This window comes from Haemorhous mexicanus, chromosome Z (genome assembly GCF_027477595.1).
Source record: "Haemorhous mexicanus isolate bHaeMex1 chromosome Z, bHaeMex1.pri, whole genome shotgun sequence".
Classification (NCBI taxonomy): Eukaryota; Metazoa; Chordata; class Aves; order Passeriformes; family Fringillidae; genus Haemorhous; species Haemorhous mexicanus.
Window position 1 is genome coordinate 62008975 of NC_082381.1, and position 70955 is coordinate 62079929.

Here is a 70955-nt window from a genome sequence, read left to right on the forward strand (position 1 = left end):
TGGGTTTATGTTTCACCACCTCCCTTTCACATTCTGAGTCAAGAGCATAAAGTGTCTCTGAGGCTTTTGCAGAAGTCCCTTACCCCATTTTAGGGTAACTACATCACTCCTGTTCTCTTTGTTCTGCCATGAAACATTCCTCATTATTTTTTTACTGCTGCTACTGAAGATCTGCACTCACTGACCCACACTGCCCATTATGGGTTCCTGAGATAGAGGTAATGCTCTGATGCACATGGCAGAGGTGACCTTTGGGTCTGAGGAGTGGTTGATGGTCTGTGCTGCTGCTGATCCAGGCAGTGCCCAAGCGCCTCCCCAGAGTGAGCACAGCCAGTCTGTCATGCCCATGGCCAGGCAGGGATGATCTCTCACCAGCACCAGGGTTGTTTTCCATGTCCCCTGCACCCCTTCCCACTTGGCCTCCCATCCACCCTGTGTTACCCCCTCAGCTGGGTCACTCACAGGAACAATGGGAGCTGCTGGTGGCAGCAGCACTGTCCTCCTCAGGGACATCAGGTCTGAAGGAACTGGGAAGACATTGAAGGGACAGGAGGCCAGGGGGGCTGGGGGCAGCTGAGGGGAGGTGATGGGGATGAGGGGTCTGGGATGGCTGAGGGGGATGGCAGAGGCTGGAGGGCTGAGGGATGGCAGGGGCAGAGGACTGAGGACATTAGAGTGTGGGCTGGGGACACTGAGGGGACATTAGGAAACTGATGATGTAAATATTCAAAAGGCATATTGTTTGTAGTATCTCAGTTGTGATGAGAAACGGAGACCCACTGTTTCAAGTTTCATAAACCGTAAAAAAAGTTTTCTTACCAAGGAAAGAAGTTGCTCAACCAAGACAGCAGATTGTGAGTCAATTCATAAGTCATGTCCTCCGGTAAACTTGTGGCCTGGAATGGATAAAGTAAGGTGGGGGCCATTCCCCAAATAACCACCAGAGACCCTCTTGAGATTGTTCCCCAAATTGTGTATGCATACCCAAACTATAAGGTATACAGCTTTGTATATGTTAATAAGGGGGATGAGAATTCTCGAACTGTGCTGGCGTGTGTTAGGAGGAGTAATTCCCCCCGTGCACCCAGCGCTGAAATAAAACAAGGCCTGCTTTCTATACTGAAATTACAGTGCTAGAGAGTTGTATTCTTCCCGACCTTTCTGTGACGATGAGGGCAGTGGGGTCTGGGCTGAGGGCACTGAGGGGACCGGAGGGCTCGGAGGCCCCCGGGGCTGCTGGGGGCAGCGAGGCGGGGCCGACCGTCGCGAGGCTCGGGGTCCCCGCGGGGCCGGGCTGACGCCGGCCCGAGCACGCGTCGGGCATCGGGCGCGTGCCGGCGCCCGACGGGGGCGGCGCCGCCCTCTCGCGACGGCCGTTGTCGGCGTTGGGCGCGCGCTGTCGCATGTCGCGACAGTTGCCGCCCGGCGCGATGGCGAAGCCGCCGCTGTCGGCTGGTTTCCGCCCCTCCTCCGTCGCCTTCTCGCCCCGCTCCCGCCCTGTCATCCCCCGGCCCTGCACCTTCCCCATGAAGCTGTGGCTGCTGGTCAACAGCCCGTGCGTCCAGTCGGTGCGCTGGGACGCCCGCGGCGAAGGCCTGTTCATCGACCAGGGGCTCTTCGAGCAGGAGCTACTGGGCGTGGGGCCCAGCGCCGCCGGGGAGGAGGAGCTCTTCAAAACCAAGAACTTCGGCAGCATCGTCCGCCAGCTCAACCTCTACGGCTTCCACAAGCTGACGGTGAGTCCGGCCACCAGCACGGTCGGGCCCAGGCCGAGGCCGGCCACGGCGGGGGGCGATACCAGCTACGCTGATGGGCCCCTGCACCACTTCTGGAGCCCTCATTTTCGCTACGGCCGCCCCGACCTCCTCGTAAAGATCAAGAGACTGACCAAGGCCAACAAGGAGAAGCTGGACGCTGGGCTGGAGGTGACCAGCCGCCTGCCCGACGACTTGCAGTACATTACTGGAAGGGGACTTGCTGCTGTCGCCCACGTCCCTCGGCGAGGTCGGAAGGACCGGTGAGACGGGCGGGTCAGGGGTGGCCGCGATCGGCCTGGGGTGGCATGGGCTTAGAAAATTGGCACTGCCCTGGAGGGAGCGAGTCACCTGCCTTTGCTGGTGGCTGCTCTGGACGCGCGGTGTAAGAAAAGCGTTGTTCTTCAGGGAGATAGATCTGCTTCCAGTAAACACAGGGAATGTAATTACAATTTGCTACAACTGTGCCGCCTATATATAATTACACAAATATCAATATATGTATCTGAAGATCTGTATACCTCTCATTGTGTAACTCACAGGTCCTGCTTGTATTATCTACAATGAATGACTTGGTTTGCAGTGTTTCAGTGTGCCTACAGACTGCCAGCAAGCACCTAAAACTAATATACACACCAAACTGTCCTTAGATAAAAGGTGCAACATGCATACTTTTGTATGTTTAAAATCTTTGTAATTAAAAAAAAAAAAACAAGTTGCCTAAAACACAAGTTCAGTGTGCTTTGGAAATGAAGAGGCCAATCAAAAGAAAATACTGCAGCAGTTCTGCTTTTTGCATCTTGTATTTTCAGCTGTGGGAAACCATATACAACATAGAGAAGAATGGAAAGGAGGAAGGAAGATTTTGAGATCTACTTTAGGAACACACACAAATTGAGTAATTTTCCATGTTCTCAAATTCAGGAAAAAAGTTCATAGAAAAGTCGGTTATTATCTCAATAAAATGTTGCTTGATGCAATATGCTAAAAGCTATTATTCGACACCTACGAGTTTTCTAAAATATGAATTGTTAAGTAACATTCATTCACATTAACTGAAAATATATCCATGGATACCTCATAAATTTCAAAACCTTGCCTTTTCCTACAAATAATATTTCATCTGTCTCTGTCTCTCTTGAAATTGGCTTCTGATCTTATTTCACGTAATTCACATGACATAGGTCTTGGCCATATTGCTTTTCTGATAACACTAAGATGTGCTAACATGAGGCCTACCTTAGATACCTGAAAGACCTTTTTCACCTTTCATCCAAAGAAAAGTTCCCCAGCCCAGGGCATGGCAAACAGTAGCACAATTACCTGGGTCATTACTGGGATGGCTGAGGATAGGATAGTGATCATGCAGCCCAGCAGAGACCTCTGTGACATTGGTGCCCTCCATTAGCACAACAAGAGGAAACAGATGAGATAATCCAGAAGATCTTCCTAATTTTGGGGTGGGAATGGGCTCAGAAAGCCTGGAGTTTTGTAAAGCTTGTGCAAAAGGGCTGTGTCTGATTCACATGGTCAGCATTGCCTCATTGCTTTTTGCACCATGTGGGTGGATAGCTCCTACTCAGATCTTCAGTCTGTGTTGTCTTCTCTCTCAAGACCGTTTCATAATAGTGAGGGGCAAATGAAACTTAAGTGAAATAAGACACAGCGCTTCAGACTTGCAAGGCTTTTTCAGAGGTTTAAGTACAGTACCCAAACAGGCACCTAATTCACAGCCTTAGGTGTCCTTCCACAAGTTTACTACTGCAAGTCACTAAGTCGTGGTAGTACCTAAGGATACCATGGGTCCTCCAGATCTCACAGTTGCTGTGCAACTGTTCTTTCCATGTATGCATGGAAAGAAAAGCTGGAGCAATTTGTGTAAAACTTACTGTGTTCAGGGCAGATACTATGAGAGAAAGGTTCTATCGCCTTTGCGATTCCGGGGTTCAGATTAGATGGTCATAATGCTGCTTTCTGGGCTCAGCTCCCCTGAATCAGAGCCAAAAACCACACATACGAGCTCCTTTAAATAAAGATTTAGAAGTCTAATTGTTGCAAAATGCAGTTCATCAATTATAAGTTACTGACTTGTTTTGTGGTTTTTTCCTCTGATGTCCTCATAGTGGATGTAAAGTAAAAAATTTTCCAGAGAAGGGCAACAAGGCTGGTGAGGGGCTTGGAACACAAACCCTATGAGGAACGACTGAGGGAGCTGGAGGTGTTTAGCCTGGAGAAAAGGAGACTCAGAGTTGACCTTATCACTCTCTACAACTCCCTGAAAGGTGGTTGTAGTCAGGTGGGGTTGGTCACTTTCTCCAGGCAGCAATTGACAGAACCAGAGGACACAGTCTCAAGCTGCATCAAGGGAAATATAGGCTGGATATTAGGAAGACCTTTTTTTACAGAAAGAGTGATAAAGTACTGGAATGGTCTGCCCAGGGAGGTGGTGGAGTCACCATCCCTGGATGTGTTTAAGAAAAGATTGGATGTGGCACTCGGTGCCATGATTTAGTTGAGGTGTTAGGGCATGGGTTGGACTTGATGATCTTAAAGGTGTCTTCCAACCTAGTCATTCTGTGAATTCTGTAAATTCTCACCAGCACTTTCTTTCTACATTTTGCCTGAAGTGGCCACGGTAAACCCCTGTATGAAGAAGACAAATTAATGAAATTATCATAATTCACAGTTAACGTGCCTCTGACATGTGAAGCATTTAAACTACATTACTAAAGGCACCTTCCTCTTTTGGGGGAGTCAGTCAGACCTTAATTGTACTTAATGCAAATATATTTTCTAAGGCAGAGAGAAAGGGAAGGAATGGGAAGGTTTCTCAATCTTTTTAAAAGCACACAGAAGAGAGATGTCTAAAGGAAAATGCAAAAAGACAAATGCTGCATACAGTCATCTCACCAAATACATATCATCTTACTTTGTGCTGCAAGTGGGAACAGCAACTGCCAAGTACAGTTGAAGCATGTTTAAAAATAAAAACCACCAGTCTACTAGAAGATTTTAAGTGTAGTATCATTAAAGAATCTTGGAAACTCACTGTGCAGGGGACCACTTACAGCCACAGGGAACATCCAACAGCTAGGAAGTTCTCTCTGCTCAGGGGGCAGAAGCATCGTGACAGGACAAAAGCCACACGAGGGGAGTGCAGCCAGTGCTAGAAAAGGAAAAAAAACTATGGCCAGACTCCAGAAACCCCAGAAGCCTGGGAAGGAAAGCATCTTATAAAAATTGAGGCAAATCAGACACACACAAGAAGAAATGCTTATCTGAATTGGAAATAAATTTAAAGAGACACTGATCTAGCCCCACACTGTGTCTAGGACTGCAGCCATCCAGCAAAAGTTCTGCTCTGTCTCACTGCCTGCCAAGCATGGTGTGCCTCTTCTGAAGCTGATGTCACTGTCAATGCTGTGACACTGCTGTCTTCCATTCACCCAAATCCCTGTAACACAGCAGAGTGAGCTGAGTTCACTTTGACCTGTGACCCCTTGGGGGACCAGCTTAGGGATGATGCAATGTCCCTGTCTCTTTTCTGCCTAGTGAGATCCCACATAGTACTGCTTCTCACTGCATATTGTGGTGATGCCTTTATACTGCTGCTAAGCCACCAGCGTAGCATCTCTGTGGCAAACAAGTTTCATTTGCCACTGATCTATGAAGATACTGAGAAGCAGAAGCACAATGGTTCATTCAGTGCTAAATTCAAGTTTTGTTGGCTGATTTAAATTACTTTTCTTTCAGCTTCTTAAAGGTCAGCCACTTCTGAGTAATAGTGTGCTCAGACTTGTAACTGGAGATCTAAAAGTAGGCTGATAGGTGAATGACCTAAGGGATGGATGGATGGATGGATGGATGGATGGATGGATGGATGGATGGATGGATGGATGGGCATGGATGGATAGGAGAACGAACAGAATGTTTTCTCCATCCCTAACAGCCTCATTCCAGCACACTGAAGTCCTGTAAAAGCACACTGTACCATCTGAAAAGACCTGCCAAAATGCAGAGGGAAGGAAGAAAAACTGTGAGACATTAGTCTATATTTTAAAAGAAAGGGAGTGTTTTTTTGTGCCATTAACTGTTGCAGTTCCATTGATTTCTTTACAAAAAGCTGAAAATCTAGTTTAAAAAAATAAACTAGTGAAATATTTAAAAAAACAATTGGTGTGGCTAGAAAACTGTTGCCAAACTTGCCAAGTTTAGAAAATCCAAATACCTAAAAACATAAAACATTCAGGTAATTTTTTTTTTTTTTGATGGAGCAGTCACAGTGTTGCCCTGGAAACGTCATTTAATGTGTATTCTGTATTTGAATTAAGACATATACAACCTCCAAACTAGCTAGCATACAATATATCCTGTTCCAGGTTTTCTACCTCCTAGGAGCAAGAATCAAAAGGTAGGCAGTAAATGCTTGTAGATAAAGGACTTGACTCTTTGGTAATCTTTGTGCAGGACATTTCCAGTGGCCGAGCTGATGTGTGGTCATGTGTTCCCCCTGGAAAACGGAGACATAAGTTGGATAAGCAACAAGACAGAAAGACAAGGGAGGTCAGGAGGAGTTTATCAGGCTTGCAAAGGAAGAAGCAGGGACATACTGCACACCACACTATGAAGGAGCAGAAGCAAAACTCATGCCTGGACGTCTGTAACAGGCAAGGCTTCTTAGTTTAGACAAATTGCCAGCACGGATAAGAGCAACATGAAGAAACATCTTTAAGTGCCAGAGAAGAAGCTGGTACGTACCCTAACTGAACAGTCTGTTGCTGACCTGTCTGCTGCAGGTCCATTCATCATGGACAGACTTACAGCAGAGAACAGTGTTTTTGAATGGTCTCAGTGACATTTTGGCTCTACTTAAGATCAGTGGCCAAAATGCTACAAGGCTCAAAAAGGTTAATTCTCACCTTCAATCTGTAAACCATTTATAAATCATTTATTAAATACAACTCTTTAAATTGTTGGACTGCTTAGTGTTTTCACTGCCATGTGTGCATGACATTTATAAAACTGCCATGGAATCCAGCTGGTGGAAGGAATATATCTATGTTATAGTGTTCCTGATAACAAAAGGAGTATAGACTTTCCCCAAGATTTGACTGTCCCACTTGAAGATAAACGAAGCATAACTGCACTTCTTTTTTTCTGAAATGTAAAAACCATACCAGCAGGTTTTTTTTTCTGAAGAATACATTTGGAATGCCAAATTGGAATTCCAGACTGGAATTCCAAATGTTCATTAGCTTTAAATCAATGCTGTTTAGAATCTTGGTCAATATTTCAAATAATTCTGTTGAAATAGTTGGCTTTTTTTTTTCTTTATTCATTAGTATTAGCCATTGGACTGCTTAGATCTTATTTGTGTTTATGCTTTTGCTTCAGTTATGTGAATTTACTGTAATTGCACCTCTGATGTCTTACTGTAATTTAGTTAACTATTGTCTTTATTTATAAATCTGTTATTACATTTATTCGTCAGCATTATGATTAGAAAAATAATGGATAAATATTCATTTACATCTGACAGAGTCGGAACAGAAAATCATGTTTAACCACATTTCTTAATGGCCCTGTAAGGGGATAAAACAGTGCAGCAAGTAAAGTTTAAGGGTGGCATATGAAGCAGGCCATAATGTAAGCTCTCTTGGACATTCTGTCTGTTTTACTGTAAACATTTATGTCCAGCCCCTACATTAAACAGTATAATTACAAATTGCAAAGTCAGCTTCTGAGAATATGAAGGCATGTTGAAATTTTTGCACTGAAAGTTTGCATCCAAGAAAAACACTGGAAGAAAAATCCATCTGACTGCTTAGCCTAAAGAAATCACAGTAAGGAAAATAGCTCATGGTCACCTTTGCCAGAACTGAATACTATTTGGAGGGCAGTAGGCCATTGCCATACCATGGGGGAGCAGAATTTGAATGGGAAGGGACATCCTACCTGTAGGGTTTAAAGACATTTCTGACAAGAATAGAGAGGATTTGGAATCCCCAGTCTGTGTACACATCCCGAGAACACATAACAAAGAACTTTCCATAACAAAAAGTTCAATATTTTTAAAGCAACTAAAAATTAAGTCCTACAGTGCAAACTACAGTGTAAATTTACTCTATTGACTGCTGAAGCTGTTAGTTGCGCAGTAACACTAGTGGAGTTCTAAGCCAGAACAAAGGTCACAAAAGCTCTAAATGAACAGACGGAAATACACATATTGAGAGCTGTTGCCTTTTAATCAAAAGACAGAAGACAGAATAAGACATCATGGGTACTGTGAGGAGCTAGTTTAGCTTCAACAATGGATGTCAGAGGCAGATGGGGGAGGAGTTGCACGTGTGCACGTGCAGGATGCGAGTAGGAAGAGCCTTGTCTCTGGGAGGACTCAGCCTGGCAACACCTCACAAGACACTGGCAGAGGAGGCACTGAACTCCCCCGACGGGCTGCTTCTATCGGGTGGCGAAAGGTTGGACTGGGCCAACAGTCTCCGGCCAGCAGGCAGGCTTGAGGGGGGCCAGGGGCATTAAAAGGAACTGCGTAATAAGCGCCCGGGGCTTTTTGAAACTTGCCCTTTGTAGTTTTAGCTTAGAGCTTTTTTGAGTCTGTGCTTTTGTTTTTGAGGCTTGGTTTTTTGAGACTTTCTTTTCGAAACTTGCTTTTGGGTCGGGGCTTTTGGAGTCTTACGCTTTTTGCTCTGGCACCAAGCCTAGCTTTTAGATCCTGCTCTGGCCGGCTCTTGCTCGTCTGCCCTGCCTCCCTGTGTCTCTGACCAACGCCCCGCCCGCTCCGTCTCTGCGTCCCTGCCTGAGCCCTGTGCGTGCAATGCTGCCGCCCCGATGCAGCCGCTGCCGCCGGAGCTGCGCCTCTGCGAGAGCCGCGCGGGCCCGTTCAGACGCGGCCCGTGCACAGGCAGGCCCGTGCACAGACAGCACTTCCCTGACTCGCTGGGAGTAGCGCTCTCTTTTCTTCTCTGTCTTCTCCGTCTCCCGGCTCCGCCGTTCCGTCTCCGTTTTCCTTCCTCCTTTTCTGTCTCTTCTCTTTCGTCTTTCACTTGGGCAGCGTTTTCGTTTTCGTTCCACTAAACAGTTTACAGATACAATGTTTGCCTCGTTTGGCTTAATTTCATTCCCGAAAATCCATATTAAAAGAACTCCTCGCAGTTCTCCACAGTAGAACTCAACAGGTGCCCCGGATGGTTTGGTGCTGAAGGCTGTGCTGCAGATGCTGACAGGGCCATGCCTGTCTAGACACTGCAGACCCCAAGACTATGGGCCCACGGACTACATGGACTTCAAGGAGGGGCTGTGCAAGTTCTACTTCAAGAGCTTCACCTGTGAGGGCAAGCTCAGAAGGTAGGATTTTTACAGCCGCCTCAAGGACTTCTAAGGTTTTGGGGAGAAGTGTTCTGCCTTCCCACTGTGGCTGAACCTCAGAGGTTGGGCGGGACTTCATCCTAGCCCTGAAGCGTGGAGGGTGGGAAGTGTTTCCTCAGTGTGGGAATGCATTTTGGTTTCATCTTGTTTATTGTGATTGGTTTTTTACACAGTCAGTATAACTCCTGGAGAGATAACAAGCCTGGACCCTGACCTGTACTACAACACAGTGCTGCACTACACCGCAATGCTGGCTGCATAGGGTGGGTGCTCCCTGATCTAGGGCTGTAAGTAGATGCCAGGCTGGGCTGGAAATATGTGCAGGCTTGAGAAAATGGAGACCATTTGGCCTGGGAGAGGGCTGGGGTGATTACTTCCCTGCAGACCTGGAGACACCTGCAGGAGATGGTGGCTGGGGCAGGGACAAGTGTTGGCCCACTGACTGCTGTGGTGGAATGGCAGCAGCATGGCCCTGGACATCCTGCTCCATGAGAACCGTCTTCCTGTGGATGCCAGGTTTGGTGGGACTTCGGGGACAATGACAACACCCCCATTACCTCAGACCATGGTGCAGTGACACCCTCTCTCCATGGGACAACCAGGGTAATGACACATCTTTTGAGGGGAATGGCTGGGCTCATTAGGACTTTCAGGTCTGTGATACATCATCCCTCTCTCAGGGATACCCCTCTTTGGGACCAGAGAGGAGGTTCCTGACCTTTTCAGGAGCCCGAGAGCTGTCACAACCCCCACTTTTGGGGGAATAGGGTTTGGTGGGACCCTCAGGTCCATGGGAGCCCAGCACTTCTGCCAATCCTGTCCCTTCGACAGATGCGGTCACCCTATTCCTGAAAGGGGTGCAGGAGAGTTCCCCCCTTCTGTCCCAGGCAAGTGGCCTCCCAGTGCCAATTGCTTCAGTCATCCTTGGTGTTCCTGTCCTCTCTGCAACTCCCTCAGCTCCCTGCTGAGTCAATGCCATTCCAGGACTCTTTGGAGGCAGCTTGTCCAGCTTCCCCACAGAGACCCATTCCCTCTTTGTATGGGTACCATTCCCTCTTGGAATGGTAGACTGTTTTTCAGTGCTGGAACTTTGATTTGTGTCCCCAAAGAGCTGTCATTGGCTGAAATCACTGCAGCACCTGACTCCCTACCTGCTCCTTTCCCTGCACCTCCTAAACCCCAATGCCCACATCCTTCTCTGTCTTTTTGCCAAGATTTCCATCCTGGAAACACAATTAGTAAAAATAGGAAAGATTAAATTGCTTAAATTGTGAGATTACAACAAATACCTATTCTGCTTCCCTAATGTCATTCCCTTTTGCTAGAAGTGTACAAAGTTTTTTTTTAAACATTTTAATATTTATTACTATTTGGATAGGAGGAAGTGCAAAATGTTGAAAGTTTTAATCACGTTCATAGAATCATAAAATGGCTTGGGTTGGAAGGGACCTATTAGTCCACCCCCCACTTCCACTAGGTCAGATTGCTCAAAGGCTCATCCGTCCTGGCCTTGAATATTTCCAGGGATGGGACATTCTCAGCTTCTCTGGGCAACCTGCTCCAGTGTCTCACCAACCTCACAGTAAAGAATTTCTTCCTAATGTCTCATCCAGACCTACCCCGTTTTAGTTTAAAGATGTTCCCCCCTTGATAACATTACAAGGTATCACATCTCCTCTAATAAGGAAGGCTGCAATATCATAGCTGTTGAGTTGTTAGGGTCCACCAGAGGCAAATTTTCAGATGACACCAAGTTGGAGGGGAGTGTTGATCTCCTGGAGTATAGTGGGGCTGGGCTCTGATAGAGGACCTGGACAGGCTGGATTGATGGGCTCAATCCAGCACTATCCTGGCACCAAGTGCCAGGTCTTGCACTTTGGCCACAACAACCTCAGGCAGAGCTCCAGGCTGGGGACAGAGTGGTTGGACAGTGGTGAGGCAGAAAGGAACCTGGGGATACTGACTGACAGCAGCTGAACATGAGCCAGCAGTGCCCAGGTGGCCAAGAAGGCCAATGGCATCCTGGCCTGTACCAGCAATAGTGTGGCCAGCAGGAGCAGGGCAGGGATTGTCCCCTGGGTACTCAGTATTGGGGAGGCCACACCTCAAATCCTGTGTTCAGTTTTGGGCCCCTCAATTTAGGAAGGACATTGAGGTGCTGGAGCATGTCCAGAGAAGGGCAATGAAGCTGGTGAAGGGTCTGGAGCACAGGTCCTGTGAGGAGCAGCTGAGAGAGCTGAGGTTGGTTGTTTAGGAAGCTCAGAGGGGACCTCATCCCTCTACAACTCCCTGAAGGGGTGGTGTAGCCAGATGTGGTTTGGGCTCTTTTCCCTGGTAACCAGAGACAGGGTAAGAGGACAGAGACTTATGCTGTGCCAGGGGAGGTTTAGGTTAGGGAGGGAGGACATTAGGAGGCATTTATTCACAGAAGGGGTGATTGGGAATTGGAATGGCTTCCCAGGGATGTGGGGGAGTCACATCCATGGAGGTGTTAAGGAAAGACTGGTTATGGCACTCATGATCTAGTGGACAAAGAAGGGGTGTTCGGTCATAGTTTGGACACGATGATCTCAAAGGTCTTTTCCAACCTAGTTGATTCTGTGATTCTATGAAGATGGGAGTAGAAAAGATAGTCACAAGGACCGTACCTGGAACTGCTTTGCAAAGCCATTCAAATTAATTACTGTACAGTAGAATACCCCATAGGATCCTTCTGTTGGTAAAGATCCATCAGGAAGGAAACAAGGTCACTGTAGTTTTAGAAAAAGATGGTAAAACAAACAGCAGAACATTTCAGCAAGGAAAATGCATGTCAGTGCACAAGTACTAAATACACTTTCTCAGTACAAGGAGCATTTGAACCAGGGATGTTTTTTCACTTTATTGTCTTGTTCTGTGCTAAATGAGAGTTTGTCATTTCAGAAATAAAGCACTTTTCTTCAAAAAGTATCTCATTCTTGATTTTACTATGAATTTCGTATCTCCTTACTCTATGTCTTTATTCTTAACTATTTATTTTTCTGACTCTCTATCACCATTCACATGTCAACAGAGCACATTACTCCTCAGCCCTCCCATTTGCTACATGCCTGTACCAAAACCACTGTAAACTTAGAGGCCTCTTTTAATAGTAGTTATGCAGTGAAAGTATATAGGCATCTCAGATTGCAAATATGTCATGACACAAAATAGTCTGGTTCAAACTTCTTGGTTTTTGAACTTGTTTATTATCAGTATGGGTTGCTGAAGGATGTAGCATGTTTTGTTTCTTTGCAGGTTTTTTCTGTAAAACATGGTAGTTATGCACCTAAGAGTAATCCTATTTTAAGTTCCAGTTCTGAATTCTCACTGTTCACAGTTGCAAGAACAGGTAATTCATGTATTGCATTTGTCCCAGTTTTGGCTGGGATTTTATTCTCAGCAGCTAGTGCTGTGTTTTGTCCTGCTGCTAAGTATATATACAACAATACCTTAGAAAGGCAGTTCAGAGACTTGTCCAAGAGCGTAGGCAAATGAACTGTGAGAATAATAAATCTTACTGCACTCATGCTTCCTCTTTAACCTTATGATTCAGGTCTGGTTGTTTAAATTAACAGTATTGAGTAGAGACCGTGCTTGTAAGAAAGATTCCCTAAAGAAATTGGGGAAAGAATTAATTTTGAAAAAAGCTGTAAAAGAAAAGTGGATAAAGAAAATATCATTACTAACACAGTGCCCAAGGGTTCAAATTACAACAGTAAAGCATGTAATTACATATTGTTCCTCATGTCCAACAAAATGCCATTATATAAGTGTATAAGAAAAGATACTGTAGAAAACACATGAAAATCATCAAGTTGCAAGGAACAATCATCTCTGGCAAGTGAATTATTTCTTAGTCTGCAACTTACTGTTTAGTCATTTCAAAAAGGAAGAAGGTATGAAGGGTTGGCCATTATTTCCTGTGGTGATAAGAAATCCTCAAAAAGATGTGCAGGAGTGTTTATAGCGCAAATGCAGTTCCTTAACCAAATGCAGTCTGGCATCACTCTTATTGCTATGGATCTTGCATTATAGAGGCATGTCAGTGATACTGCTGGATAATGGTGGCTTATGGTTCCTCTGAATAGATTATTCGAGTTTTTTTTTTTTTTTTTTCTGCTTGAAATATTCCATCCTTATACCGCAATAAAAATGTTGGAGCAATCGTATCAATCTGCTTTAGGAAAACTGATTGTCATTGTGTTTTTTCACAACTCACAGTGCATGTATTTATGAGATTGAAAGGAAGGTGAGAGCTGCAAGCTCTTGAAAAGGTCTTAGTCATAATTTTCCTAAAGGAATTTTCTTTCTCAGTGCATAGATAACAAATAGCAATGAAAATTCAGCGCTGTTCAGCCCTATAGTTCTTCTGTTACTCAGAGTTAATTTTACTTAAGAACCACTAGTTATGGTGCCATTGCCATAATAATGGCAATTTGTTACTCATTCTGCATTTCATAACAATTACAAGGAATTTGCAATGTGGCTTATATACAATGAGACTTCTTGAGATGGATCAACTTTGCCTGGCCAGTATGATAATTCATTTTTGGAAGTAACATCAGAGATGAGTAGTGTCTGTGGTAGCTGATAGCTCTGAATTATTTGTTAGGTATAGCTCTGCTTCCTAAAGGACAAAATTGTGTGTCTGTGCTTGTGTGCATTTCAAAGAGCCAGGTACAGTGACACAGAAACAGACACAGAGACTTACACAGTTACTGTGACAACAAACCAGGTTGACATAGAGCAATGCCTTTACTAGCACCCAAGTGTCTATAACCACCCCTTCCATGAATATGAGCACAGTCCAGTCCTTTTCTGTCCTTCCAGGTGATCTGGATTGATGTTTTCTAGTGAAACATGAACAAACCTTCACTCTCTACATTCATAAGCACAGCATGTTCCTCAAATAATAGTATAGAAATTTATTGAAATTTATCCATGTACTATCAGTGACTGGATATCAAGTTCCTTACCCAGTCCTTGGTGCAAAGCTTGGGTCTTTCTACGAACCACATCTCCATGAAAGAGTCCACTTTTTCCCTAGTGCACTGTGCACAAACACAGACTTATCCCGCCAGTAGGCAGCCAAAGACTCTTTGAGCTTCCAAGTGCTGTTTCTAGGATCTGTAAGCCCCTCATTGCTCTGTGAGCTGTGTTCCTCTCTTCTACTGTACCCTTGCTCTCTTCTCTGACCAAGCAGAGTTTCAGTCCTTTGGACTGATTATTTTCTGTTGAGCCTGATGTCTATCCTCAGCCTGATTTTGCATGTACCAGGTGTGGAAATCCTTGCCTGGCATGGGAGACTGAATGGGACTGAATACACCATTAACAGTGAAACCGGACAACTTTATTTCCACAACTAAGTCAGTTTCAGGATTTGTATGCACACAGAGGAGAAGCATGAGCAGGATAGGGTGGGCTTAGGCACTGAGGCTGCCTTTGGATCGGTAGACATTGTCCCAGAAGAAAATGGTCATGGTCCACTGCAGCCTGCACTGGTTCCTGTTCATCCTGCTTCTTTAGCCAGTTTTCTCCTTAGGACCCGAAGGAGCTCCGGTGCCTGAGTAAAAAATTCCGCCAGCTTCTGGAGTGAAAATGGCCAGGAGCTAAACTTGTCCAATGGTGTTGGTATTGGCCTTGGCTTCTGAGAGGGAGTTAGGGCAGTCATAGAATGTCTTGACGCCCTTCTGTCTGGCTGCGGGTCTATCTGGAACAGGATCCAGTCATAGAAGTGCTGAACAGAGGTGTAGACTCCAGGCTGGTTTGCTCTCACACAGCCTTTCACCCAGCTGGCCACACCAACGAGCCAGAAGAAGGCAGCATTGTTATCTTTGCACACCAGAGGACCACCGCTGTCACCCTGCAGTGGAGCAAGAGAGTGTATAAGGTAAAATTGGGTAGCTGCTGTCAGCACTAGAGCTGTCTCCTTCTCTTTCACAGCCCTTGACAGAGCTGTATTCCTGGTAGAGAAAGTCTCGGCTCAGGTGCTGGAGCCTCCAGAGCCTTGGCTGGGAGGAGGTGAGGGGCTTGTACGGTTGGGCTGTCTCTTGTCTCTGAACAGTAATCCTGGATGTGCAGAGGATGGATGTTCCAGGGTTGGCATCTGGACCCCTGGACTGCCAAGAGCACTAGATGTGCTTTCTGGATGTAATGCCCTTGGGACAATGGGGGCACTGGGCAAGGACCTGCAAATGAGGAAGGGGAGGGAAGCCCTAACAGTGGTGGGCAGCTGGGGCTGGGAGTGACTGGCCAGGCAAAGCAGGCTCTGGGCTGTGTTGGGGTGGTGCTGCTCAGGCGGCCCACGCTGCTGGTGGCTTGAATGGCTTGTCTCACACTCCTACCTGGCAGGGGTCGATGCCGCCCACTGAGTAACCAGCACACAGATTTTGAGTGTGGATGGCCCCTGTGTACCAGAGGCTGCTGTTACAGAGCTGGACATCAATGAGGTGGACCTTGGCCTCCTGCAGGACATCACTTGGTCTTTGAGCTGTGAGTACAGAAAGAAATGAGCATACAGCAGTTCCTTGGCCATTCCCCTCTCTTGTTAGGGGATGAAGCCCTTCTCTAGGGCTTCCCTGAGGTTCCCTAGGCAAATACCATGTTGCTCTGCTTTCCCCCTTCTGTCTGGCTTTGGGGAGTGGTCCAGACTACCGCTCCAGAGGCAGACATCCTACAGCCTGACTCTGGCTTTGGCCTCTGCTGTTGGGGCCAATCCATCTACCTTACGTGCCAAGTTTGCCCTCAGGGCACGTGTCCCTTTTGGGAACCCACCTCTTGTAGTAGTAGCACCCCAGCCAGCAATGTAACAGGCTTCCAGCTCCGACACTTTCAGTGTGGTGTCAGGCACACAGCCCAGCTGTACATAGTGGCTGCACACGACAGGCTGGTCCAATTTCAGCAAGGCAATGTTGTTCCTCTCCTCACCAGGAATATAGTGTTCATGAACCCGTAGCTGCTTAATCTGGCGCACTTGCACCTCAGGGCCCAGCTGAGTCAACTGGGTAGCCCCAGCTACCACATGCCAAGTGCTGATGTTCCTAAGAAGGACATGGAGAAAGAGGTGAGAGGGAACAGAGCCATGTGCCGCAGCAGCACGGGAGTTCCCTGTCCTCTGCTTTGCAAGTCAGAGGAGAAAGCAGAGATTGCCCTAGAATGACTTAGGCTCCGAGAATGTTGACTTAGAGGCTTCTAGGAAGCAGTGGCAAGATCACAGAATGTTCTCTTGAGTAGTCTCTCAGTTGGGGTCTGCAGTGCACAGACATTGGGCGTACTTCAGGGAGACAGAATGGGAGTAGCCCATGGTGCTGGCAATAGGGTACCTGCTGGTGTAGTGGAGTTATACCCATTCCCTGCTGCTCCCTACCTGGCGTTGATGAAACAGTGGGCGGCTGTGAGGACCCACTCTGTGCTGATGAGGGACCCTCCACAGATATGCCCTGTGCCTGGTTCCCAGGGATCCTGGATGCTGACAATCCCGGCCCAGGCTCCTGGCTGGACAGCTGTGCCACCAGTGATGTGCACTTCACCATAGTCTGGAGCCACGGGGTCATAGTCATAAGCCATGGGGCCATAGGAAGCAGACATGGGCCAGAGACCACAGGTCCCTCTGTAAACAGGAAGTCATTGCTTGATGGCTTGCTGCTGCTCAGGTTGAAGGTCAGCCAACTTCCCTCCCCACATGGCATTGTTTGCATGGACAGCAAGCCAGGGAATCCCATAGGGGATATGTCTGTCCACCCCTGTTTCTTCTTGAGCCTCCTTTCTTCTTGAGCTTGGGTACTGTCAAGGAATTGAAGCTTCTGCATGGAGCTCATAAAACTGTAGTGTGGCCAGAGGGGACAGGGAACATCCCTCAAATGTTGTCCAAACTACCTCCAAGAGCCTGAGGCCACTTACCCACAGGTGTCCCATGTGCTGAGCACAGACCTACACATGGCCAGTAGGACAAGGAGCAAATTCATCACCGCCTGTGGCATGTATCAGCTGCAAGGAGTGAGGGCTCATTCAGTGTAGCTGCCAACTATGGCAGTCCCTTTGGCCCCAGGGCTGATGTCACAGAGCAGCTGGTTCAGTATTTTGGTCACAGTGGCCTTAGGGCATGGACAGTGGAGGGGCAACATAACGTCATAGAATCACAGACTTCTTTGGGTTGGAAGGGACTCTAAAGATTATCTAGTTTCAACTCCCCTGCCTGAATACCTTGCTCTAGAGCAGGATGCTCGAAACCCTATCCCACCTGCCCTTTAACACTTCCAAGGATAGAACAGCTTCTTTAGACAGCCTGTGCCAGTGCCTCACCACCCATGAAAGTTCCAAGCAGGAAGGGAGGCAGAAGCTGGGACTGGACATTCCTGACAGGCCCCAGTGAATGCTCTGCTGGTGGGATGAGGGTGTGCAGGCCTTGAGCAGGTAGAAACATTTGGCTTCCAGCACTGCCTGTTAAAACTCACAGGAATGTAGCCCATGGGGCATCACAACCTGTTTGGAAAGTTCACTGACACCTTGCTCTCTGCATCAATTTGCCAACAGGTCCTTCCCAAAAAACATTCAATAGAGAGCAGTACACATGGGTTTGGGTGCTGAAGATCCAGTTACAGCTGTGATGGGTAAGCAACAAAGTGCAAGCCCAAGTGCAAGCCCAATAAACCAAATGCTCCCAAGCAGTGTCAACCTTCCTGCACAAAGCACAGTGAAACACAGATGCAGCACAGTCCATGCTGGCCGTGCCAGCTACAGTAACACCATCTGTCAGACTCCATGTCTTTGCTGTTTATGGCTTCTATTGCTGTTCTGAGCCCACACTGACAAGGACGTTTTAGCATCTGGGGAGTGTAGCCAAGGACATTCAATTTGAAGTAGACCGGGAAGGATGGTCCTGCTCTCAGCCCCACGTGCCAATCTCCATGGCTTTAGTAAATCCCATACCAGTATCATCAGTCTGGCTGTTACAGCCTTGTTCACCTGCTGGAGTGCATGGCAATCACGGTAGAAAACCAGGAGCCAGCCACATCTATTGAAGTTGCTGAGCAGAGCTAGGTCCCTGGAGGGGAGAAACAGTGTCTCTCTTCTGGTGTCTTCTCACAGAAGCCACCCATGCTGTTCTACCTAGCCTCTCTTTACAAGATTTTGCCACTTAAATCCAATGCAAGGTTGCAGAGAAAAGCCATGAGAACACAACAGAGAGGTGGTCAAAAAGGGCCTAATGATGAGAAACCCAGTCTGGTTAACTTCTCAGGGAGAAGGTGAAAGATAAGGATAGAAGCTTTTGTACTAAAGAAGACTTCAGCCCTGCAAGAAATACTTCACAGGATCTAGCTGATATTAGGTAAGCTCAAACAGAGGGCAAGATGAGGTTTGTTGTTTTGATTTTTTACAAGTAAGTGAAATTACTGTTAAGGCAGCTTGTGAAAGTAAGTCAGGGACAAATAAATTTGATCCCTGGTGAGCAGTGACCTTTCTTGGGTGAATCATTTTTCTGCTGTAAAGAAGAGGGTAACATTTTCCCAAGTGGTCTTGAGTTTTGGAAAGTACAACCCTATTCCAGATCATTCCAAAGCAGGTTGCTTAGACAAGTGCAACCTTATGATTTTGCTTCAAAGCCATCCTGATGGCCCAGGTGTGACTATTCCAGAAAGTCTGCCCAGGCAGTTCCATACTCAGCATTAGGCTATTTTGATTCCAGTCTGAAATGCAAATTCTGTTGAGGCACCACATAGATCCAAAGCACCCTAAGCCCACTCTTTGTAATCCTTCACTAAGCCTTCTACCATAATTGGGTTCTTTGTGCAAGCACCACATGGTTCTCAAACGTCTGCCTGGACAGGTTTTGGAGGAAAAATATTTAAATGGAATATATTTAAACATGAGGATTGTTTAAAAAAAAAATCTCATTTTGGATGAAATTTTTCTTCTGTTGCTCCTCTAAGTGTTGAAAGTTTGTTTCTGAAGAGCCTATATTTTGCTCTTGTAAATGGTACTCACACAATGTTCTGTGTATCTATTTCAACAGGACAGACAAGAAGACATGAAAGCAAATAAAATGGTGGAACAATACATAGAGATGGGGGGAAAAAATGAACTGAAGTGAGTACTTCAGTTTGCAGAAAAATACCAAAGGGAAGTAAGGAAATGATCAGATGGAGATCAAAATATGTTAAAATCACAGATTCTGAAAGAAAAAGTTGGGAATAATGTTTTAAATTTGTATGTTTTAGAATTGAAAAAATTTAGTTTTGTGTTAAAAAATAGTGTTTGTGTATTCATTAATCTCCAGAAAGTGTAAAAAGAAATGTTTAATATACATTATTTACCTTCCTTGACTGAATTGAACTGGCAAGCACAAGAGTATGGTTTTTGTGAACCCATCTTTCAATTTTAAAGTTATTTGCAGAAAGATTTGCTCTTCAAATCGACAAGACATCTTCCTCTCTCTGATTCCTACCCTGGACTCTGTAACTGTCAGTGCTGTGTGTGTTAGGGGTGAGTGATCCACAGCAGTTTGGTCCTGAGCAGGTGCAAACTGTGTTGGTTTTCCTGGAGAAAAGGAAGCAGGGGAGACCCTACTGCTCTATTCAACTCCCTGAAAGGAGGCTGTAGTGAGTTGGGGGTTGGTCTCCCAGGTAACAAGCAGTAGGACCAAAGGAGCCAGCCCTCAGGTTGCTCCAGGCAAGGTCTAGGTTAGGAAAATTTCTTTACCAAAAGGCTTGTCAAGATTTGCAACAGGCTACCCCAGGAAGGGATTGAGTAGCCATTCCTGTACGTACTTAAAAACCACAAAAACATGATGCTTAGGGAACATGGCTTTGTGGTGGTCAGTGCTAGTACAGTATAGCAAACATATGAAAAGGGGTAAAAGATCACTTGCAGTTACTGGTGTCACTTGATATTCTCTGTTGTGCTCATTTGAGTTATTTCCTTAAGGATGTCTTCTAAGATACCTTTAAGACACACAGCCAGCTGGACATTTTCCCTTTATACAATTAGTTTAGAACTAGTAATGCAGAATTTATTACTATTAAGGAATATTGCCAGAAGGGTCTAGACTAATTGATCCACTTTGAAAAAAGTTGTTATAGTTTAGGATTTGTATGATGATGTAACAATGAAGACAAACATTCAAAGTTACCCTTTTTAAGTGCTTCTTGAAAAGTTAGAAGGCTTGACCATGGTTTTGTATCTAGACCACACTTCTGGGATAAGGAGATGAGCTTCCTTGCTGTTTCCCCTTTCCATCCCCCTTATATTACCTGGAAGTAAAGATATCTATGAAACTTTTCAATTAATTGATAAGAGGGTAATGTGCAGGAAGAAGATTACTTCAAGCATGTATATTTTCATTTCAGATTTCATACTGGATGTACTTGGAATATAGATCAAATTAACATTTGCATATTGATAGTACCAAAATTTTGGTTTTCCTCATTCTTTTGGTATAGGTTGACCTTTATCTTCTTATTTGGTATCAATACAAATATCATACCTGTAAAAGAGGTGCCCTCATCCCTGTTTTGATTTATACAAGATCCACTCCCATTTTTGAAAAGCACCAAGATTACAAAAGTAGTGTAAGAGTGCCTCAGCCCTTCTTCCTATTTTCTGTTTGGTGTGTCTGTTCTTTCAAAGGCATAGTGTGAAATGTCTTCATATGTCCATTCTAGGGGATAATGACACCTCAGTGCTGTATAGAGTGTCTGTGGAAAGGTAAAGTAAGATTAGGAAGGCTGAAATTTGGCCTTTTGAAAGACAGAAGAAAGGGAAATAAAATTGTTTAGCTACACTTCACCTGCCATTTACAGGTGTCATTTACGGTTAGGGTACCTGGATTTGGTTGGAACAGAGAAAAAAACAATTTTTCCCTGAACAGTTTATGTGTTTCTAGATACCAAAAATATTTTTATAGGATCAACCTGTGCAGCTTGTGCAGTGCAGCTGTGGATGAGTGTTTTCAACAACCTATTGTGGTAAGTTTTTATGTCTGGGATCTAATTTCTAGGTTTTCCCTCTCCCTCTCTCACCCTCTTCCCCAGATCCTACAGCTACAGTACCCTTGTTTAACAGAACACAGTGGCTGTTGAATAAAGAGCCAGAAATTAACTCCACAAGTGTGAACAGACCTGCTGGAAAAAGCTAACTACTGTATGTAATATTTCTGGTTTTGCTGTTAATAGCAGATGCCTAGAGATATTAACACATTGGGAATAAGAGAATCACAATTTGTTTAGATTGGAAAATACCTTTAAGATCATCATGTGTAGAAACCCAGGGCACTGGGAATATTTCTCCGTCTGCTCTGGGGTGCCCTGACCCCCAGGGGAGCACTGACTTTGACCCTCATTCATGGACAAAGCTTCCTAGACTTGAAGATAAATTAGAATCCACAAAAGTGTGAAATAGATTATAGAGAGTAGTGTAGGTGTATCACTTGGTGAGAAATTTAGGTTTTGGGATTTTTGGTGTGTTGTGGATGGAAGCAAGATGGAGGGCACAGAGCGTCATCCTGGGTTTCTTCTTCACGCTTCTTCCTTCTTCTTCAGGGGTTTGGGTGGCACTCTGTAATTGGGCAGAAAAGTCTGCATTGTGGACTCCTTGGGATCAGTTATTGGGTTAAAAGGGAAAATAATCTAGGTGTCAGTTCTTAATTGGATAGTTTAGTCTTAAAAGACCTTGCAATAAGAGATTGTTAGCCATTTTGTGCCTTCTAATGAAAAGCTGCTGAACTCAGTCTGAAAATGAACTACCATCTCAAATGCCTTCAATCCAGATCCAGAGAAACTGACAACTGGTAACACCATAATCATGTCCAATCATGAACCAGGCACAGCCAAGTCCACCACTAAACCATGTCCCTAAGCATCCCATCTATATGAATTTCAAATCCCTCCAGGAATGGTAACTCAGCCACTCTCCTGGACAGCCTGTTACAATGCTTGGCCACTTTTTCTGTGAAGAAATTTTTCGTAATATCCAATCTAAACCTCCCCATGAGAATTTGAGGGTATTTTCTCTTATCCAGTCACTTGTTACCTGCGAGAAGAGACTGACCTCCACCTGGCTACAGCCTCCTTTCAGGCAGTTGTAGAAAGTGATAAGGACCCCCCAAACCTCCTCTACTTCCTCTAGGCTAAACACCCCCAGCTCCCTCAGCTGCTCCTCACAGGACCTGTGCTCCAGACCCTTCACCAGCTTCATTGCCCTTCTCTGGACATGCTCCAGCACCTCAATGCCTTGCTTGTACTGAGGAGCCCAAAACTGAACACAGGATTTGAGGTGTGGCCTCCCCAATGCCATGTACAGGAGGACAATCCCTGCCCTGCTCCTGCTGGCCACACTGTTGCTGGTACAGGCCAGGATGCCATTGGCCTTCTTGGCCACCTGGGCACTGCTGGCTCATGTTCAGCTGCTGTCGCCAGCACCCTCAAGTCCTTTTCCTGTGGGCAGCTTTGCAGCCACTCTGCCCCAGCCTGTGGCACTGCCTGGGGTTGCTGTGACCCAAGGGCAGGACCTGCTACTGGGCTTTGTTGAAACTCACAGCACTGGCCCCCAGCCAGCTTGGTGGTGTCTCTGAGCTGGGTGAGGGTGCCACAGTGAACAACTGTCTTCCCAACATGCAGCTAGCTTCCCTCTTTGTTTCTAGTCTGTTAAACAAGACTAGACCTTGATTTTCCTCTTGCCATCCACAAATGATAGGAAAAGAGAAAGGAGCCAAATGAGCGGGTTTCTGTATAATGAAACAACCCTTTTTAATATGTAAAGATCCTTTTTTCTTTTTTTGTCACTTGGATTTCTCACCCAGCAGTATTCATCTTTTTTATTGGTAAAAACCCTAGTTAGGAAGAATGTGGGAAAAAAAATCTTTCTTACCACTCTGGGGAGATAACTGACCAATACTGGCTATCTTTAGGCTAAGTAGTTTTAAGTAGCAGTACCAGCTGCTGTTGCATGGAGACCCTAAAACCTGCCCAGATCTGGCAAGACCATCAGATTACTGATGTGACTGCACTCAACTGCTTTTGATACTAGAAATGCATGAGAGAAAACCATCATTTTTTAAAATAAATTTCAGCCTCTCTTTGACTGTAGCACAGCCATTCTGGCTCTCTGGCTTTCAGTTAGAGAATAGAGCAATCCCTAGGACTGCACCACACACTTGCATCCTGAATGAAGTGACATTGACAGTGCCTAGCTTTCTTAGGTTTTTGGTTTGGCTAATATTGGTTTCAAAAGCTTTTTGTGAGGATAATTATGAGCAAGTTTACTGGTTTTCTAAAAATCTGTTTCTTTTCTCAGCACCCATTGCATGAGTGACTTTAAAAATGATACAAGTCTATTTATTTACAAGCAAAAGAGAGAAATTTTTAGTAAGTTTTGAAGCAACAAAAAAAGTAGAAATTACTTTAACAGTGCTATCACTCATTTGTAAGAAAGCACCAAGTAAAATGTTCAAAATGCTGTGTCTTACATCTAGAAACACCTTAAGTTATATGAAGTGGTATTCTAGTTTGAAAATTGAAAGTAAAGGATAACTGTATGTTTGCATAGTTGTTAGCCAATTAACCATATTGAGTTCAATAACATTGACTACTGTTCTTATATACATTAGTTCTTAGAGTGCTTGGTTGTGAAATCCTGCCACAGCACTAACCATATTTAATAAGCACTCCTTGTGAGGATTCATGAACTTTCTTGTTTGAATTGATTCTTCCCCATTCATTCCCTGCCCTCCCATAACAATTACCAGAACTCTGAAAGAAAAAGCAAAGACAAAGAATACTTCCCAATACAAAAAAAAAAAAAAAAGGCTTATTCAATAGCAAGAGATAACTTACAGAGCATTTGTAAGGCTTTAAAAAATGCGGGTTTTAAACTAGGACACGTTAATTCCTGTGCGTAGTGGGACATTCTGCCAACACATACGACCTGATTCTCTTCTATGGCACTGCTTCAAAGTCTCCCAGATGCAAATATTTACCTCTCTACCACATGGATAGATAGTAGGGAAGGGGCAGTTCTGGACATTTTTTTCTGATTTAAAACAACTCCCTACTAATTTTACAGCGTATGGTAAAAAGAAAAGATTGGACTTCACCAAACAGTGAAACCTTTCACTTCCCTGAAGGCAATGGTCTGAGATGTTATACTTAAGAGCAAAAGAAAGCCTCTGCCTTTGCAAAGTAAAAGACAGTGGATTTGTCAGTGTTTCACACTTGCTTGCACAGATGCAAATCAAGAAGAAAAGACTTAACAGTCCAAATTTGAAATCATGTTTTTTTTAACAAATCCAGTAATACCACAGAGAACTGACTTCCTTGCTTTATTCCAGTGATATTTTTCTGACATACATTGGCTGAGGGTTGTGCTTACATTTTCAATTTCATAAAACTCTTTATTAAACACTAAAAAGCTGCCAATAGTTTTTACTACAGAGTAAAATAAAAACTATATTGGAGTTTATTAAGTTTACTTAGTTCAGCTAGTGCTGTAAACTGTAGAATTATATATTTTTATTAGAAGCATTTTATTCTTTCATCCTTTTATAGATATGGATAGAATATATCATAATACAGCATCTGAAAACAGAGGTTCCTAATAGACCTACAGGTGTTGTATAAAATCAGTTTTCAGCTGTGCATCACGGTGAGTCACATGAGAAGGGAATATTGTCCTTCCAGCTCTTTTTTTTAATCTAAATTTAGCTTGCACTAATATTTAAACTTGAATTGTACCAGATTCAGTTTTATTCCTGAGAGTTCATTTGATAGAGAAAGAACTATTTCTTTGCATTTGTTTTTACTGTTTTACAGTAAGCTCGCATAGGTTCACTGGTCTTACTTTTTAAAATATTCTTACCAATATTCCAGGTTATTGAACAAAACCCCCATCATGTTCCTGATGTGAATGTAACATGCCAGAAGATCTTTGAGCAGTATGCAGTATTCATGCTTCATACTGCTCAAAGCATTCATGCTTCATACATGCTTCATAACGATTCAGCACCTGTTTCCAGGTTCTTCTCTGGGAGAGGATAATCCTGTGGCTCACCACAGAAGTCTGTTAAATACTGCAATTTTCTCTCAATGGACTCAGCAATTTGGTTCATTTTGAGACATGAACCGAGAGTCATCTTGCATACCCTTTATAAGTGTTCTAAAATTTCTCTATGCCTATAGAAGTCTAACAGAATGTATCTGTAAATTCCCCCCAACATAGTCTGATAAAAAACTAAAAATTATAGGATATGTGTGTCTTTCACCTTTTCTGTAGCTCTCTGAGAAATATTGATTTTGCAAGCTATAGAAATATCTATTTTTCATTTGTGTATCTAGCAAATGAAGAAATCTATAGAGTTGTAGAACAGATTTTAATGAGAACTCTCACTATGTAATGCCATCCACTAGCACATAGTGATTTTTATATGTATGCCTCATTCTGAACAAATGAGCTAGAGTCAAATCAGAAATGCAGATACCATTTTAATACCAAAAACATAACTGCAGTGTCCTCTAGCACAATATGATCAATGTTTAGCCTTCCACATGCTGTTGAAAGACTGGTTTGAATGAAAAGCCCCAAGAAAACAGACCCTCCTTCTCTGAGGAAGTTACATGCTGCTCAAAATAATTAAGAAACAGCTGTAGTTTCAGAGATTTTTCTCCAAGTCAACGGCCATTTGCAGATATTTAAAGATAGTTAATGACATTATGGAAAGTAGTCCCGAAAACTGTGGGAATTGTAAATGGCTGGAGCTTCCTGGATGAGGCCATGAAACCACTGAAGGTAGCATCAGACAATGACTGGCTTGTTATTTCTAGTAGCATTTAATACAGCAGGTGAGAATTTCTAGTATAAAATTAAGCTGGCACAACAAACAACCGCTTTGTTACACAGTTAAAAAAATCCCAACTGTTTAATGTGGGGTGCTGTTTCTGAACAGCAGTACCCCACAGAAATTATCATTCTACCCTGCACAAACAGTGGAATGAGACTTCTGATGCAATGTCCCATAGCTGATTATTTATCCTTCCCAAATTTAGTCTGTACAGGGATTGGTGATTTGAGGCCTGTATAAGAAGGCAACAAATCCAGGAATGTCCGAATCCAAATACCAGGCAGCCATTGTTCAGTTCTCGAGAGCCTGGCAAGTTTCCCTTGCCAATAATGAAAGGAGTACATCTGAACTCAGCTGAGAGATTTGTTGTATCTCCTATTGACCTGCATGGCTGTCTTGATCTCACATTTCAGTCTCAAACCTCTTCTAAAAGTATCTGTACACTTATTTTTTATGGAGGAAAACCTTACCTTGTGAATTTTGTGTGACAATTTCACACCTTTTTAAGGAAGAAAGTCGATGGGAGGGAGGAAAACAACAGCAGCAGACAGCACTGTCAGGTTGGATCCAGGGTCATGTAGTAGGTTCATCTTCAAGAAATTACAGCAGTAAGAAATGCTTTTTGTGGCTTATTAACTGCATATGGTTGATTTTTTTACATTCACTCCAGACTGATAGATTTAAATTTTTGGAAGCAGTGATATATGCATAGCAATTCATGGTAAGCTTTATTTTCAGTAGCATTCATTTTGAATGTATATCCATATGAAGTAGTATTAGACTATTCTGTCCTTAGGAATAGTATAGGAAATCAATGTGTTTACCATTAATGTAGCAGCTGCCAAGAGAAGCAGTGATTTACTGCATGTTGTGTGTGCTAGACCCACAGAATTCTTTGCAATGATTATGACAACTGTGATATCAAAAAACAACATGGATGCATCTGGATATAACTGCAGTGAAATAACTATGGTGTTAATTTGCTTGGTGTTAATTTGCTTAACTAAGTTTCTGCATGTTTTGCTTTCTTCTTAAATAAAAAAAAAAAAAAACTAAAAAAAGAGAGAGGGAAAAAAAGGCATTTAGAGGTTGGAAGAATAAGTCTCCCGACTGCATACATTTTATACTTAAGCCCTGGCATGTGAGATACATATTTCTACATTTCATAATTAGAAAACACACATATTTACAACTGTGCATTGATCAAATGGGAGCTAAAACTGGGGAAAGATGCATTGTCACAGTGTAGCTGGAGAGTCAGCAGGATAGAGGACAACAGTTCAACAGGAAAGTCAGGCAGAAAAACTACTTTCTTGCTGTGAGCATCCAAGAGGGCATTGAATACCTGTTAATTGTTCAGGTTCAGCTCACCAGGTTGAACACACACTGACTTTAGTGACACTGAGATGCACATAATTACAGAATATTGGGAAAGATGAAAGTTTGACAAGAAAGTCTCACAGATATGTATGCTTAGCAAAGATTTTTAAATGTAGAGTCTGATGAAGGAATAGAGATGGAAGCAAGTTTGTGTATAGAAGAATTGCTGAGCCAGTCTTACTGGATAACCAAGAAGGCATAGGGTATCCTTTGTTCTAAGTCATAAAAACCTCTTCTAACTGTGTTAGTTAGAAGAGGTTTTTATGACTTAGAACAAAGGATAAACCCACCTCAAACAAGATGTTTTTACCAAGCAGAAAGATAGCACAGGCAAACAAATCAGCAAAGTTGCAGGTAGAAAAAAGATGTCAAAATTTTCCACGGTAAGAAAACTGAAAAACAACTTCTAGCTTAAACTGTAATGTACTAACTTTTAGTGATTGCAGAATAGTAACATGAATATGGTAATTATAGTAGTCATGATAAAATATAGATAATTAGATAATAGTTAAGGTATAGATTGGTTGTTCTGTATTAAGATGCTCAGCAAAGAAAAGTATATAATACATTGTAACCAAAACCAAAGGGTCTCCAGGCCTGCCTGCAGCTGGAGCTGACAGCTGTAGGCACAGGCTCTGTCATCCACAACCCTGGACTGCTGTAACATCTTGGATAGAATAAACTGCATTTTGGAGAGCTGCCTGGAGTCCTGCATCCCTCATTTCAGCTCTTACAAAAGAAGAAAAAGAAACAAAGCTTAAGTCAAGAAAACGAAGAAAAGTGAGTGGGAAGTATAAAAATATGTTTCAGTGGCTGCGCCTCCCCAGATCAGCCATTTCTCACAGGCATGTCATCTCACAACACTAAACTGTGACTTCAGCCTGATTTTGCTGGGACTTCAGCATTTGTTTTTACAGGTTTTAGATGTTCCTCGTGTAACTGGTTAGTCTGTAGTCAGATATTCAATAGATCACGATTCCAAAGTACTGCCAACAAAGCAAATGCTCAATGGCTCAATGTAACTTAAGATAATAAATCTTATGTTTAATGGTCTCTGAACAAAAGTCAGTGTTAAGTTTTTATTTTGAATTGCCATTTTTAATTTGATTTTTTTTCTACAGTAAACATTTGTGAGTATCTGTGAAGAAATCCCACTCTTTAGCATTTCTTCAGTGATGCAAGGGGCAGCAGAGACTTGTTTTCAGAGTTATGGGTAGTTTTCTATGCTGAGGTGATACAGCTAACATTACAGAGATCCTCAAATGTACGTTAATCAAACACTAATAAAAGCATTAATAAAGGAGGATATTACCACAAAGCATGAAATACACCTGAGTTCAGGAAATAGCACAGAACTGAACATGGTACTTCCTCTAAAATAAATCATTATCACACAAAATCCCGACAGAAAAAAAATTTCCTATGCTAATCGGTACATCTTGAGAGGAGAAACATGTGGTGATCAGTGACAGGACCTGAGGGAACGGCCTGAAGTTGTGTCAGGGGAGGTTTAGGTTGTACAGCAGGAAAAGATTCTTCCCCCAGAGGGTGGCTGGGCACTGGTGCAGGGTCCTGAAGGCAGTGGTGACAGTACCAAGCTTGATGGAGGCATTTAAGAAGGTATTTGGACAATGCTCTTAGATACATGGTGTGATTCGGGGAGGGGGTATCTGTGGTATCTGCAGCACCAGGAATTGGACTTGATGATACTTTTGGGTCCCTTCCAACTCAGCACATTCTATGACACTGTGAACAGAATTCTCTCTCCACCTTTCCTCCTAAGGGATGCTCCAGTCCCTCAGACACCTCTCTTGCTCTCCGTGGGACCCGTTCCAGGAGCTCCATGTCTCTCGTGTCCTGAGGAGCCGAGAACTGGACACAGCACTCCAGGGCTGAGTACAGCTGCAGGATCACATCCTTGGACCGGCTGGGAATACAGTTCCTAATGCCCCCAGGGATACCACTGGCCACAAGGGCACACTACTGGCTCACAGGGGCTTGCCGCCCGGCAGGTCCCGCTCCCCAGGGCCGCAGCCCGGCGGCTGTCCCGACGCCCCTCCCTGCCTATCCCGGCCTGTCCCCGCCCCGCAGCCGGGAGGTGCCACGCGCGCGGCGGCACGGGAGCGCCCCGGCGCGCTGTACGGCACGGCGGCGCGGCACTGTCGCGCGGCAGCAGCGCGGCGGCCAATGGGGAGCGGCGCTCTGGACACGCAGCCGGCAGGCGCGGGCGGGCCGCACGTGTGCGGTGAGAGCGGCGGGCCCGGGAGCCGCGGGCCGGTCGGGATAGCGGGGACCGCGGGAGGGTCGGGGCTGGGCGGCCGGGACAGAGGAGACCGCGGGAGGGCCGGGGCTGGGCGGCCGGGACAACGGAGACCGCGGGAGGGCCGGGCCGAGCCTGCCTGCCTGTGCGCGGCCTCTGGTACCCCACCGTCCACTGGGAGGGTTTGACTTCGCCGTGGGTGTTAAGCAGCAGGCGCAGGCTGTCTTTCCCTCACGGAGAAGCCGCGGCGGTCTAATATTGTTGTCTCTTGCTCCGTTTGCAGTGTTGCTGCGATGGAGAACAAGGGTAAAAAGAAGTTCGTGGGGAAGAGTGGAAAAGGACCTCGTGGAAAAGCGCCGCATGGGAAAAGGAGATTTAAAAAAGATAATGGTAAGAAGGTGAAGGGTCGTCAGTAGGAGCCCTGACTTAATGGTTATGGTTGTGTTCTGGCATGCTTTTTTTCTCTCTTGGTAAGTTCATGTTTTGAAACTATTAGTTTGGCAGATGATCAACGAGAAGTGGCTGTTTTTTGCTAGGACTTCAGTAAGACTTTAACAGTGTTCTCTTTCCTTTGAGATCCTCACAGAGGTGCTGATGAATTAAGGGCTGCAAGAGCAGTTGGTGAGGTGGATTGAAAACTGGCTGAACGACCAGAGACTGGTATGCTTTTTGGAGACCACTGTTTAGCAGTGGACCCCAGGAGTGAGTACAAGGTTGAGTTTAGTTCAACAGCTTCATGGAAGACCTGGATGATGGGGCAAAGTGCAGCATCTTCAGATTTACACGTGACACAGAACTGCAAGGAGCGTTAGATGCACCAGAGGGTCATGCTGCCCTCCAGGGGGATGTCAGCAGGTCGGATGAATGGGATGGCAGAAACCTGGTGAAGTTCCTCAAGGGGCAATGGGCAAAGTCCTGCAGCTTGAAGAGAACAGCTCCAACATGCACTGGAAAATACTGGGGAAAGCCCAGGGGCTCCAGGTGGTCGGAGTTGGACATGAACCAGCAGTGTGCTCTGGTGGCTAGCTGCATCCTGGGCTGCATTAGGAGGAGTGCTGTCAGCAGTTTGAGGGCTGTGAACCTTGCCCTCTCCTCAGCCCTGGTGAGGATTCACCTGAAGTGCTGTGGTCCAGCTCTGGCTCTTCAGTGCAACAGAGATACAGACGACATGCTGGAGAGAGCCTAGTGAAGGGCTGCAAAGATGATGCGGGGACCAGGGCATCTGTTCTGGTGGGAAAGGATGAGACACCTGGGATAGTTCAGCCTGTCCCAGAGAGACGACAAGGCTGAGGGGGATCTGCTCAATGTGTACAGGTGTCTGAAGAGAAGCTTCAAAGACAGAGCCAGATGTTTTCCAGTAGTGCCCAGTGACAGGACCAGAGAACAGTGGCTATAAACTAAAACACAGGAGATTCCTTCTCAGTATCAGGAAGACCTTTTTACTCTGGGAGTGACTGCATATGGGCACAGGTTGCCCCTGGAGATGGTGGAGTTTACCAGATTTAGGTCAGTCAGACACCACCCAGACATGGTCTTGGACAACTGGTTTTGAGCAGGAGGGTTGGACCAGATGACTTCAAGAGGTGCCTCCCAGCCACAGCCATTCTTTAACTCTGTCTTGTATTCAAAACTGTACTGACTCTGAGCCACTAATTTGCTGAAATGCATTAAACAGTTTGCATTGCAAGCACTTCATCTCTGTTTGATTCACCTAAACTATTCTCAGTTAAAAATTGAAGTTGATAACCTTTTGATTCTAGACTTTGCGTTCCTACATTAAGACAAAATTGTCTGAGAGGTGAAGCTAGATGGAAACCTGCTATGGGTTAGGATTGAGAAGATGCCTTTCACTGCTGCCTCTGAACAGATGATGTTGAAACAGCTCTGATCATGAGCTATGAAAAGAGTGGGAATTTGGGGATTGATGACGTAGATGTTTGGAATGGTGAAATTGTTAATATGGAATAATCCTTTTTATGCCTGAGCTATTACACTGCTGCCCAGAAGATAATGCCTGGGCAGAACTTCCCTAGAGAAAACATACACACTCAAAGGCTGCAGTGAAAACACCAGCTTTGAGAAGCACATAAGAATTTTTGTTAAATACAGAATTGTTATTAGAAGGTAGTTTAATTCTTTTTACTGTAATTTAATTTTTTTTTTTTATTTTGAAGCAACAGTAGCTATGTGATGGCATTTTAATTTCTTTTGTGTTGGTTAATAGATTCAGGTCTACCAAAGAAAGTCTTTAACAAAGGAGATGAGGAAGAAAAGCCTAAATTCATTTCCAAGAAGTTCGTTAAAGGACAGTTAAGACCTGGAAAAGCTACTGTCAAACAATTCAAGAATAAACAGCAACCAGAAAAGTTTGCAAAGAAGAGAAAGTGCCAGGATGGTGAAGAGGGAGGTGAGCAGATTTTTAAGCCTGGATATCAAGGGTAACCAGGTTTTGGAAAACACATTGTTACCGAGATTTTCCTCTTTCTGTCTGCCTTTCCAAATTGGCTGAATAACTCCAGGTTTATTTCCTGTTTTGTCTTTGCTGTGGGAAAAATTACTTCACTTGACTAAGCTTGAGGCTTAGTCAAGCCATGAAAATCAACGCTTTGGAGTTTTCTTGGAAGTCAAAAGTAAAGAGACAGTAGCAAATTTTAAAATTGTGATGCCATCCTAAAGCTCTGTTTATTTTAGTGGCAGCATTAGTGGTCAGCTAGAAACTGGCAATTGTTACACTTGATTTGCAAACACAGAGCTTTTCATAGTATGTTTTGGACTGTTCTAAAAGTACTTGCTGTAAGCTTTGGAACAGAAATTCATGAAACAAAGTTGATTATTCTTTACATTATTTCCTTTCTGTGGTCCAGACTATCTAGTCACATCCTCTAAGATTAAAAAAAAAAAGCATAATGGGTGTTAACACTGCTTTTATGTTGTACAGCTTTTTTTCTTTCTGGTGTTTATGCAAAAAGCTTAAATAGTTGTTTGGTTTTATCATGTTTAAATGGATTTCTTTTTCAAATTAATTCCTTCTGCTTGAGAGCTTCATCTTGTCCCATCCTCTTCCCTTAAGTAAAGCTCCTCTGGGGCAGTTAATCAGTGTTATAAAATGAGAAGTGTGTTCTTAGATGAGGGGTTCTGAAGTTCTGCAGAAATACGTCATTTATTTGAAGCACAGTAGACTGTGTCGAGTATTTTATTATTGCTGTTCTTGCATGTTTTGAATATGCACTAGATGCCTGAAAATCTAATAACAATGTTTTTATTAGGCTGCTTTTAAAAAAAGGAAACCCACAGTAAACCTTTAAATATTATTCATAAGAGTAAATTAAAGACTCTGTATTGCACTGCTCTCAAAGCATTACAAGTTTTTCTTGTCACTGTTGCTTTAGGAGTGGGATATAAAAATCAATAATATGCTTTGTAAAAAGGAAAACACAGGTTTTTGAATGCGTCAAACAGTTAAGAACATGCTGCTAAATACCAATGAACAGTGCTTTAAGCGATACAAATTTTGGGTGGTGTCTTTAACGCATAATTTGCGGCCCTTTTATAATATTATTTTGCCCCAGTTCATTGTGTGGTAGTGTACAAGGGTTGTATAGTAAAATACCAAGCTTAAGGAATTTGCTTGAGTAAAAAGATTAGGCATGTAAAAAGGGTTTAACTTTTTTTCTTGTATAGAGTTTTCAGATATGTATCTTTGAGTTAGGGTTCTCCTTTTGGGAGAGGGGAAAGGAGTGCATGAATTACAAGTAAACTAAAATGGGAGAATTATTGGGGCAGCCATAGCTGCTAAGTACATCTTCAGTCAATTCAGTCAAAGCTATTAAGGGATTTGTGATGCATCCTGTGACAGTTTTGAGGAAAATTAATTGTTTGCCTTGTTCCCCCAGTAGTCTAGATTACTAGCTTAGCATACTTATTCAAGATTTATGGCTGGTTGGGTAACTGCAGGCAAAAGTCCTGAATTGTTAGTAATTCAAGTCATTGAACTGCCACAGTTTAGACTGGTAAAGAATTCTATTGCTGCTCTTTTATTTATTGACTGTAGAAAATATATTTATTTTTTTCCTAAGGGTCAGATTCTAAGAAGCCAAATTGGAATGACTTCAAAAAGAAAAGGAAAGAGTTAAAGCAAACCAGACAAATTAATGATAAAAGTAATTATGACATAATTGTAAAATCTAAACAAATATGGGAAGGCATGAGAAGGTAATGACTTTTTTTCTTCCACTCTGTTGACTTCTAGTCATAAATTACCAGAATACCGTTTTTCTCATCTTGTGTAATTATATAAAACTGTATTTCCAAACTGAATCTCCTGAGTGAGCAGTAACATTGCATGCAATTTTTTAGGTAGATCAAACAGAGTATTGACCTATGGTCCTAGGAATATCTGGATTGAACTTGTATTTTAGGCTAAAATTCATAAATTTGTGAGTAATTGCTTAAGAAATTGCATTTTTTTGGCTTTTTCAGCCCTGAAATACAGAGCATGCACAGATTCAGCCTGATCCTGCAGTGGGATTACTGCTTGAGTTTTATGTGAAGGTTCATTGTTTCTGTCTGAGGGTGTAATTGTAGAACTGGTGCCCCATGTCAGCAAGTAAAAGATTATTTTGCTTGTTCTGAGTGTTTGTGCTTTGCATGCTTACAGATTTTTGGACCTGTAAGCAACTCTGATTGCAAATTTGAGTTTATGTTTCAAAAAATACTTTTGAAATTTTTACTCAAAAAAAAAGAATTAAGTTAAAGTGTGGAATTCTGGTTTGATTTCCACAAACTGAAACAACTTAATCACATCTCTGTACACGGTTAATGATAGACAGTATAAATTCGGATTGGCAGAGGCCAATCTGGTTCTATTTGTACTGTCTTGCTTCTTAATTTATAGATATAAGTGAATCATACTACAAAAAAAGCTGCTTCCTCAGTTAGAATTGTTTTACTAGATTTTTTTTGCTTCTAGAAAGAAATGCAATAAGGAGAAACGAGAAAAGCTGATGAATGACCTACAGAAGCTTCTTCATGGGAAAATTAAAAAGGTAAGAAAATAGTAATGGCCTAGTGCACAAATTCACAAATTCTTCTTTAACAAATGGTGAAACTTTGAGTAAAAAAAATAAAAACAGGGCTGAGAGACTGCATTTGGCACCTGCATTTCAGGACAGTAGTCCTGGGATGCTTTGTCTGTGAGCTTGCTGTTGTAAAAGGCTGCCAAGTAGGTTTAGTATTGTGAAATTTGATGTTAGCTGGGGTTCAGGAGCTCAAGAGGTTTGATTAGTCACAATTGTTGCTTTGCAGTTTTCTAGGCAAGTTAGTGTCTTCATGCTTAATCATACTAGACAGTCTTTCTGCTTTATTCTTGAAGTGTATCAATTTTCAGTGAGGAGCATGTTGAGCTTTTCATATTCTGTGCTGAAGTGGAACTGTTTCATCATACTTACTCTGAAATTATGAAGAAGAGGAACAAAATGGAGATACCATTTAATGGTTTTATTTCAATATGGAAAACCTTAATGCTTGTTCTTAATTGTCAGCAGCTGTTGTCTGTATTTTCTTTGATAGAGTACTTGTGAAGGGGCAAAAATCATTTATTCTTGGTTTGTAATAAGCAGGTAACTGCTTTTCTAATTTTATAATTGGCATTACATGTGGGATGAAACTATACCAGAGAGCACATACATTAAAGTAATTATGGTGCATACTGCCTTTTGAATGGCCTAGAGTAACAAAATATCTCTGTCCTTAAGCTGGCATTTGCGCACGATTCAACCCGGGTGATCCAGTGCTTTATTCAGTATGGTAATGAGAAGCAGAGGCAAGAGACATTTGAAGAATTGAAAGGTACTTTCATTTCTCTTACATGCTTCTGTATTGTGGTTAGAAAAGATTTTAACAAACCATGTTGTTTTCTCTTGAATATTTTTACCTTTTTTTCTGCACTGATGCATCATTTTTAGTGAACTCTTCATACTTATTTAAATAATGACTTATCATTTAATGGAGTTAATGTAGTGAAAAATAAGCCATCTGAATGTTTCTCCCTTCTTCTAGATAGCTTAATAGAATTGAGCAAGTCAAAATATTCCAGAAATATTGTGAAGAAGTTTCTTATGTATGGGTGAGTATCAAGTGAATTTGCTTATCAGAGTTTTTTCATTTCCAGTGTGAATGCTGGTTCTTAATCTGTAGTGGATCAACCATGAATAAAAAGTATGTCTCTGTCAACATCTTTCCAATATTATGGAGTAAAGACAGGGGGCTGCTAACAGTATTTTTCCTTTTGCAAGAAATAAAGCTAATGCTGTACATGTCAAGGAAAACATGACCAAAAAAAAAGGTTAAATTTATTGTCAAAGTTGATCTTTGCTGTATGTAAAACACTGGCTTTTAAAAATTTTCTTCGCTAAGCATTTCAGTATGGCATTTGTTATTCTCTAGAATTTATTCACCGTTTCCTTTCCCTTGAAATGCCTTACAATTTTCCCACATTCCTGGCTTTCTTTACCTATTTTCCCAGTGCTATAAGGCTGATTCAGATTCATAAAGTTCATGGTTTCTGTGATAAAACTTACTACCTAAATGTGTTTCTAAAAATAAGACTATCAATAGGTAAGCTTATCTCTAGAAGTTTTAACTATTGCTATTTGTATTTCCCTGTAAAACAGGACAAAAGCACAAGTTGCAGAAATAATAAAAAGTTTTAAAGGCCATGTGAAAAAAATGCTCCGTCATGCCGAAGCATCTGCTGTGGTGGAATATGCATATAATGACAAAGCCATTCTGGAGCAGAGAAATATGCTGACAGAAGAGCTATATGGGAACACTTTCCAGGTTTACAAGGTAGTATTTCAGTACTTTGTAGTTTAGGACAGTTTAGCCCATAAGATGTTGTGTTAGTAATGTCCTAATGTCCTATCTTACCTACTATTTCTTTTGATAATATTTTTTTCTGTCAGCTGTCTAAAGGTAGTCTAGTTTAGCATGTTTAAATGTAATGATTACTTGCACATTTCTAGTTTAGATGAAATTGTTGTGGGTTGTTTTAGTTTGAGCTATGTAAAATATGCTATGTACATGTATGAGCTTGCTTTGCTCATCAAAGACAGTTTGTTCTTATGTAGTTTCAGTTCTCATAGTGCCTAGGCTGGTATCATCCTTGCTGAAGTAAGACTTAGGCATAATTCTTCATTAATACTGTAGATGACTCTTGTGTCAGAACTATCTTATGTCTTGTGAAAACTGAGTGTGGGCAGAATGGGCCAGTATCAACATACAGTATTCCATTTAGACTTAATTTTTTTCTTTGTTTTCTTTTCGCGTGGAGACTGTAGGACTTGAGTTCAAACGCCACTGAAATCTAGGTCTATGGTGGATGCTCACCAGGCAGTTGGAACCTTCTTAAAAACTACAACCTCCATTCTTTTGGATTCTGTTTTTTATTTTTGATGACTTGTAAAGTTGGTATCCATTAGGGTTAGAAATTTGCTACAAAGTCTTGCTAAAACAGAACTGTTTTACACAGTTACTAACTCCACTCTAATGATTTTTTCACATGTTCCCTTATACCCAAGATTTCTGTTAAAATCATCTTAAGAAATTAAAAGCTCATTTCTGAACCTGTATTTTCTTAATAGGTTATTTTAAGTTTTAGTTAGGCACTTTGCAGTACTGAGTGGTAGAGAGGCATGTTGTTGTGATTATGGGCTGTAATTTGTACTGAGAGTCAAAGAGCCCATGAAATGAAGGGCACTGTTAGCTTCCATCATTCTGGTATTTTTGGCATAACTGCTTTAAGTAGCCATACATTGTGGTGCAAAACTGAGATTCGGCACAATGTACGTTTATAAAAAATTGCAGTGTAGTATTGATAAAGTAGCAGGGATGGTTTAAAAACTATTTCTTCTTATTGTCTATCGAGTCAGACTTTTCTTCTCACAGCAGGTTATTTTAAAAGAGTTAGCAGTGTAATTCTTTTGTTCACATACCAGGAAGTACTTCTGTGTGTAAGATATATGGTATATATTCCCCCTCTCTGCTGTTCCTGGGCTGGAATTTCCTGGGCCTTTGTTAGCTTCTCAGTTCATTAACTTGTGTACCCACTGATGTGTGCCTAAAGCAGGGTTTCTGCTTAGTTCAGGAGCACTTTAACACAGTGCCAGTTTTATGTATTTTGCCTTCTGTCTGCCATGAAGAGCTGATGTAATTGGCAAGAAGCAGCTCAGGCTGTAAAAGTGGTTTTGTTTGCCAAAGAGGAATATTTAATTTCTGGAAACTGAAGTTTCCAGCTTCGGACATACTCAGAAAAGGTAGCTTTTTTATTTTTAAAATTGTAAATATTTTTAGTGTTGCAGAAAATTCATTCTGTTTTTGATATTCCTGACCTTTGATTGAAAAAGGTCTAAGCATTGTAATTTTCTATGAGCTCTGATTCTTACTGGTACGATTAAATGTCTGATTGTGCTGCATTAATTTCAGACACAGGCTACCCCAACGCTGGATAAAGTGCTAGAAGCTCAGCCTGAAAAGAGAGAGGCCATCTTGGATGAAATGAAGCAGATTCTTACACCAATGGCACAAAAGTAAGGACAAAATCAGCTGAATGTGTGACAGTCTAGCACAAATCAGTTTGTTTCTGACATACAACTAGTATATTTGTAAGTTCAGATGACAGTGATACTGATACTCTTTCAAGCTGTAATGTTGCTGTGCTGAATAGTCTATGGTTTTGTCCCAGGTGTCATAATGAGTATCTTCCCTTAATTCTGAACTCCCCTTCTATGAGTTAAAGCGTCCTCTATCCCAGTCAGACAATTGGTAGAAATGTTGCACTACGATATATTTCCATAATGCATTATTAGATATGCTTCTCCAGTGAAGAAGATACGTTCTATAATTTGTAAATTTTGTTAGAATCTTCCACATACTGTAAATGTTGAACATCTGAATCCAAAATGATTGTGTGTTTTTTGCTCACCATGCTGCCTAACTTTTTAAAATACTAATGAGGCATTGCTAACATAATTTAAAATGATTGTTTGTGGGGAGCTTGTTGCTTATTTTCATCTGTCCAAATACAGAGAGGCAGTGATAAAGCACTCACTGGTACATAAGGTGTTTTTGGACTTCTTCACTTACGCTCTTCAGAAACAAAGATCTGTAAGTATCTTTATTTTGCTTTTTGTCTTCTTTTGCCTTTTTGTGGAATGCTTTTTATCTTCTTGTGAAAATGTTGTAAGTTAACTAGACAAAAATACACATCTTTCATTAATAGAGTTCTACACATCTGGTGATTCTGGATAGATGATGGGAGAGTAGTGTTGTATGGAGATTTATAGCTACAGTGAACTTTTGCAAGTGTTTGTGATACTTGAATTTTTTTGAAAAAGTGAGATGACTTTGATGCTAAATGACCCTTCTCAGTAGCTGGAGAATGTAATTAAAGTGAGGACCATTGCTTGCAGTAGTTTAGCTTTCCAATGTGTAGTTTCTTAACAACTTGTAGTGGTTGTCCAAAAATCTCTTGACCAAAATACAATGAAATTGGCCCTTCTCTCAGCAGCCAAAACTTAGTTTGCTATATCTGTATTAAATTGCAGGTTTAAGATTATGTCAGACATTCTTATATTTAGGCCTAAATCTGTCTGTGTGATATGACATGGTTTAAGCTCTGGTATCCTGTTTGACTTTACCTGTCTTCAAGGTCTGTCTGTCAGCCTGACCTTGGTTCTGCAGCTCAGAACCATCTCACTTCAAGTCAGGCAGAGCCTTCTAAACTTGCTGTCTCTTGCTTCTTTCTGCCACACTGGACTCCTTGAGTACTTCTTTGTTACTGTTAATAAACCCAAAGCTAAGGGTAGGGAAGTGGACTATTTGGGGCCTATTCTGAGTCCAAATCTTCAGAACCCAGAGCATTTCTGTGCATGGTTTTATGTAATGCTATGTCAGAGAATGCTTTTGTATTCACAAGCTCGCATGAATCAGGGGAATAAGGTCGTATCTCCTTGCTTGGCTTTCTGTGCAAATGTGCTAGTATATGGACATGCTCTTTGGGGTTTAGAAACCCCTTCTGCAGATCTGTTCCTGCCTGTGCTTAGAGGTAGTGACATCAATTGTGTTGTGACTGAGCAGTTTGTAAATAAGTGGTAAAATGCTTGGAGCTTTTGGCTGGAGAGCAAGAAGAACTAGGGATAGAAAGAGGCATTGGTGGGAGCTGCACTTTGAGGAAATCTATTGGATAGTAACAGAAGTAGTATCTAGTAACCCAAGAGGGTGTAATTTGATTTGATTTTATTTTTTTCTTTGGCTGATGGTATTGTCAGATAGCTTCAGAAAACTTCATTCCTTTGATACGAAGACAAAACTTCTGACTATGTCTTGTAATACCTGATTTATAACATAAGCTGCTGCTTAAATAACTTTAGTTCTTACTTTCTGGCTCATATTCTGTATGTATGAATATGTATCAGCTTCAAAGATTTATTCCTGAATTAATGGTTGTCTTTTTCTCTAATTTCTGTCTCAGTTCTGATCACCCTTTCTTGAATTTTTTGTAATAGGACAGCTGACAAGCTTCAATACAGTTGTGATTTCATGGTATGATTATGATGAATAGTGTAATATTAAAGAGAGAAAGCTTGTGTCATTTGCAGTCTTTTGGACTCCTGTTGGGGGAGGTCAGGGAAATGGGAGTTTTTCTGTAGAGGCAGTGATGGAGTGTAGAGCAGTACCATGTGGGCAGACAAAATAATTCTTCTTGCTCATCTGCCTTGAGTTCCTCAAGCCTTTTCTTTGATCTTTTTGCTTTCTTTGATCTTTTTCCTTTATCACCTTTTCTTCCCCAGGAAATGATAGAAGCTATCAGAGAGGCTGTCATCTACCTGGCACACACTCACGATGGAGCCCGAGTAGCAATGCACTGCTTATGGCATGGCACTCCCAAGGTAATGTTTGGTTTCCCTCTACTTAGTTCTCTCTGACTGCCCATATGGGACCTTCTGCTTGCATTTTAAAGCAATTAACAATTTGAGAGCAAGGTTAAAAACTGACCCGTCTTTATCTATTGGCAAACTTAAGCAGTGCTTTTTTGTGAATCAAATGCTTTCATTAGAACTTTTATAGCAGAAGCATCTCCTTTTATTTTTAGCAGAGGTTTTGGCAGTGACACATGGAGTAATTTTTCCACTATAAGGTTATTGGCATTTCATTTATCCCATGGATTTCTTAATATAAGTGAAACTGACAGTAGGAAGAGTACAGTAAAGAAGTCATAATGCGAAACCATGTTTGGCTTTAGAATGCCAGGACTTGCAAAATGTTACAGGAAATGGATTTTAGTTTCATCAGCTGATACAATGTCCAGAACATCTTTTGGTTTAATACATGTCATCACATCTTGGAAATACTGTAATGCCTCCTATGTTTTTCTATATTAAAAAAATAAAAAAGATGGCTTATTAAAATAGTCCACTTTTTAAAGAATGCAGAAAAAAATTAAGTTCGTAGGATCTAGGCGTAGTAATGGATCCAAAGAAGACTGAGCAGTGATTCCAAGAGCCAAAAATACAGGTAGGGAACTTTCTGGCAAAATATTCTTGCTCGTAATAGGGGTTTAAACCAAGTTAGAGTTTTAAGTTCTATTGAATATGTTTCTTTCCAAATGAAGAGATGAAATGCATTCTTATTTAATTAATGGACAAAATATGAGTGAACATATGTGATAGTTTGGGGTTTTTTGCTTGTTGTGGTTTTTTCCATGGTTTTTTTACATATCCCATTGGTGATCTGGACTTGTAAATATACCACAGGATCTCTCTGGGATCAGGTCACAATTGAGGTTTAACTTTCCATGGTGGTTCTGGGTGTAAAGTAATAGAATATTTGTGAGTCTTTAGTAGTTGCCTTTGCCTTAGAAAGCAGATTGAAGATTATCTTTTTGAAAGGTGTAAATAGTTTAGTTACTCAGAATCACTGGTATTCTAGGCTCATTTGAGTTTCCTCTTTTCTTTTGGATAGGACAGAAAAGTCATTGTAAAAACTATGAAGACGTATGTTGAAAAAATAGCAACGGTGAGTGTTCATTAACCATTTATTTCATAGTCTCTGAAACTAGTGATTTGATAGAGGCTAGCTTGAATGTTCTTTGGTACTCGGAATAATTTTGAGATCTTAATAAAACCAGTCTTGAAATAGCTGTATAAACTAATTGAACTGTATGGAATATTTTTAGACATGCCAAGAATCTTCATTTTGAGCACTACATGTAGTGCTATGCTTCATTGTGGCTGAGTTCATTATTATTCCTCAGTTTTCTTTCTACTTTTTATTTTGTTGATCCAGACTTTGTGTTGCATCTTCATGCAGTTCATTGGTTAATTCTCCTTGGTTGTGAGTAAAGCAGCCTGTATAAAGAGGAGGAATTAAAATCAAGATATGCTGCAGATGTCATTGAAAAGGCTCTCTAAACATGTGTATTTCTTAGAAGATGCTCAATATTTTTTTCAAGTCAGGAAGATTCAAAATACATTGGAATACAATGGAAGAAGTCAGTTTTCTTTTTTAATGAATAACGTGTTTGGAGTCTGCAGCACCAGCAGAGTAACAATTGAAACCAGATTTCATGGAGTTGGGCAAAACTGTAGCTGTAAAAAAGAGCTTTTTAAACTTCTGTTTCTGGTTGCTCTGGGTTTTTTTATTTGCTAATAGTTATTGTGATCTCAGTCAGTGGCCTTCAAGCATTTTGATCACATCCTGGGCATGTATCCCCAAAATATATATTTATGTATAAATCACATGCCTTTACTACTCCAGTAGTGCACATTATAATAGAAAATTTGAAAGAATGAGATAAAAATAACCAGAGCCTATTTTTATTTTTTATTAATGGTTCCAAAAATATTTTCTGTCTGCACCACAATGATTGTCTTGTGCAACCCACTTTGAGGGCCATTGGACTAGGTAATCTTTCTCTCCATAATTTTCCACTAGAATAAATGAATTGTTTCATTTTATAAATTATATATTATATGGAAATATGAGACAGTGGGTAAATAATAACTGACACAATACTGGAGCACAGAAGATCTAGCTTCACTTCGATGTAGAGCCTCACTGACATACAAGTGAATTGGTTGTGGCCTTTATGAGTGTACTGGAGACTTGATCTCCAGCAGTGCAATAAAGACTGTATGGCTCATTGCAGAGATATGATCTCCAAAAACATTGTATGTGACTTAGTTCACTTGCAAGCAAATCAACAATAGAAATAAAGTCTGTATGTAATGTTGCTGTAGGGAAAATACTATGATTTCAAATGTTGATAATACAGTAGGATCAGATTAATAGCTTGAACGTGGTAAAACAGTATACCCACTTGAAATGGAAGATATACCTTTGTTTTAACAGCATATTTCTTTTAACAAGCCTTGCTTTTGGAGAGAAACCTAAATGTTTCACTTCTCTCATTCTGTGACAGTAGTCAGAATTTGCTTTTGCTTCATGTTGAATTATGTTTGAGACAAACCCTTTGAAATCCTGATTCTAAATCAGTTAGTATATTCATGAAAAATGACTGCGTGTGGTTTCTGATGTCTCATCTTTGCAGGGTGAATTTTCTCATCTGGTCTTGCTGGCAGCATTTGATTGCATTGATGACACTAAACTTGTGAAGCAGTTAATTATATCAGTAAGTAATTTAATTTCTCCTAAAATAGTATATTAAATAGTATCAATGTGTTTATCAGTGTATAGGAGGATGAAAGTAGGAATCCATCTGCTTTTTTGCTTTTTTAAACTATTTAAATGCTTCCTATCTTTTCTGTGTCATTATATTTATGTATCATGATTAGTTTTTTCTTTTCCTAGCAGACTGTAGCATTTCAGACATAATTTTAATTATTTATTTGAATTAATTTTTAAGCTAGGTTCAGTGCTTGCTGAAATTTTCCCTTTTAATACACATTCATTCTGGGTAAGGGGTGACTGGAGTCTCTTTAAAGTCAATGTCTTTTATCATAGAAGTTTGAGCTCTACTAATATTTCTAGAGATGAAATCGGTGGAAAACTTCAGAATGATAATGGTACCTTATTGATTTTACAAGCAAAACTATTTGCATACTCTCAGCAGAGAAATTCACATTGATGTACATGTTGTAATCTGCTTCCAGTAGTACTCATGCTACAGCTGTAAGGGCTGGTGGTTTAGGGGAAGTGGCAGGGAGATAAAGATGAGGCAAATCTTCTGTGTGTGGAAAATGAATATGAGGAGAAAGTGGTTCTGATGAAGCTTGTTTTGCAAAGTAGGAACAATTCTTCCCTTGTGTAACTTTGTGTAGGGTGTAGTTGGGATTTTGTACCCTGTCATAGTGATTTGGCCCTTAGACTGTGCCTCTCTAATGGGTCTGGAGTGATTACAGCATCTTTGTGTGGAGCTGGATTTTGTTACTCAAGGATTTCAGCTGTGATTGCAGCTGGGTTTGGTTCCCAGAGCCAGGTCTGAAATATAACAACTTCTGGGAAAGGTCTAAGGAAGTATAGTTCTGAGCTGTCCTAGTATGAGATATTTGACCTATTCCTGTAGTGTGTAAAAGCACTCTGCTTTCTGGAGAGTTTATTAGTTCAGATACTGTGTCTCTAGCTGAGCTTCCAAGATGTCATTCAGTGACAGAATCATCTGAGATCAAGAATTAATGCATTATCAAAGGTAGTGGAATGTTTACTGTTTGGTCATCCTACAACATCAATCTAGACAGAAAATGGAGAACACGATGTGGCCTTTGCACATACACATCGGCCCATCAGCGTTTATGTGTGGTCAAGAATGAAGAAAGGATGGCAGGAAGAAGAAAAAAAAAAATCTTAGGATCAAAACCAGCTCTTCAGATAGTCAGTGAAAACTAGTAGCAGATGATGAGGTGGGGGCATCTGAAAATCAAGCATTGAAGCATATTCTGTAGAGGAAACCAATCTTTAAAATTATTTCAAAGAGCAGTTAGACTTCAGAGATACCTTATGGAGATTATCATTCTGTCCATAAAAAAATTTAGCTTTAGGAAGATAAAAAAACTTGAGAGGGAGAAAAAGCAAGGAGGTTTTTGTAGGTTTTTTGTGGTTTGGGGGTTTTTTGGGGGGGGGGGGTTGTGGGTTTTTGGGGTTTTTTTGGGTGTTTTTATTGGTTTGGAATTTTTTTTGGTAGTATTGCAAAATTCATCGTTTGTCTGGGTTGGCAGTATGGCTGAGAATTAGTAGGTAAAGGAGGGTTTTAAGCTCTTTAAATCCTCTGAAAGAAAGTCTCTTCTTATCATCATCTCTCAGGTCCACAGAATCTTAATCCTGGACCAAAGTCTGTCTGTGGTGCGCTCAACTTTCATATGTGATTGGAATTGTACACTGAGCGCCTGGCATGTGTAAGGATTCAGGCAGATTTCAGCACAAAATCCCTCTCTTTCATGAGGACTCCAAAAAGATGGAGACATTACCAACAAGAGATAGCATGTCTCTGTCATTTAGAGTTTCTCCTGGTACTTTTTGACAGTTCCAATATTGATAGTGACCAAGAGCTGTTATTTCATTAATGTTTTCTTGTGGTTTGTTTACTCCCACAGGAAATAAAAGCTTCTTTGCCTGATATAATAAACAACAAATATGGAAAGAAGGTCTTGTTGTACTTGCTAAGTCCTAGAGATCCTGCACATTTTGTTCCAGAAATCATCACACTTCTGCAACAGGGAGATGGAAATGCCTATAGGTAACTCAGATGTGAAGGTTACATGGTTTTTCTTAGTAGTGCAGAAGAAGTCATGCAACTTTTTGTTGTTATTTAATTTCAACTTTTCTTTGTAATAAATCTAAGTAATGCAAATATATATAAATAATACATGTTTGCCCCTTTTGTAAAGGGCAGATATTGTGATATATTTTGATCGTGAGCTCATGTATCAAATTCAGTATAGAAGAAAATTTGTAATATGTATTACTGGTGCTTTGGGTAGCATTAAAAGTATATCTCAAAATCTAGCAATAAGAATGGAAATTGTTAATTTGATTTCAGTCTGGTATTGACATTGATGCTTACCAGCTTTTGAAGAAGAAGCAGTTCTAGATGACTAGCAAGCTGTGTAAAAAATACATTGCCATAATTGAGATAACAAAATGAAAAGAAATAGTAAATGTTACTTAAAAGAAGAAACTCGGAGGTTTTGAGACAGTCAGCTTTAAACACTTTTCACTCCATGCGTTCTTAAATTCTGTGTCCAACATCTGTTTAATTGTACATGAAACAGAAGGAACAGTAATGCCTGTATTTGAATCTTGCAGTGATTTAAATGTCTCAAATAGCACACACATTCTGAAATTTCTTGTTACTTGATGTGCATACAGTGCAAATCTTCTGCAGTAATGTACTGTCTCTTTCATCAGTAAGAAGAATACTGAACTCCGTCGTCATGAGCTCCTGGAAGCCATTTCCTCACCTTTGCTAGAATATTTGCAAGAACATACCCAAGAAATAGTGATAGACAAAGCCACTTTTGTCTTGGTTGCTGATATTTTAAGAACAGCTCCTGGTGACATCCAGCCTGTGCTAGATGCAATTGCTATGTTAGCAGCAGAAGAGCTGGTTCCAGGGGGCCGTGATGGACAGGTAATGTGCAGAAGACAAGATGCTGAGATCTTGCAGATCTTCTGCATTACTAAAATGAAGTTTGGTCTTGATTTCCTTTATGTAAGTCATCAGTGTACTGTGCTGATAGCACTTGCACATTAAATGTGATCCTGTTTTCTGACTTGTTGAGTTCATAGTTTATTATTAGTGCATCTGGAGAGATGGTGGCTTGAGCCAGCATTTCATATGAGTTGTAGAGCAAGGTGCTTCATGATCTTCAATCTTCAGAACTGCTTTAAATACTTAGTGGAAAGGTTGCTGACAAACATGTTACACAGTCTAATGTTATCACTGTGCAGTCAAGCACTTAGCAAAGTTTTATAGGTCATTGGACTGTTTACATTGAGAGGGACAGCATCTCTTACCTTTCAGGCATGCATATTTCCATGCAAGGAAAGATCTTAGATAAGAGCTGTTTGTCTTCAAAGTATGACCTCCTCTTCAAAGAGTTCCCCTCCCCTACTTTGTTAAACTCAGTCAGATATGTATCCATAGACTAGAAAACAAAAAAATACAATGTATGCTGTATTGAAGATAGATATCTCCAGATTTCTATAGTTGTGGTGTTTTAGGTCTGTGTTTCACATTCTTTGATAGACATTTTATGACATTTTAATGTGAACTACACATGTTTTCTGTAACTTTCTGTAAACCATAATGTAGTTGATTTTCAAGTCTGGAAATGCGAAAGGTCTAGGAGTTCTGGCAGAGACAGACCAGGAGGTTCTGTTTATTAAGAACGAAATCCTTGGAAGGGTGAATGAAATGTTGGTTGATATTGTTTATATTACTGAAAGTTAAATGTTGCAGGAAAGATGATAAGAGTTAAAATGGTCAATTTAAATGAGTAACCATTTAAAACTTACATCAAACCTGTTAATACTAGCCTAGCATAGGTCATGACTCAGTGTGATGGCAGAGTGAATAAATCAAGCAGAAGTATTTGTGGCCAGACATGTAACTGAATTTTGAACCCACATCACTAAATAATTTTGGGTTTTTTTTGGTTTGTCTATTCCCCTTAAAGCTCCACATTGCAGAACATCCAGCAGGCCATCTAGTTTTGAAATGGTTAATAGAGCAAGATGAAAAAATGAGAGAGAGTGGAAAAGAAGGTATGTTGGAAATACAGCTTTAATTTCTCCAATTGACTTCAGAGTAGTTTGCTATCTGACCTCAAATAAGATAGTTGCAGTTATTTCTTTGAGTATACTAGTATATGGAAAATGTAATGTTATTGTTTCTATCTTTTTGCTGTTGTGAGCTGCTATACAAACAGAATGCCAAGGATATGTTTGCTTTTTTTTGCAATGTGAGCAGTCTCAGTGCTTTAATGTATATTTGGGGCAGAGTTCATTTCTATGCTTAAAATGTCTTGACAGCTTTGCTAAATTACATAGTAGTTTAAGGATAATAGTAGAAACAGTGAAATCTTTCTTACAGGAGCCCCTGTTTCATTAGTGCTTGTAAGCTGGGCTGTAATCTTTACTGTGTTCATTACTGCTGCTGGGTTAATGCTTTATAACTGTTACTAAAATTATTTGTGCACAAAAATAGGACATCTTTACTAGTTTATGTTCCATAAGGCAGATATTGGGCACAGATGTTCTCATCTTAATTTAGCTTTTAAACTTATGTTATTACATAACTGTAAAATCTTCTGTGTGTATCACTCTATCCTAATGGTGATTACTTTTTCTCATACAAAAAGCTCAAAAAATGAAAGCCCGTCGTTAGCAAAGTGTTATATGGGGGAACTTCTCTGTGTAATAGTCTTTTTCTCTATGTATAATTATCAGATCTTGTTAAACTTTTTATTTCTCTTCCTCTTGCTACATTCAGGTAGCTGCTATTTCCTTTAAAAATGTTAGTTTTGTTTTAATAAGTATTTCTGAAAGTAGGCTGTTTTCCCACTTCTCAAGCAGGTCATTGAAAATGTTCAAAGGGAAACTTTTGTGAGTGTCTTTCAGAGACTTGCTGATTGGAAATGATGATTGTAATCTGGATTTATTTCTGTAAACATTGTAGAATTTCCAGTTTAATCACATGCTGTTCCCTTTGGTTTCCTCCAAAAAGTACCATTGAGAATTGCTGCTCTGAGTTTATTAAGTTGTCATTAAACCCTAACAAATTGCTATCACATGGGGAGCAAATTGTGTAAAATCTAACCTGTCTTCAGGTGAAATTAGGATATAAAGTGACAGTGAAAAATAGCTTCAGTGGTTGGAGGCTGGTGTTTGTTGGGTTTGGGTGGGGTTTCTTGCATTGTTTACTGATAAGTTTGTTCAGCAGGCTAAGTTGAAAGAGCAGTTTCCATGCAGTTTAGTTCATTAAATTCAGCTGGGGTCTTGAAGTCCCCCTAGGTTAATGTAATGAGTATGAAGTCACTTTAGGCTTTCAAAGCCTCTGAAGAAATAGAGCCCTTCAGCATCAGTACAGCTGAAAAAGATAAAGTTTTTGCATCAGTAAAGGATTAGCTCTGAAAGTTTGAATAACTTCTGTTTAAATTCTTTTCCTTCAGTTGTAGAGTTAGATGCTTAAAAATGTAGCATTTTTTTAACAGAGGTGTGTATGTATTTAGTATATTGCATACCATGATCTGTTGAACCAGAATGATTCAGTAATTCTTGCTGAGTTCTCTCTTTGGACTGGATGCCTGCTCTGATATTAATAGCCTTTTGCAACCTTTTTAAAAAACAAACAAGTTTGCATACTTTATAATAGTAAACTATTATGCAGTGCTGCTGTTGTCTAACAAATTCCATGCAGTATTTGGAAGCAGTCTAATATCTATAAAGGTCTGCATTGCATTGAACAGTCAATTATTTTGGGGGGACAGAACTTTGTGAATAATTGGGGGACTGAAAACTATTTGATTAAATCAAAACTACAGAGAACTTTTAACAGACTTCTTTGTAGAAAGATACTGCCTCATTTTTTTCTTTCCCTGCTTCTTTCTCACATTTTGCAGTTTGCTTTGGAAGAACACTGGTAGAACATGTTGGTATTGAGAATCTGAAGACCTGGGCAGAAGTAAATCGAGGTGCCATTATTCTTTGTTGGTAAGTATGGCGCATGAGTACTTCTGGTTAGATTACATTGTTACATTACATTGCATTCTTGAACAGCTGAGAGAGCTGAAATTGAAATTTCTACCAACAAAATGACATTCAGCGTGTACTGTCTTGAATGCAGCTGGCAAGTCTTGAACGAAACAGGGATTAGAAAGATTCAAATCAGAGTTTCCATAGGTTATTCTTTGAGTTTCTTCTTTTGTAGTGCTAGGAAGCAGCTCAGTATCAGAAAATCTGAAGATTAAAAACAAAATTATTTTTAAAATTGTGCCTCCCATGTCTTGTTTTACAAGCACAAAACTCTCAAAAGAGCAGTCCACAAATAGCTACATTAAAATAATTAACTTCAGAATACCTGGGTGGCAGCATACAAAAATCTGGAAATTGTTTTGTTTTGTTTGTTTTAGTAAATTATTGCTTTCTGTTGATGCCTTAATTGCAAAGCCTAAGAAGTTCTCACACTGAAGCAGGGAAGTGTTTGGAAGAGACCATACATAAGAATAAACTGTGCAAAGGCCTATGATGATCTGACTGGCTCGCAAATTTGAAGCAGTGAACCACGCAACTAGTGAAATCAAAAACACCCTACAGGGATCAGATTAAGATTAACATTTTGTTTTATCAGGAGTGAACTGCAGTGTTAATCATCGCTGCTTTCAGTTTATCGCTACCTGTCAGTATCAGGTCATAGAAACCCAAGGTTTTGTCTTATAACCTGAAGTATGTGGTCTGTGTTCTGGAACTTGTTTATCAGCCTTGCCCTTCCGGCACCTCATAAAGACTTTGACTGAACCAAAGTCAGCAAACAATTCAAACAGACAACAAGATTTTGAACATTATGTCCCTTGATCTCTTTTTTCTGCTCGACTTTTCTCTCTCCCAAAGTTATTTTAGATTCCTTGCTCTTTGCTTTCCATCTCTGCTCTTTATCATAGTTTAGAGTAGGGCTACTTCAATGTTCATGCTCTTTTGCAAGGTACATCAAAAGCCATTTTCACTTCTGTTAGCTATTCTGAGTTTAATTCTAACATTTTTTAGTCATTGTCACTTCAATCACTAGTGAGAAGAGCTGGTAGTAGAAGAGCAGTTGCGATTCAGATACAAAACCAGTTCGTACAACATCTGACTAGTCATATGTATGTGGCTGTTAAGATTGTTCAACTGCCAAAATGATAATGCTCTTTCTTTGCCTCTTATAACAGGCCTTTAGAATTCAACAAATGCTCCTAAAGTTATCTGATCCTGTGCACAGATGTTCAGTGAAGTTTTGTTAGAAAGGCTTATTCACTGGCACTATGTTAATGCTTGGATGTTTTTCCTTTAAGTCAAGGCTGAACAGATGAATTTAACATGTGATGTTGCTGGTATATGTACTAAGCTATTGGGATTGTCCAAATAAAGTTATGAAGTAAATGAATAGATTTTTTTTCCCCATATTTAACACTTTAATAACTGTTTCCGATCACTGTGACAATAGTCTTTTAATAGACATTGAAGACTTTGAGATAAAACAGGAAACTGTTAATTGATCATTAAAGAAACTGGCACAGGAGTGGTGTATTTTGTGGAAAAGTCTGTGAGGAATGGCAGTCTTTCTCCATCTCTGCTATTACTCATGTCACTACAGGTGGAGCCTTGAGAAGTGTCCTTTGTTACCAAGCGGGGGATCTTACCTCCCAGACTGGCAGTATTTCACCCATAATGAAACTTAACTGACAGGAACAAGAGAAAAAAGTATATTGTAGGACTGTTTGTTTGTGTGTTTGATGGAATTTTGTTGGTAATCTTTGGTTTATTTCACTTAAATCTAAATTCTTTCTAGAGTGAACGTCTCTTGATCACTTTTTAGGCATGATGTCCTTTTGTTTAGTCAGCTGAGAGCGCACAAACATAACCATCTCCTTTTGTTCATTTCATGTCACACTTGCTTACCTCACTATCACATAGAAATTATTCACATTTTTGTTAAACTGCATGCACTGAAGTCAAGAGACTACCTAAATTGTACAGCAGTGATTCATTTAGTCTGCTGGAAAGTAACAGCAAGGGATTTTTTTAACATAAAGTAATGGCTGAGTTTTCAAAAACCTTTTAATTTAAAAAACCCAGATACTTCTTGTCATGGTTTGATGCTGACCAAATGCCAGGAACATATGAAAGTCACTCACTCACCCTCCCCTGCCACAGCTGGGAAGAGGAGAAAAAAAAAAAATTATCAAAGGGTTCACGAGTTAAGATAAGGGCTGGGTGAGAACACTCCAAGTACAAAACAGGTTTAACTTAAAGATAGAAAGTGAGTTTATTACTAACAGAATCAGCAGAGGATAATGAGAAGTAAAATAAGCCCTTGAAAAAACCCCACTTTTTTCTTCTATACCCCCTTCTTCCTTTCCACAGACAGCACAGGGAGACAGTCCTCCCAAAACTGCTGCAGCATGGGTCACTCTTCCACTGGATGCCATCCTCCAAGGACAGGCTGCTCCAGCCTGGAAGCAGGGCCCTCTCTCTCTACCAGGTCTCCCACTGGACCACAGCCTCCTCCAGGCATCCATGCGCTCCAGCATGTCCAGCATGGGCTGTGGGTGGATCTCTGCATCCCCTGTGGATCCCAAGGGCTGCAGGGGCACAGCTGCTTCACCACGGTCTCACCACAGCTTGCAGAGGAATCTCGGCTCCAGTGCCTGGAGCACCTCCTCCCCTCCCTCTGCACTCACGTTGGTGCTGCCATGTTGTTTCCCTTACACATTCTCAGCTCCTCCTCTTCTCTGGGTAAAAAAAAACCTGTGTGTCTACTTCATTTTGAATTTTTTCTTAAATACATCATCACAGCTGTGTTACCAACATCTCTCATTAGTCCAGGTTTGGCCAGCAGCGTGTCCATCCTCAGAGTCATCCTCAGAGCCAGACATGGTGGAAGTTTCTGCAACTTCTCACTGGAGCCACTTTTGTGGCCCCCCAGCTACGAAAAACCAGACCATATAAAACCAACACGCTTCTTTTGTCATAAAGAATCTCAAATCTTCAGACAGAGATAATTTTCAGACAGTGCTAGTTCTTCGTAAAGCCGTGATTGATTTTTGTTTTGTTGCTGGCTTTCAGAAACCATCTGTCACATATGTGCAGATCTGAAACTCAGAATTACTCTGTGAGTCCATTTGAAAATTTTTGGCTATCTAGTCCTTTAAGTGTATTTGTCAGTTATAAGCAGTGCATGTGGCTTCTCAGTAACCTGGTACCCTCTGGACCTTCTCCTTTCCTTGCCCTACTTGCTTTTGATTGTAATAAGAATATATGGGGCCTGGTTCTGACTTAGTACTATCTTGAGGATCCCAAAGGTAATGAGAGGACCCTCTGCATGCTCACATGTGTATTAAGTATTGTAAGTACATGAATGGTATGGATGCTTGCCTGTTTAAATTTCTATATGTGACTTTTCTGTATATTTTTAAATTTGTAGATGATGTGTATCATCAGGATAGAACATGGATCAGAATGTACTTCACCAAATGTGAAGTGACTTCCTTTATTTCTGTAGTCTGTGGAAGTTACGTTTTACATCCACAAAATACATAGGTGCCAGCTTTCTAGACCTTGTAAGAACTTAGAGAATAGTAATTTAAAAATACCCCTCTCTGTCAGCTGTGTTGGTCTTTTGGCTGTGTTGTCAAACATGCAGATGTTCTGTATTATTAACGTTGTCTTGACATACCTGTGGTTTGAGAGCACCATCACTTGTATTGCTGTCAGAAGCTGGCATTCACTTTTAGAGATAAGTAAAATACAGTCCAGAGTGGCTTGCTACTTTGTGTGGTCCTTGTCTCTTGTGGTGAGTGAAGCGTACATACCTTTCCCTGTTAATTACTAGTGTGTTCAGAACAGCCTTTTCCAGGATTCTGGACTTCCTTGCTTTTATCAGGGGCACATGAGTCATAGAGGAGATGAGAAAATATCACCCTCAGCTGAATTCAGTTTTAAAGAAGGCCTCTTAATTAAATGGTACCGTTACAGATAAAAGTGTAACACAATTTGCTGATAAAGGTTGTTGTAAAGTCATAGTCATAGAAGTAAATCTGGTAATTAAGTAGCTGAAGATTGTGGTGTTGTCAGATGGACATCCAGTGCTTTTCTGCCTTTATTGTTGCCATCCAGCACAGGATTTGGTGCCCTAAAGGAGACAAAATTTAAATCTCATCTTAAGCTACGTTAATTCCTTTATGTCTTACTCAGTTCAGTTTGCCGTGTCTAATCATTTTGTAAAAAGTAGGTAAGAAATAAGCTTTTAGGTTGATGTAAATTTGGGAGCCTCTTGGAAGAATCCTAGGGATTGTAAGGACTTGCAGGATCATGCAGCCTGCTTCATACCATGGGTGTTACAATTTGTTTCTAGTCTTAGTTTATTTTTATGTTAGACTTGTAGTTCTGATCTTGTTTCCACAAACTGTCTGTAAAAGGCACTTTCCTAGCCAGTGTTCACTTACAACTTTGAAGTAGCAAATTAGGTATGTCATTAACTCAGCAGATCTTGTACTTCAGTCCAAAAACATGTCACTGTTAACTGAAGAAAGGAAAAAGGACAGGTACTACTAAGCAGATAGTATTTTACAGCTTATGTTTTTGATTTTACAGCTTATTAATTTCTTTGTTTCTGAGGAAGAGAATTTATCTGGGAAATTTGATTTGGTTTCCAAAAGTATTATCTAAAAGGAGAACAGAACTGATAAAGCTTCATCGTTCTTCACTAACTGCAGCCATGAAAGTATAATAGTGAGGGTGTTTGGTGTATATTAGATGTACTTCACTGCATCCAGTTTTAGGACGTGCAGTAAAGAAAGGCACCAACAACTGGAGTGAATTCAATGGAGGGCGACTGGCATAGACTTGGGCTGGGTCCCTTGGCTTGGAAGGAGAGGCTGTGGGGCCAAGTTTGTTTCAGCTGGAAAAAGGGGCAGCTGGGCTCCTGAGAGCATGTCTGGCACCAGCGGATGGATGAAGAGCTGCTCCTTTCACAGCAATGTACGAGTAGAGAGCAGGAGGCAGTGGCACAAGCTTAAACACAAGAGGCTTAGGCTGGAGATAAGGGAAGGCCTTTTCCCCATGAGGATGGTGCAGCCCCAGCAGTGGGGCTGGGGCCCAGGGAGTTCTGGAAGTCGCCAGCCTGGCAGGTTTGAAGCCCGGGCTGGGTGAAACCCGGAACAACCAGTTCTGACTCAGTATTTGAACGTGCAGTGAATAGGGGTCAGCAGTTTCTTTCAGACTGATTTATCCTCTGTTGGCTGTGTTCTGACTTGATGTTTGATATTTTATGGAATGTTCTACATCTTTTTTATAGTATATATAGTCAGATGATAGCATCTGGCTTGAACTATACTCTTCTTAAATAGTTATTGTTTCCCGTCATGGACCACTTCTTTCTCTATAACCTGCATGCTGACCTTTGATATCCTTCATTTTTTTCCTATGTCTTGCAGCCTTCTCCGAAGCACTGATGAAAATGTGGCAAGCACAGTCAAAAAAGGACTTATAAAGCTCATCCCAAAGCTGAAGCAGAATAAAAATGTAAAAGGAATAGAAGCCTTACTGGAGAAATTGACTTCCTAATGTAAATGAACCTAAAATAATTATTTACATCAATGCAGTCAACTGAGATTTGGTAAGATTTTATACCATGGTTGTTTTAAGAAGCAGTGTATGCATTTGTATATTAAATAATTTCTAAAGCAACTTGTCATTGTACTCAGTCTGTTTTGCATGATAGAACATTGTCCTGAGAAATTAAAATCTCGAGATTTAAGGGCTAATGGAAACTTCTGGACATGTAATCAGGGTGTTCAGTCTTTCCTGATAACTTAAACAAAAATATTGTAAGTGTTGTTAAAATTTGCATATATGGTGTCATGGTTACCATAGAAACACAAGCATCTGTTCTGGACATACTGTGTTTGGGCAACTGTTTTTGTTTTAATCCTCTTCCCTCCTGGTTTCCTTAAAAAAAAAAAAAACAACAAACCCAGATCAACCAGGAAGACTGCTTAAGTCCCATTCTTACCATGTGATGGAGGCTATCCTCCCTACGAACTAACAAAAATAGAATGAAAACAGTGTCTCTGACTTTTTTCAGAGAAAGTCCTGAAGGAACAGCTGACTGTTCCAATGGACCACAGTTTGGTTTCACTCAAGACTTCTAACTACAGTCTTTTAAGCCCTAATAAATCCAAGGCATTTGGAGGGTTTTTTTGTGGTAAGGGGGGAGGGGTGAATCCACTTCCACATGATACCAAATTGGTATCCTTTTGATTTTTCCTGTACCTTATTTTGTTTAAGAAAAGGGAAGCATATATTTTATTTTGTCTGTTTAGGAAAAAAATACAAATTTCCTTCATAAGGCATTCAAAGAACACCCACCCGGCTGGTGCTGAAGGCTGTGCTGATAGACTAATCCAAGCAGAGAACCAGACTGATTAAATCTCCAGCTGTAGGAGTCACTCTTTACTGTTGCTTAGCTTGACAAGATGTGGCTCCATTAGTAATAGCAGATACTTAGGCATTGCTTCTGCTAAGATAATAGCTTCCTCAACATGAAGTACAATACAGCTATCAGTGGTTGGTTGCCAGTGGTTAAGTAAATGGTTTAAGTTCCCATGTTTTACATACTTGAAATCAGTCTCCTAAACTACTGTGTTTACTGTCATCATGGTCCACCACTAGTCCTGCACTCCACTGGGAACTGCAGTGCTCAGCACACATCACAACCAGATTACCCAGTGTTAGACTCAGAATGCATAGCATGAGGTAGAATACTCTGGTTCTCTAGGGAGCACCTGTATGGCCCTGATGTTACTGGATGCAATCAAACCATCAGATTCATGTAAGCAGACATTCTTACATGGCTGTTTGCTATCCAGTTTATCAGCACCTTCTCTAGCTATGACTTAATTTCATTGCTCCCATGTGTCTGTGCCAGGTTCTAAACATTAGATTATTGCCCTCAGTAGCCTTAAAATTGAGAGGGGGATTTTTTTGCCCTCCCTGTTTTGTTCTGCCACTAACTGGAGCTACAAAGTTGATCAAGGAATTGGAGCATCTCTCCAATGGAGAAAGGCTGGGGAAACTGGGCCTGCTCAGCCTTGAAGTGACTTGAGTAAAGACCTCATCAGTGCCTGTAAGTGTCCAGAGGGAGGGTGCGAGGAGGATGGATCCAGGCTCTTCTTGATGCTGAGCAATAGGACAAGAGGCAAAGGGCGGAAACTGATGCATAGAAGTTCCACCAGAACATGAGGAAGAGGTTTTTTGTCCAGCGGAACAGGTTGCTCAGAGAGGATGTGGAGTTTCCTTTCACTGGGGATATTCCAGAACTCTGGACACAATCCTGTGCTATGTGCTGTAGATGACCTTGCTTGAGCTGGAAGGTTGGACCAAGTGACCCATTGTGGTCCCTTCCAAACTGATGCATTCTGTGATTCTGTACTTCTGTAATTATTCACCATAAATCTGTTGCATATTATGTTCAGGTTGGCTTTTTTGGCGGTAACTTAGACTTCTTAATAACAGTTCAGTACCATATAAATTCACTACCTGTTGCTAATTAAAACAATCTGGTTTATTGTCACAAAAGAAAATTGTGTTACAGACACAAGTGAGCTTCAGTCTTTAGTAGCTGAGAGGATGTGTTTACAAGCAGGAACACTTAATGCCATTGCCAAGCAGGTCTAATTGGGATTAACCTTTAAGTATTTACACCTACTCAGAAAGTTAGGTGGAATTAAAGGGGAGCACAGTCAGCAAAATGTTAGTAAATCAACAGATTCAAGTAAACAAACAATGTTAGAAACCATTTTCAGAACTATACCATTATGTACTGCCCAAAGTAGCCTAAGTAAACTACAAATAACAATTGGGTTTATGATTTGTTTTTATGAATTCGCCTATTTGAGTATCTTATAATTTTTTTGTGGACTAACAAATACTGCCCCCGGTGAGAAGCAAGATATTATTTGTAAAGATGAAATGGTGCATTTCACTGCTTTAACTATTTAGACTTAAACATTCACATCTAGAAAATGTACTTGATTCCAGCCTCTGATTGGCAAAGGCATTAAGTGTTCCTGCTTGTAAACATGGTCTCTCAGTTACTGAAGATTGGAGCTCATTAGTTTCTGTAACAGGATTTTCTTTTGTGACAATAAAACAGATCGGTTTAATTAGCAGCAGATAATGAATTTAAACTGTAGTGAACTGTTTCTAAAGAAGTAACAGTTACTGCCAAAAACCCAACCTGAATGAAATATGCCACAGATTTGTGACTGAATAATTAATGGTACAATAAAACAGGGAGAGGAAAAAAAGTCTGGTACAACCCTTCTCAATTTTTTGGGTTATTAAGGGGAACTAATACTTGGAATCTGGCACAGACATACTTCCAATCAAGAGGATTACAGGGAGCAATGAAAATAAGTCATAGCTAGAGAAGATGCTAATAAACAGAACAGCAAAAAGCTGTGTAAGAATGTGTGCTTACATGAATCTGATCTGATGCTTTGATTGTGTACTTTATTTATGGTTGCTTTAGCTGGATGTGTACCAGGCAGTTTATTTGCATTTTTGAGTCTGCATTAATCATTTATTTTAAGTTATGTGCAGTAATTTGCAGTGGCCAGCTATTAGTTTTCTTTACCACAAGCTGAGAAATGCCTCTCTTCATTAAGTAGGCATCAGTTAAGGTTATGCGACAGTTGTCATTGTTTTCCTGCCAGAGATAGAACATAAATTTTACTGTTAAGGTGTGTCTTTAGTGTCAACTGAAAACAAGTTCTAGAATAGCCTAAATGGAAGGAGAGAAAAAGCAGGATATATGAAGAATGAAAGATTGTTTCAACAGCTTAAGCTACATCAAGGGGTGGCGTGGTTTTTCCCAATGAGGAAGCTGATTGGATGCAGTGCCATATTTGTCCCAGTCTGCCAGGGGTCTCTGTCATTGTGCGGAGGCAGAGAAGTAAATTTTTGAAAGTTGCTGAAATAATACTGGTTTTTTCTTGATTCAGGTTTTTTTTTATTGTATGCTTTTCGTTTTGTTTGATATGTACTTTTTAGCCTACTTAAGTTATCCAAGGTGCTCAAATTATTGCCAGTATCTTATTATAGCTTGTGGTATTTTTTTATTGCCAAGAAAACAATGGAAGTGCACAGGCTGCAAGTAGTTTTTTTTGTCTGCTGCTTGCTCAGGAGAAAGGCTGTGCCAGCAATTATGGGGCATTAAAGCCATTTTCCCGAGGTGAATTGCCTGTCCCGTATGACCAGCCAACACCTCTCACCTCAGTTAGCAGAAGTTGGAGGGTGAACCACCATTGTGAGTGCTAGGACAGAAGAGGTGGTAATAATTGTTTTATTTTCTTTTTTCAGAAGACAGAAGACCTATTTACTATTACCTATTTATATATTACTGTGTAACAGTGTATTTTCCATTATCTTGGAAGTAGGCGCATGCAGATGGGTGCAATTGAGCTGCCTCAGTAGCCCTTGGTTTAAGGTACAAAAGAATCAGCCTTGCTCTTTGCTGCTGACAACAGGATCTACCACGAGCATGCAGTGTTTCACTTTCCCACTGACTCCACCAACTTTTCTTCAAAAGCAAAAAGAAAGTACACAATGACTTAGAGTTTTTTCTGAGTGCTGAGAGAAAAGGTGGGATCAGCAGAAAATGCAGAGTGATTGACTTAGCTGGAAATAAAGGAGGAATGTTTGGGGACATTATACACATTGCAGACAGACTGTGACCCATAACTGAGACTTGTTTTCCTAGTCCTGTCCATCTCCTGTCTAGTTGGGTTGTAGACTGTCACAATGGACACATGGCCATGCCCACAAATGCACACCACGTAGTACTTATGGAGTTATACTATGTGCTTTCTTTATTCCTGTGTTATGTCTAAAAAATTATATTGTAATAATCTGATATTAAAAGTGGGACCTTTTAATTTCATACATGTTTAAGACAGATTCATGCAAGAGTTCATTGCACTAATCAAGATATATTTCCTTCTGGTTTCTTGGAAGAAATCTGTACTGCTCATTTAACATTTGGCACTGTCAGGTTCAAGATCATTGCCAAAACCCATCCATTTTGCCTGAGTGTGTATCACATTGCTCAGCTGCTGCGTGAAAACACCAGAGTTCATTTACCCTTAACCATATTATTTTTCCATCAGTTTCCTGCATGGGGTGTAAAACTCTTGCATTGAGTTGCTCCCTTCCATTCACCATTAGGTAAACTGCACCTTTTTTTTCTCTTTTAGTAAGTTTTTGTTGTTTAAAGACCATTGTATGGTTTTGTGTGTCTTGTTTGAAGACCTGTATTTTTAAGATGTCAAACCTTTTTAAAGATGTTTAAATAGTAAATACATTGTGTTAACCATCTAATAAAAGAGGAATAGGTATTCCTGGAAATAATTGCTGTTTAAGAAACACTGATCTATCATAGTGGGTCCTTCACCTTTTCTCTCATCCCTGCAACTCTAAATTTCAGCAGTTCAGGTTTTACTTAACATGATTATTTTCCTGTAAATGTATACAGAAGGTCTAAGCCATTTTACATTGGCATTAAAGCAGCCAGTAGGGTGTTACACACTGTTCTGTGTGGAGGGATTGAGGGAAGGGAAAGTCACTGATGGCTGGAAAACTGGAAAATTTGTGAGTTGAACTTAGTTATCACCAGTAATTCCTTGCATATGCCCTACTCAACATCATATACCTTTGTGATTTTCCTCTTTCAGTAGTCGTATTAAAGTTTTGTCAAGGTCCATACTGTCTGAAGTGGATTGAACCATCTTGTCATCTACTGTCATAGAAGATGGTTTTAATTGCTGGATTCATACATGTTTCAATCAGAATGTGTCTTATAAGTACACTTATGCTTTACATAATGCAAAAATCCTGCTGATTTTCTGATTTCCACTGTTTTCCCCACAGCTGGTTCTGCCTGCCATTCAGGTATCTTGAAAGTCTGTTCTCTAACTAGAGTGTGTCTACATGGATTGCATCTTTTATTAGAATTTAAAACCAAAAATAAAATGCATAGAGGAGTGAGCCTACAGGACTTCTGGGTATACAGGCATAGACAAGAAGGTGCTATAAGCACTGAATTAATTAATTAATTATGTAGTCAAAAAGTTTTTATCCCTTTGCAAAACATACAAATAAGACACTTGGGGGAAAAAAAATTGATCCAAAACAGCCAATCATCACCACCACCAAAAAAAAAAAAGAAGAAAAAAAAAAAAAACCAGGGTTTGTTATTTTAATGATAGAATAAATTATAAGCATCTCTGAGGGAACAGTTTTTGGGGAGAAGAATAATAAGTTAATATGAGAATTGGTTCAGTATGTTGTGGTTGTTAAAGTTTCTGCTCCCAGGCTGTGGTGAGATGAAAAACATCAGCTGCTACAACACTTGACATGAGGTCATCTTTACAGCATGGCGATAGCACCAGTTTTCAAGGCAGTTGTTCTTACAGCTGAAATGCTTTCAGAGGCTGTTTTACAAATTGATACCACCCATTTTTATATGTAGGCATTTTCAGTTTTTATGGTTTTTTCCCACTGTTTATCTAAACAGGTAAAAATACTTAGAGCATCTTTTAAATTGTGCATCTTTTGATAGTTGACAGTGAAAAAAATAGGCAGTATCAATTAAAGATGTTTGAGATATATCTGAATTACTTCTCTTCAGATGAATTTAAATGGTTGAACTTTTACATTACAAACACTCCACCCTTGGTGACAAGACTTCAGGCTTTTGGTAGACTGCCTGAGGGAGATGCAGCACAGCTGGCTAACATGGCAGGTAGCAGGCACCAGATACTGTTAAGGAAAGGGGAAATCTGGCAGCCTGTAACCTCTGAGCGGCAGCAGTGAACAATGTTCCATGCCAGGAACGGTTCTTCCCACAAGGAGACCCGCCCAGCTATTTTGTCCTGCCCTGAAGAGGCCTGGCAGCACAGCAGGTGCTGTCACAACCTGCCTGTGATTTCCTGAATTTTCCTGAACGTGCTGATGTTGGGGGTTTTTTGCTTCTTTGTTGTGTTGTCATCGTTATTCCCTGGCCCTGCCAAAACTGTTGAAGGAAAAAGTGAATGAGGTGGCCTGAAGAACAGTTACTAAGTGGTGGCAAAAGACTGGCTTTAAAATATGGTACTTGCTTATCTGGTTATTGACTGGTGGCAAATTATTTTTGTTATAAATTGAGCAAATCCACTTCAGGAGTTTGAATGACAGTACAGAGTAATTTTTCAGAGTAGAACATAGAACTCTGACAAGTTTTATTTATTGATAATTTCTATCTCAGAACTTGTAGAAAGCTTTAATTTTTCTCAACATATTTCCATTAAATTAACTAAGTACATGAAAAACTTCTACCTCTGACCTTTCCCTATTTTAGTCCTAGATAAAGGACTGGATTACAGTCAAAAGGCATGTAATTTTTATACTGCCAAATAAAGAAGTTAATGAAACGTTTGTAGTAGTAGATAAGCATATTTTTGCATGACATAAAACCAGAATGGTCTAAACAGTTGAAGGTTTTTTTAAGCAAGGCGATGACTTTTATTTCTTAGTCTTATTGATAGTAATTATATTTCATCAAAAACCTTGAAGTATTCCTAATTGATATTTTAAAAATTTCACTAAGTTTACTTACAATATTTAGAGACTGAATATTGCTATTTGCCTTAGAAACCTGGGAATAGTACCAGATGTCTCTTAATCCGTGGTGTACTGCAGCTACCCCTTTTAAGTTCTATCTTTCTGAGTGAGAAAAGCAAACAGCTGCTGAACTGCACTGAAAAAGTGATGTTCTTCAAAGATAGGATTTCTGCAGGAGCATATTCTAAGTGGAATTCTTTCCACTATCTCATGTAGGGACAGACTACATTTCTACTACTCCCACCCATTTTTTTAAAAAAAATTCTCCTCTCTTTTCTTTCTTTCTTTCTTTCTTTCTTTCTTTCTTTCTTTCTTTCTTTCTTTCTTTCTTTCTTTCTTTCTTTCTTTCTTTCTTTCTTTCTTTCTTTCTTTCTTTCTTTCTTTCTTTCTTTCTTTCTTTCTTTCTTTCTTTCTTTCTTTCTTTCTTTCTTTCTTTCTTTCTTCCTTCCTTCCTTCCTTCCTTCCTTCCTTCCTTCCTTCCTTCCTTCCTTCCTTCCTTCCTTCCTTCCTTCCTTCCTTCCTTCCTTCCTTCCTTCCTTCCTTCCTTCCTTCCTTCCTTCCTTCCTTCCTTCCTTCCTTCCTTCCTTCCTTCTTTTCTTTCTTTTCTTTCTTTTCTTTCTTTTCTTTCTTTCTTTATTTTTCTTTCTTTCTTTTCTTTCTTTCTTTTCTTTTCTTTCTTTCTCTGTTCTTTTTAATCCCCCTTTCCCCCCAATAATTCCCAGGACTAAATTAAGTAGAAGAAGAAACAATGCTTGGTTCTCCTAAAATGAAGCTAGGCCATCCAGATAAACTGACTGTTTCTTTGTCTTACAGAGGCACCATGTTTGCCAAGTCTGTAGTGAAACATAATGATAGAATGTATTTTCCTTCTCCCTCTGGGTCTCATTAATGTCTGCAATTAGTTAAAATAGAAGACTCTAGCATGGCCATATTTAGAGAGATTTTTAATTTCTCAGTAGTTTGAGAATTCTCCACCCTGTTTCCCCAAAATCTTAGTTATGCCAAATTAGCATCTCATAAAAAAAGACTGTCTACTTTGTCTTTAGTAGTTTTGCCCATCTTGTTGTGTTTAAGCATGTTTTCCCTTGATGTGTGGCAGTCAAACCTTTTGATTGCCAAAGACCTATGGAATGCAAGTAACCAAGACAATCATGACTCTCCTGCGTTGTTTTTGGATGTCATCATGTCTACCACTTGACTATTTTGTTTGAATAATTTAGGGACAGTGATGCCACTGAAAGTCTTTGTGAATTGGCACAATAAATTAACTGAGTCTTCTGTGGGAAACATTGTGTCAAAAAGAAAAAAAAAAAAGGCAAACATGCTTCCCAGCTGATACAGGTTTTCACAGCCTTCTGCAGGTTCTCCACGTGGGAAAACGAACTTGTTCCTATCTCTGAGCTGGCTGGGGGTCTCCTTTGTATGGTAGGAGCAGAAGAGAATTTGCAGAAGGATCTTGCTAGTTCCCATCTACACAGGTAGTGTAGGAAGTGGTGGCACTGACAGAGCCCTGAGCAATCCAGGCACTGTCTGACTCCTATAATGGTACCTCAAATTTAGGCATAATCTTTCCTATTGAAATGCACAGACTAATGCTTGTCACCCATAAAATAAGAATAGTTAAGCCAAAGACAGAAAACTGCCCAAGATAATCCAGAGAAGAAAATGTCAAAGCTTTAGGGAAAAAAACTACCAAGCACTAGCTTCTAATTTTCTGGAAATTGCTTTACTCCACTAAGGTCCAATTGACCTCCTCAGTGCAGCAGACTAGAGGTGACAGGTATTGCAAAACAAAATGCAGCAACTTTGCATAGCCTTATGCTTAGTGTTTCACTGCCAGAGGTGTGTCCTCTGGGCTACACACCTCTAATATGTACCTTGTGCCAACTCTAGTGCCAGTGAGAGCTCTCGGCACTGAGCCTGGTCATGAGCCAAGTGAGAATCTATCCCCACTCCCCCAAGAGTCACATTTGTGTGCTCAGTGCACAGAATAGTCAGGATGGTACCAAAGCTGCCATCTGTGAGATGGTGGGGCTTGATGACAGATGAGGGGGCAAAGTGCATTGAGAAAAAAGAGAGTCGAGCAGCTGCTAGGTAAGCTGAGCTGCCCAAAGTGTGATGGCCTTGGTGTTCAGGGCGCCCAAATACGCTGGTGGTACTGGTCACAATGTTTTGTGCTTCTGAAGGGACAGAAATCACTCTCCTCTGTGTTTGGCAGTGGTTTTGGCCCATAGCCATTAGGCTGTGAGGCACTCTTAAGTAAATTTTACCTTCCTGTGTCTGCAGTGTGTGGAGGTTCTGGATTCCTTCCAAACTCAACTAAAGATGGCTTGGGCCAGAGGAGGCTGGGTTTTGGGAAGACTTTGCTGCTTGGTCAGGGTACTTTCATAGCTCTTTATTGAAGCAGGGTCTGTGACACACTCCTTTCCACCCAGCTAAAAGCTGGAAGCAGCAAGCTGTATGGTCTTCCTTTTGCTGTCACCTTGTGGGCCATTATTTATCTGGTGCAAAGTGGAACAGATTCAACTAGAGGGGTGCAAGAGACCCTCTTCAAGCTGCATTTGAGCAGTTAGTTAGAGCAGTACTACTTTGTGCATTGAAATCTTATTGAGCAGGTAAAGCATTTGCCAAGGTCGTTCAATTCTGACTCTTGATTAAGAGACAAGACTCCTTTTTCTTCTGCTTGAGTTTGGTGTGGAAAATCTATTTCATTGCATGTCTTCAAAAATGTCTAGTTGAATAGGTCCTGCAGGTGAGGAAAATGGGATGGAAAATGAGACTGGTGATCTTTGTCAGGTCTGAGGCTGACAAAGTCCAGCCTAAGCAGAGTTAGTCCTCAGGCTCTGGATTTCTGTAGGTAGCAAGAAGCTACAGAGCCTGCCATACAAGGCTGAGCATCTGCATCCCATCTGCATGGTCATGCAAATATGAATTCCTTCAGCAAATAAATTTATTTACGTTGTCCTAAATTTTGGAAAATTAACTAATCACCAGATTTTAAATCCTTTTGATGGGTCTAAATCAATTTGCATGTTGAAAATAAAGCATATTTGTGTTTTTGCATGCTTGTAACTTGTCACCCCACTGAACTCTGCAGTAGAAGGTTTCCTGTTTTCCTGGAAGCTTCTTGTCCTGTTGTTGCTGTGCTGAAGGGCTATGCAAATTCCCTAGAGCTAATGCAAAGCAGCTATTCTTCTCAGTGAGTGCCAGAATTGTGCCTGCTGCATTGTGTGCAGTCCAGAACAGCAAACATCTATCACATTGAACTCCCAGGGCTCAGCTGTGCCTTAAAGACATGGTGTAGCTTTTAACGGAGCTGATCAGCACACAGTGTTCTGACTGTCATTCCTAAAGAACAAAATGACAGATGGGCTTATGATACATTCGTCTGGAGGTAGAGAATGAGAAGAGCAAGTTGGTTACTAATTACCTTCCCACCATTAAAAGGAGAAATGTCCCCATGCTTGACACAGCTCGCATGGACGTGTCAAAATTAATGAACATTTTCACCCTCAGCTGTCCCAGAGTGAGCTTCACACCACCGTGTCCCATGTGGCCCTGAGATCTTAATGCAGCCATTTGCATTCATCAGGGCAGCACAGACACAAAGTGAGAGTTCAAGAGTTTTGAAATGCATCTCTGTCATCAAGATGCTTTTGCAGCAGGAGTGCTGCTGACTAACAGCCATGGGTCATATCAGTGCGCTGTTACTGTTGATCCTTTTCATTACACTTTTTTTCTTTCAGGTCTTTGCATCTGATTATCAATAAAATAATTTTTCTTTCAGATCTGTTATTCAGATTACTGTTTCTAAAATGGTATGACTGCTCTTATGTAAAAAAATATTTATGATAGTCTCAGAAGTAATACATAAAACTGCAATTCCATCTAATTATTGTTTGCTTTATTTGTTATTTAAGTTTTGGGATGAATTTAGAGACATGAGAAATCCCATCCAGCTGTGCAAGAAGACACAGTAATCTTAGGACATAAGGTACTCCTGGCGGTGAGCTAAGGTGTCAGGATTGTGTCCCTAGTGGCTGTATGTACCAGACAAATTATCTTGATTTTAAATAATATTTAAAATTGGTTACAGTGAAGTGCCAATAAAATCCTTTGCACGAATAGTCTTTAAGAGTTGCTACCCACATATTATCTTTGATTATTTTAAAATTACTGCTTTAGTACTTATGTTCCTTGACAAATCTATTGTTCTATCAATCCAATAAGTAGATGCATTACATACTGCAAAATAAATTATCACTTAATCCTATACCTAAAAAGGATTGGGTTTGGAAATGTTTTCAGATTTGATCAATGAGATTTATCAACTCAGACTCCAGAATTCTTCACTAGTTCTTGTCATACTGAAAGATGATTATAAAGATGGGGTGGTAGGAAATGCTAAAAGCAGTGCATTGCTTGACTAGGCATGAAAATAGGAGGGCTCATTTGCAGGGCTTCATTTGAACAATAAAATTAGAAGAATGAAGCATAGCTATCTGGTAATGGAAACAGAGGCTGACATTTTAGGGATTATAGCTGCTGCTAATATTTAGGTAAGTGCTCTAGGCCATTTTCCTCTAATTGAAAGCTGATGCAAAACCAATTTAAGTGATGCAGTCAATATATTGGGTATTCTATTAGTTTAATTTTTGACACTGCCTTGAACAGAGGTAAGGTGGCTGACCCTTAATGACAAACAATTTGTTTTCTGTTTGTACAGTTATGGTGGGTCTTTATTGTCAATCTAATCAGTAGCAGGGGGTTAGATCTTAATGTGAGACTTATTCAGAGTGTTTAATTTGAAGGAATTCATTTCAGAGAGTTGATGAGCACTCAAGTGCTGCTCACAGGCTATCAGAGTTCAAAAAATCTATTGTTTCAATCTGAGCCTTTTTGGTTTTGAAAACAACTCCCTATAAAACAGATCTCACCATCTACTTTTGTTACTTTTCGCCCTTTTCATTTATCTTTTGGCTGATTTGTTTTTCCTCTTTCTCCTCCAGCTGCTTGGTTGCCTCCCAATATCCAAAGCACAAACTGTCATTGCTGTGGCAAAGGGTGGGATGCACCTTCTCCACAGCACTCAGATATTTTCCTCATGGCTCTCCGTGTGAAGTCAACCTTCCCTCTTTCTTTCTTGAGAGCTGTGTACTCATAGGCCTTCAGCTTGCTGTAATAGTCTGAGAATTTATTGTAGAGAATGGAGATGGGCATGCCATTCAGGATTATTCCAAAAGCAATGCAGAGGAAAGCAAACAGGCGTCCAAGGTGTGTTTCTGGACACATATCTCCATATCCCACTGTAGAGATGCTGACCTACAGGCAAAACAACACGCAGCTTATTAGTTGAGCAGAAGTACATAGACAGATATTTTCACTGATCAGGGACAATGTTAAAGTTAGCTCTTTTTTAATTTGCATTGTAAATCTAAAATATTCTGTGCTGCTTTTTGTGTGTGTGTGTGTGTGTGTATGTGTGTGTGTGCACGCGCGCGTGTGTCTATTAGCTTTCTTATGCAAAATATCCCTAATTTTAAAAAATCCAAACCCTCTCATGAAGTAAAGACAGACAATGGTTTGACAGCATTTTGGAGGACTTCTAGACTTTTGCTCTGCAGAGGGAATTCCCAGACAATTTCCACACCAGGCTGACCAGAAGGTGAGTTTGCTTGGCTGTAGGGAGAGGATAGATGTGGCTCCATGCAAATCCGCTGATAGCTGCAATCCTGCTCCCTCATCATGTCACTTGGAACAGATGTCCTGTTTCTAAATCCACTGTGCTGATAAAACCCGGTATTTGGGACTTATTCTGTGGGTTGTATTTTGAGTTTTACCTTTGTTTTTCGTATATGTTTTAGGAACTAGTGAAAAACACACAAAACCCTTCAATTAATTACAAAGTAAATTTTCCTATTTGCATTATAGGAAGAAAAGATCCAGGACTTCAAAGTTTCTAGATAAAACCCCATTTAATGATTACATACCTACAAGGAAATGCAGCCTGGAAGGTTTTGCTTGCAGGGTATGGTTGCAATATGTATACTTATAGTGTTAAATAAGTACACAGGTGGGTAATTTTTGCTGAATTTCCTTTAGAAGAAGGATTTAGGGGTTGTTAAAAATGTTTCAGCTTTTATTGTTGGATTTGCTTCGAGGGTTTTTTTTGAGAGTGATGGCGTTTAGTGTATTTATTTTATATGATTCTGAACACTTTGCCAGCTCACTGTGTACATACCTTTACATTTTTCTTCTCAGCCAATATAATTTTCCCTTTCTAGCTGATGGATATATTAGGGAACTGTTTTATGGGTCCAGTGCTACACTAAGTACTGAAATACCTCCATTGTAAAATTCAGATCAAAAATTAATGCATGTTTGATTATGGAGATGCTACATTTGAAAAATGCACTCTCAAACAGTCAGTATAAGATAACTCTTAATTTATTTAATTTCACTGCACACATTTTGATGTTTTATATGTTTTACACTGAGTAAATATAACTTATTTATTCCTGGCAGGTAAAACTTGCATGTGCTGCTGTCACCTCTCACTTTCTAGTCTGTGCAAGGGATCTTTTTCAGCCAGTGAATTTTTTTTTTTTTTTTTTTTCACAGTGTCTCAACACTGTGTGTATCTGCTAAACAGTAACCTAAAATTCAGACAAAAATAAGAGGCAGACAGTAGGGCTTTCACTGTAATGCCCTTGTGGCTTTAACACTAAAATAAATCTTCAGAAGGTCACTGTGTAGAGTTTGCCATCTTCTAAAATGGTAAATAGAATGATATTTTAAATGGAAAAAACATTAGGGTACATGAGACAGCACTGGTGAGCACATTTTTAGGATGCACCTGGTGCTTCCTGTGGAATAAAAAGGATTAATGCTTTGGTTCAATGGAAATTAAGCCACTGGATTTGAATGATAATACTGGATAAATATCTCCAAAAATAAATACTGAGATGAAGGCAAGATGTTTATCTCTACCAGCCAGGACAAAAACGTTATCCTGTGATAAGGTTCTGTACCTTTGGCATAGTCTTATACATTGCCTGTAACAGTTTAGGAGGGATGCTTCTTCTCCTGCAGGTGTGAGTTGGTGAATGCTGTTGGATTTTTATAAAATTTGAATGATTTAGATATTTTAATTTACAGTCCTAAAGAACGAATAGGCTTTAAAAAGTGTTTTATTATTTGGAATTGCAATGTGCATGATACAGATCCTGTTTTGAAGGCATTTGCTCAGCTAAATAGGCCTTTTTCACCTAGCTATATAGGTTTATTAGGAATATCTAAATTATTATGGTATCACCAGTCTGCAAAAATGAGCCCCAAAGATTTTGCATATAACCTGCATGTTCAGAAGACAAAGTGTTTTAGCAATGTATGAATCACCAGTGTTTTCATAGCCTTTGTATATCACTTACAGATGATGTTTTAAGGTCACATTACAGCGCCTTCTTTCCTTTATTCACTGGTTTTTCCATCCTTCCATGGCCCAGCTTAAAGGATAATCAGCACAGTTACACATATGCATGTGCACATATAAATGTTTGCATCTATGCTTGTCTCTAAGGCTTTTTTTCTGCCATGTGCTGAATCACTGCAAATGTGTGGTAAACCACCACATCTCATTGTTTGTGGCTGAACCAGAGGTGCAGACCTTGAGCTCCAGGATGGCTGGCCAGGAGAAGTGATCTTGAATGCGCTGGGATTACTGTCTAGTGGGCCTCATACGCATCTTGGGGCATCCAGTGTCAGTGCTGATCAACCAGCATGAGATGTTCTAACTCCTATCCAGTCTATTTGCATGAGCTTCTTTCTCCAGGAAAGGGACAGAGACATACCCATATGGGACAGAGCCATACCCATAGCCATGCCCAGGGGTCAGAACTGCTCCTGGGGCCCCACACAAAAATAAATTGTGCAGGCTGGCATCAGCTGCTGCAAAACAGAATGTATGTGACAATAGTCTAGGACAAGCCTTAGGGTTATGGATGGCCAAGATGTGGGTCCTGTGCCTTCTCTCAACATTGACAATGTCTAGCTCCCCCCTAGTTTTATCTAGGGTGCTATAAATAGAGACATCTTCTGCAGCACAGCAGAACACAATCTCTTGTGTAAAACCACTGTTGGTCCTAATGGATTTTTAAAAGCCAGAGTTCTGGGACAGCTTTCACTTTTAAAGTGTGGGTGATCTGACTGTAGCTAATAAACTACGTCTCATCATCTTGCATTTTTATGGGTTGCAGAAGATCTACACATAGAATAAGAACAAAAATCTTGTAACTAGATAGTTGAATGCATGCATTTTTCCCCTATTGTTTTGGCAACACTGACAATGGCACTAAATTGGGAAACGCTTTTCTTTCCCTGTCTTTGTCTACTTCCTTCTTTAAAAGTGAAAATACTGTCTGCATTTGGAGATATGGGTATTTTAAGACTGCCTGCCTGATTAAGCCTTGATTTAAGCTTACAGAGAGGTGAATGAGAGAGAGAGTGTGTGTGTGTGTGTGTGTGTGTGTGTGTGCACGCAGACATGCATATGTCCTGTAAGCTCAGAATTCAGAGCAGATGTTCACTGATCTGAGCCTGTTGTTTTCAAGACTGTCAGCAACTCCAGCTGGGAGAAGTGGGGAAGGGGAGGGGAGGGAAGGGAGGGTCTCTGGCTACCCAGCAAGGTAAGATGTGTTTACTTACGGCAGCCCACCACCAAGCATGGGGAATGCTGGTGAAGTTGGTACTGGAGACATCGTGCTCCACTGTGTAGACCATGGCAGAGAAGGCAAAGATACCCATAGCAATGAAGAGCAAAAGGCAGCCCACCTGCTGGTAGCACTGGCGCAAGGTAAAGCCAAAGGCACGCAGCCCTGTGGAGTGGCGGGCCAGCTTGAGG

At 40.8% G+C, this 70955-nt stretch overlaps 3 protein-coding genes across 4 annotated transcripts in view; 1 reads left to right on the forward strand and 2 right to left on the reverse strand.

Moving 5' to 3' along the window:
* Positions 1 to 14667: 14667 nt before the first annotated feature.
* Positions 14668 to 17122, reverse strand: LOC132322509 (acrosin-like). The gene is made up of 5 exons (XM_059837002.1): positions 17058 to 17122; positions 16525 to 16767; positions 15933 to 16198; positions 15503 to 15648; positions 14668 to 15021 (listed from the first exon to the last, which is right to left on the reverse strand). The coding sequence occupies exons 1-5, from the start codon at positions 17120 to 17122 to the stop codon at positions 14668 to 14670; spliced, it is 1074 nt and encodes a 357-aa protein (XP_059692985.1).
* Positions 17123 to 29488: 12366 nt separating this feature from the next.
* On the forward strand, positions 29489 to 55084 carry PUM3 (pumilio RNA binding family member 3). 2 transcript variants are annotated; one of them, XM_059873712.1, is made up of 18 exons: positions 29489 to 29611; positions 29910 to 30016; positions 31851 to 32033; positions 33703 to 33838; positions 34596 to 34671; positions 35380 to 35473; positions 35684 to 35750; positions 36298 to 36472; positions 38108 to 38211; positions 38710 to 38788; positions 40474 to 40572; positions 41645 to 41698; positions 43233 to 43313; positions 45232 to 45374; positions 46046 to 46268; positions 47317 to 47404; positions 49261 to 49351; positions 54832 to 55084. In XM_059873712.1, the coding sequence occupies exons 2-18, from the start codon at positions 29920 to 29922 to the stop codon at positions 54959 to 54961; spliced, it is 1920 nt and encodes a 639-aa protein (XP_059729695.1). In that variant the 5' UTR covers positions 29489 to 29611; positions 29910 to 29919; the 3' UTR covers positions 54962 to 55084. The 2 variants fall into 2 exon arrangements, with proteins under 2 accessions (XP_059729695.1, XP_059729696.1); XM_059873713.1 differs by having other exon boundaries at positions 29574 to 29643.
* Positions 55085 to 66609: 11525 nt separating this feature from the next.
* KCNV2 (potassium voltage-gated channel modifier subfamily V member 2) overlaps positions 66610 to 70955 on the reverse strand; it is a 5684-nt gene continuing 1338 nt past the window's right edge. Inside the window, exons 1-2 of the mRNA XM_059836499.1 lie at positions 70760 to 70955; positions 66610 to 67378 (exon numbers count right to left, since the gene is read on the reverse strand). The exon at positions 70760 to 70955 is cut by the window's right edge and continues 1338 nt beyond it. Of these exons, the coding sequence (XP_059692482.1) occupies positions 67103 to 67378; positions 70760 to 70955 (472 nt within the window). The 3' untranslated portion in view covers positions 66610 to 67102. The remainder of the gene's footprint in view (positions 67379 to 70759) is intronic.

Bases quoted from the DNA above. Each gene is read 5' to 3' on its own strand.
- LOC132322509 (XM_059837002.1), bottom strand. From the start codon at position 17,122: ATGAATTTGCTCCTTGTCCTACTGGCCATGTGTAGGTCTGTGCTCAGC. The intron at 16,199-16,524 runs GTAGGGAGCAGC...TGTCCTTCTTAG, and splicing joins CACTGTTTCATCAACGCCAG to GAACATCAGCACTTGGCATG. The intron at 15,649-15,932 runs GTGGGTTCCCAA...CTGTACTCACAG, and splicing joins GGGTGCTACTACTACAAGAG to CTCAAAGACCAAGTGATGTC.
- PUM3 (XM_059873712.1), top strand. From the start codon at position 29,920: ATGGAGAACAAGGGTAAAAAGAAGTTCGTGGGGAAGAGTGGAAAAGGA. The intron at 34,672-35,379 runs GTAAGAAAATAG...TCTGTCCTTAAG, and splicing joins TTCATGGGAAAATTAAAAAG to CTGGCATTTGCGCACGATTC. The intron at 38,789-40,473 runs GTAAGTATCTTT...TTTCTTCCCCAG, and splicing joins CTCTTCAGAAACAAAGATCT to GAAATGATAGAAGCTATCAG.